This window comes from Zingiber officinale, chromosome 7A, assembly GCF_018446385.1.
Source record: "Zingiber officinale cultivar Zhangliang chromosome 7A, Zo_v1.1, whole genome shotgun sequence".
NCBI classification, from domain to species: Eukaryota; Viridiplantae; Streptophyta; class Magnoliopsida; order Zingiberales; family Zingiberaceae; genus Zingiber; species Zingiber officinale.
The window spans coordinates 54801162-54873250 of NC_055998.1; positions in this window are offsets into that span (position 1 = coordinate 54801162).

Here is a 72089-nt window from a genome sequence, read left to right on the forward strand (position 1 = left end):
CTATGGAAATAGCTAGAAGCTTGTTTGATTGTTGTTGAATGCTTATAGGGGTTTCGAGAGCATTTCTGCTTCACGGCAGATTGTGAGGAGTCTTTGCTACGGGATTTGAATTGAGGGATGTTTAGGGTTTTAGTTTTCTTCATTAGTTGCCTTTGAATTGTCCATGAATTTGCTCAGATCATCAGATCTGATTCTATTCCTTGCTATCTTGTTTTATTTGAATTTCAATTGCAATTCTATTCTTGATTTCTTGTTCGTAACTTTGATTTCTTTAGATTTCTGCAATTCAAACACCATGCTTAGCTACTGACTTAGGTATTAATCTAGTTACTGTTTTTGACATAGATAATTCGCTTGTCACAAATTGTTGAGTGTCGTTCATTTAATTAGCAAACCTTAGTTCTATTCGATGGATTTGTTGTCACTGATTGAGCTTTTGAGTTTAATAGTTGAATTTTGTGGTGATTGTGATTATGCTTGAGAATGGAATGTTGAACTTGAGCTTGTGATTTGTTATCTCTGTCCAAGTTTAGTTATTTGAGCTTAAGAAATTGATGGAAATTGTGATTGTGAATTGGAGAGATGGTTATTAATTTATTTGATCCAATGATGCTTAATTGTTAACAACTTGAATTGAAAGAAGTTTAATCATGTTTTGATGAGGATGAATTATCTTTAATTCTGATCTTGAATGCATTAGATGAAGATAAATTGAATTGTAAGTCAAATGATGTACTTAATTGACCTTGTTGATGTAAGAATTTGATTGGAACCAATTCCAGAATGCACACACATATTAGTTATCCTTGGAAAAATACGACTTGGGACTCCTTACTACACGCATTTTCTTTAGCTTAAATGGGTTCCAATATTTATTAATTTGGAGCAACTTGTGACATGCAAAAAGGCCGACACCAATGTGCCTTTTACTTTTCTGGTTTTATTTATTTCTCTTATTTTATGCAAGTGTTAGTTTAAGAGTTCGAGAAGGGTGTTTGCGTTTTGATTCTTGCAGGGCTATTCAACCCCCCTGTAACGACCCGCCTTCTAACTACTAGGCTGTAAGGCGAATCGCTACAGTTGTACTGTACTGACTGTGCGGAAAACTGATCTAATTTAAATTTTTCTACTAATTGATGACTGTTCTTGGTTCTACATGTGCTAAAGGATGTAATCTGAGGAACACAAAGCGTATCCTACATCCCCCATGGACTAGAAGTTGATCTACTGAGTTTCTTGGTCGAAACTGAGCTTCCCAATCGATCCAAACTGAACTGGATCGATTGCTTCCCGTTGGATCGATCCACGGATCGATCAAGGCTGCTACTGGCACGGATGAACACCCTGGATCGGTCAGCTGACCGATCCAGAAGCTGCATCGCTTCTGTATGCTGCTGGATCGGTCTCCCGACCGATCCAGGAGTACACTGATCGGTCTGTAGACCGATCCAGTGGCTCACTGATCGGTCGACAGACCGATCAGTGAGTTTCTGAACCCATTGTTCGCCGCTGGATCAGTTGGCCGACCGATCCATAAACGACGCCAACTTTCTGTTCGCGCCTGGATCGGTCAGCTGACCGATCAGTGAAACGAACCAGCTCTGATCGGTCTGCGGACCGATCAGGAGTTTCTGATTTCGAATCAAAAACTCTGATTTCAGCACTGCTTCGTGCCAAAACCTCATACAACAACTACCTAATGCATAATAAACTATTCTAATAACATGTAGTAACAATTCTAAACTGGTTCATGGCATTTTGCTCACTAAAACACATTTTAATAACTTAAAGTGCATGGAAGTATAAATTTCTAAAAGTTCTAATTGTTTAAACTTGCTAAGGTTCAAGAGTGTGTAAAACATGAAAACTAGAACTAATAAATTGCAAAGTGCTAAAGTAAATGCTAGATCCCCAGAGGGTCTTTGATTCCAGTTCCTGCCACACACACCATCTTTGCATTGCCCTCCAGCTTCCTCTGCTAGTCCATTTTCCTTTTACCTGTATCTGCAGTATAAGGAAAATAGTATCTATAAGCTAAAAAGCTTAGTAAGAAACCATCTACCTCACTAAATCATGCACACGATGCAAATATGCTTTTAAATCATGCTGTTTGAAAAACATACTGAATATGCAAGCATGGCATGGCATGGTATCATACAAAGCATGACATAACATAAGCTGAACATAAAATAAAACTGATCATAACATGTCTAGAACTGTATATGAAGCTATCATATTTAACAACTGAAATAAGCTGAGCTGATAAAAAAGTGAGCTAAGCTGAAGCTGAGCTAATACTGAATTCCATTATGTTTTAAAATTGATTTGGAAAAACTATTATATTTAATAGATAAAAATACTAAACATGCTGCTGTAGGGCCCTGGCAACTGTACTTGCTGTGCGCGCATCCCTAACTAGACCCGGGATTGCAAGTTCCAAATCTAGTAGGGTTTACTAGGTTAGCTGAACCTAGGGACGACTATAGGAGTCCAACCCAGTGGATATCTAATCCAGTACAGTGCCGCTGCTGAAAGTAAAATACTGAATATAGGTTATCTGAACCTAGAACTAGGTTGTCTGAACCTAGAGGCGACTGTGGGAGCCCACCCATTGGACATCTAGTCCCATAAAGCTGAAATAAAATTGATATGCTGGTTTAAATGCTTCTATGCATTTAACTATGCTGTTAAAACTGTCTAATGTTGCGCTAACCATTTTATCGAACACCTAGTGTGCTCCAACTCTCCTCTCTAATAGGGGGAACCCCTCTAGGCACCCGACGACGTCTAGAAGCTCTATCTGAAGAGGAAAAACGTGTCCAGCCCATCCAGAGATACTCAACTAACCCCTAAGTCTGTGAAGAGAATTAAATACACTCTAGATATCGATAAAAACTACATAACACTAAATTATAAGCATGCAATCAAACGAGAGCTACTTATACTGCAGGTGAGGGGTTTCTTACGTCCTATTTGTAATTTCTTACGATTCTATTCGTAGAATTCTGGTGGAGATGATTTTCTCGACGATCCGCTCACGTCTTCGCGTTCCTCTCGCGGAGAAGAACCTTTTTCGTGTTGGAGTCGTCGCCGGAAGATGTTCCCTTGGCCCTTGGGGCTTGGTGTGCCGTGCGTGAGGAAGAGGAGAAGAAGGGAGAGGCGGCGGTGATGTTGGGTCTCGGTGTGAGGGTTTTGGAGAGGGAGGGTTGCCAAACCAAAACTTAAACCAAACCCAACTTAAGTTCTTAATTTATATTAAGTGGATTATTAAACCCAACTCTAATATAAATGTAATTGGTTCCTCTTTCTTCCAGCACGGCCCTGCTGGGTTCAACCGGTTACTAACATTATCCCGAAACCATAGGTCTCGGGTTTGATTCCCGCCTAAGCTATTTTGCGGTTCTATTTATTTTTGCTACTTCCACTACTCGGAAAATTCCGGAAAAATATCTAAAAATTCCAGAAAAATCATAGAATATTTCTAAAAATAATTTGAGAATTTTCGGGCGTTACAACTCCCCATACCTTATAAAAAGTTTATCCTCGAACTTAGAATAATTTTGGGTACTTCTGTCTCATGCTGGCTTCTGTCTCCCAAGTTGCCTCTTCTGCTGTGTGACTGTGTCAAATGACTTTGACTAATGGTACTTCCTTGTTCCGCAATTTCTTAACTGCTCGGTCTATTATCTGAATAGGCCGACTATCATAGCTGTGGTCTTCGCGGATCTGTATCGACTGGGGCTCAATCACCTGGGTGGCATCTGGGGTATGTTTCTTCAGCATAGAGACATGAAATACGTTGTGGACAGCTGACATTTCCTGGGGTAGCTCTAGCTCATATGCTACCTTGCCCACTCTTCTGCTGATAAGGTATGGTCCCACATATCTGAGACTTAGCTTGCCCTTCTTCCCAAAACGTATTACTCCCTTCATGGGAGCTACTCTGAGGAATACTGAATCCCTAACTGAAAATTCTAAGGGTCTGCGCCGTGTATCAGCATAGCTCTTCTGGCGGCTCTGAGCTGTCTCTATCCTCTGGCGGATCTGCTGTATAGCTGCTGTGGTATCTGCTACTAGATCTGTCTGAAGCTCTAGTTCTTTTTGTTCACCACTCTCATACCAGTAGATTGGAGATCTACACCTCCGCCCATAGAGAGCCTCATAAGGTGCCATGCCGATAGTGGCCTGATAGCTGTTGTTGTATGCAAATTCTGCTAAGCTCAGATATTTGCACCAACTTCCCTTGAAGTCTAGGGCACACGCTCGGAGCATATCTTCGAGTACTTGATTTACTCGCTCTGTCTGACCATCTATCTGAGGATGGAAGGCTGTGCTGAACTTTAACTTAGTGCCCAATGCTGACTGTACACACTCCCAGAAGTGTGATGTAAACTTGCTGTCTCTGTCTGAAATAATGGTACGTGGGACTTCATGAAGTCTGACGATCTCCTGGAGATACAACTGAGCTAGCTTCTCCATGGAGTAGGATATCTTGATAGCTAAAAAGTGGGCTGATTTAGTCAACCTGTCGACTATTACCCAGATGGCATCAAAACCATTCGTGGTTCTGGGTAGTCCCACTATGAAGTCCATAGAGATATCCTCCCACTTCCATTCTGGAATTTGTATAGGCTGCAGAACTCCTCCTGGTCGCTAATGTTCTGCCTTGACCCTCTGACAGGTGAGGAAGATGCTAACATATCTGGCGATGTCTCGCTTCATCCCGGGCCACCAAAAGCGTTTCTTCAGGTCTTGATACATTTTGGTGGAACCTGGATGCATCGCATAAGGAGTCCTGTGAGCCTCATCTAAAATCTGTCTCCGTAGCTCCTCCTGATCTGGAACACAGAGTCTGTCACCAAAATACAACATCCCGCTATCGGACACTCTGAATTCTCTACTTTCTGATTCTGCTAGCTCTTGCTTGATTTTCTGAATTTCAGGGTCCTGCTCCTGAGCTGACTGAATATCACCAAGCAAGGTAGACTCTAAGGTCATAGTAGAGAGCTGTCCAACGATGAGTTCGAGACCGAAATCTACGATCTCCTTCTGTAGGGGCGGTGACATGGCTATAAGTGATAATAAGGTAGCACTGGATTTTCGGCTAAGTGCATCGGCTACCTTATTGGCTTTCCCTGGATGGTAGAGGATATCAATATCATAGTCTTTGACCAGCTCTAGCCATCTGCGCTGTCGCATATTCAGATCCTTCTGAGTGAAGAAGTACTTCAGACTCTGATGATCTGTATACACTCTGCACTGAGCTCCATATAAGTAATGTCTCCAAATTTTGAGAGCGAACACTACTGCTGCAAGCTCAAGGTCATGAGTAGGGTAATTCTTCTCATAATCCTTGAGTTGTCTGGAGGCATAGGCGATCACCTTGCCGTTTTGCATCAGTACTGCTCCTAGTCCCAACTTAGAGGCATCACTATAGATGTCAAAGCTGCTGGTGTTGTCTGGTAGAGCCAAAATGGGAGCACTGGTCAATCTTCTTTTTAGCTCGCTGAAGCTGTTCTCACAGTCCTCTGTCCACTGAAATTTCCTGTTCTTTCTGGTAAGAGGGGAGGCTATCCTGGAGAAGTCCTCTACAAACTTTCTGTAATAACCTGCTAATCCCAGAAAGCTTCTGATTTCACTGGCATTCTTCGGTCTTTTCCAGTTACTTACTGCTTCTATTTTGCTGGGGTCTACCATGACACCATCCTTTGAGATGATGTGACCCAGGAAGGACACCTGATCAAGCCAGAATTCACATTTCGTGAACTTGGCATATAGCTGATTCTGCTGAAGTGTCTGTAGTACTGTCTTCAGGTGCTCTGCATGTTCTTCCTGAGTTCCTGAGTAGATAAGAATGTCATCGATAAACACAATAACAAACTTATCTAAATACTCCCTGAATACTCTGTTCATGAGATCCATGAAGGTAGCTGGAGCATTGGTCACGCCAAAAGGCATGACTACGAACTCGTAATGTCCGTATCTAGTCCTGAATGCTGTCTTCGGTATATCACCCTCCTTGACTCTGACTTGGTGATATCCTGATCTGAGGTCAATCTTAGAGAACACTGCTGCTCCCTTTAACTGATCGAACAGGTCATCAATCCTGGGAAGAGGGTACCTGTTCTTGATCGTGACCTGATTCAGTGCTCTGTAGTCTATGCATAGCTGCATGCTTCCATCCTTCTTCTTCACGAACAGTACAGGCGCTCCCCATGGTGAGTGACTAGGGCGTATGAAGCCCTTGTCAAGCAGCTCCTGTAGTTGCTCCTGAAGCTCCTTCAGTTCTGCTGGAGCCATGCGATAAGGCGCTTTGGAGATAGGATTTGTACCGGGAATGAGCTCTATCTCAAAGTCGATCTCCCTGTCTGGTGCTAAGCCTAGTAACTCTTCAGGGAAGACTGCTGGGTAGTCACATACGACTCGAACCTCTGCTAGCTGTTGGTTCTTGTCCTGGCTAGCGTTGACTACATGTGCTAGGAATCCTGTACACCCTGAATCCAGTAGCTTCTGTGCTTTCATAGCTGAGAGAAACTTCTTGGCCTTTCTCTTTGGTTCCCCGTTGTATTCAAATTGCACTGCCGCTTCAGGTTGGAAGATGACTTTCTGTTTACGGCACTCTATGGTAGCACCGTATTTGATCAGAAAGTCCATTCCAAAGATAACGTCATAGTCGGTCATCTCTAGCACTATCAGATCACAAAAGAGCTCTCTGTCTGCTATAATGACCGGCACTGCTCTGAGCCAGTGCGTGGATGCCATGATCTCTCCTGAAGGTAGTGTCATCAAAAACTGACCACTGAGTACTTCTGAGGGTATTTCTAACTTTTCGGAGAACATCCTGGCTATATATGAATGGGTTGCCCCAGTATCAAATAAACAGTAGCACTATACTGAAAAATGCTAATCTGACCTGTGACAACTGTCGAGGCATTGGCTACGTCCTCTCTGGTGAGTGAGTAGATCCTCGCATTCGCCATAGCTGGAGGGGCTTCTAATCTGCCCTGGTTGATGAGTGGACCTTCTAGAGCGGCCTGCATCTGATATAACTGAGCTGGCTGGCCTGCATACTGAATTTGCTGTGGCTGAGGAAGACCGGTCTTGTTCGGGCACTGCTTAGCCATGTGCCCTTCTTGTCCACATTCAAAACATCCTCGTGTGCCCTTGCGACAAACCCCTGGGTGGAATTTCCCACAAGTAGCACACTTTGGATAACTGGGTCGCTTGCTAGATGGTCCTCCTTTTGGGTCACTTCTTGATCTGCGCTTGCTGTTGGAGTTTCCTTTCTAGTTAGAGCTGTGGCCTTGCTGTTTTTGAGCGTGAGAGTTTCCTTGGCCTTTGGACTCTGAGGAGACTTGCTTTTGCTGCTTTATGCTGTTCTGGTAATGCTCCGTGGTCAAGGCACTGCTCACTAGCTCCTCTGTGGTTTGTGGCCTATGTATGCCACCAGCCACGTTCACTGCTATCTCTGGCCTCAGCATCTTGAGCATCAACCGGATTCGTTCCTTCTCTGTGCTGACTAGCTCTGGGCACAGACGAGCCAACCTGTTGAATTTCTTCACGGCTTCCTCAACTGAAAGGTTGCCCTGACGAAACTCAGTGAACTCGTCGTAGTGGCGGTTCGTAACCCGTATGTGGAAGAACTCCTCGAAGAACTCCTTCTCGAAGTCAGCCCATGACATCTGGTTCACTGGGCGCTTCATTCTGATTCTCTCCCACCACATGCGTGCGTCTCCTGTCAGGCAGAAGGAGGCACACTTCACTTTCTCGTGTTCTGGCCAATCCAGAAGCTCCATCGTGCTCTCCAGTGTTTTGAACCAGGCTTGTGCATCCCATGGTTCACTAGTGCCTGAGAAGTTCTCTGGCTTGACCCGCTGCCACTAGATCAGATAGGCTTCCTTTCTTGGCTCAGCTGCTGGGGCTGCTGGTGCTGGTGCTGTAGGCTGAGCTGGTGGAACCTCCAAGACGACCGGAGTATTCTGCTGATTAGCCTTTAAGGTGGCTATTTCCTGTTGCTGTTCAGCTAGCTGCTGCTGTAACTGAGCCACTAATGCTGTAAGGTCTGGAGGAGGCACTGAACTGCCTGCCTCTTGCTGGGGCTCAGTAGCTAATGCCCTTCTAGCTGGGCGTCCTCGTGCCATTTCTAAAGACATAAAGAACATAACATAACTAATGTAATCACAGTAATATAACTACTGATATCATGTTTAAAACTATCACATACTAACAAGCAGTAGGCATATAAACATGAACTATAATAACAAGACAAGGAGCATAAATAAAGTAGAGGTATTCTTACTTGGAAGCTGTAGGTACAATGCTGATGTGTGTGTAGGAAGTATGGAACACGGCTCTGATACCACTCTGTAACGACCCGCCTTCTAACTACTAGGCTGTAAGGCGAATCGCTACAGTTGTACTGTACTGACTGTGCGGAAAACTGATCTAATTTAAATTTTTCTACTAATTGATGACTGTTCTTGGTTCTACATGTGCTAAAGGATGTAATCTGAGGAACACAAAGCGTATCCTACATCCCCCATGGACTAGAAGTTGATCTACTGAGTTTCTTGGTCGAAACTGAGCTTCCCAATCGATCCAAACTGAACTGGATCGATTGCTTCCCGTTGGATCGATCAAAGGCTCGATCCGGATGAACACCTGGATCGGTCAGTGGACCGATCCGAGCTACATCGCTTACGTATCTTCGGATCGGTCTCCGACCGATCCGAGTACACGATCGATGCAGACCGATCGGCTCAGCGATCGGTCGGCGACCGATCGGTGAGTTCTGAACCATCGCTGGATCGGTCGGCCGACCGATCCATAAACGACGCCAACTTTCATTCGCGGGATCGGTCGGTGACCGATCGGTGACCTGAACCGGCTCGATCGGTTCTGACGATCGGAGTTTCGATTTTGAATCGAAACTCGATTTCAACGCCGTGCCAAAACCTCATACAACAACTACCTAATGCATAATAAACTATTCTAATAACATGTAGTAACAATTCTAAACTGGTTCATGGCATTTTGCTCACTAAAACACATTTTAACAACTTAAAGTGCATGGAAGTATAAATTTCTAAAAGTTCTAATTGTTTAAACTTGCTAAGGTTCAAGAGTGCATAAAACATGAAAACTAGAACTAATAAATTGCAAAGTGCTAAAGTAAATGCTAGATCCCCAGAGGGTCTTTGATTCCAGTTCCTGCCACACACACCATCTTTGCATTGCCCTCCAGCTTCCTCTGCTAGTCCATTTTCCTTTTACCTATATCTGCAGTATAAGGAAAATAGTATCTATAAGCTAAAAAGCTTAATAAGAAACCATCTACCTCACTAAATCATGCACACGATGCAAATATGCTTTTAAATCATGCTGTTTGAAAAACATACTGAATATGCAAGCATGGCATGGCATGTTATCATACAAAGCATGGCATAACATAAGCTGAACATAAAATAAAACTGATCATAACATGTCTAGAACTGTATATGAAGCTATCATATTTAACAATTGAAATAAGCTGAGCTGATACAAAAGTGAGCTAAGCTGAAGCTGAGCTAATACTGAATTCCATTATGTTTTAATAGATAAAAATACTAAACATGCTGCTGTAGGGCCCTGGCAACTGTACTTGTTGTGCGCGCATCCCTAACTAGACCCGAGATTGCAAGTTCCGAATCTAGTAGGGTTTACTAGGTTAGCTGAACCTAGGGACGACTATGGGAGTCCAACCCAGTGGATATCTAATCCAGTACAATGCCGCTGCTGAAAGTAAAATACTGAAATGCTAATTAGCTGAATATAGGTTATCTGAATCTAGAACTAGGTTGTCTGAACCTAGAGGCGACTGTGGGAGCCCACCCATTGGACATCTAGTCCCATAAAGCTGAAATAAAACTGATATGCTGGTTTAAATGCTTCTATGCATTTAACTATGCTGTTAAAACTGTCTAATGTTGCGCTAACCATTTTATCGAACACCTAGTGTGCTCCAACTCTCCTCTCTAATAGGGGCAACCCCTCTAGGCACCCGACGACGTCTAGAACCTCTATCTGAAGAGGAAAAACGCGTCCGGCCCATCTAAAGATACTCAACTAACCCCTAAGTCTGCGAAGAGAATTAAATACACTCTAGATATCGATAAAAACTACATAACACTAAATTATAAGCATGCAATCAAACGAGAGCTACTTATACTGCAGGTGAGGGGTTTCTTACCTCCTATTCATAATTTCTTACGATTCTATTCATAGAATTCCGGTGGAGATGATTTTCTCGACGATCCGCTCACGTCTTCGCGTTCCTCTCGCTTCGTGTTGGAGTCATCGCCGGAAGATGTTCCCTTGGCCCTTGGGGCTTGGTGTGCCGTGCGTGAGGAAGAGGAGAAGAAGGGAGAGGCGGCGGTGATGTTGGGTCTCGGCGTGAGGGTTTTGGAGAGGGAGGGTTGCCGAACCAAAACATAAACCAAACCCAACTTAAGTTCTTAATTTATATTAAGTGGATTATTAAACCCAACTCTAATATAAATGTAATTGGTTCCTCTTTCTTCCAGCACGGCCCTGCTGGGTTCAACCGGTTACTAACATTATCCCGAAACCATAGGTCTCGGGTTCGATTCCCGCCTAAGCTATTTTGCGGTTCTATTTATTTTTGCTACTTCCGCTACTCGGAAAATTCCGGAAAAATATCTAAAAATTCTCAGAAAAATCATAGAATATTTCTAAAAATAATTTGAGAATTTTCGAGCGTTACACCCCCCTTCTAGCCGGCCCAACGGTCTTACAATTGGCACGACCGTGCGCCCCACGACCGAAGCCAAGCAGTACATGGTCGTGCAATCCTGCATGGTCGTGTCCCCAGAGCCGAGCTCCAGGTTCACATGGTCGTGCCAATTGGCACGGACGTACAGCGTAGCTAGAGACAAGAAAGGGCACGGTCGTGCCGCCGCAGCCGCGCCCTAGCCTATAAAAGTGGTTTAACCCTTTTCCTCGAGGGGAAGCGAGTCGGTGGCGAGCCGATAGGGAGAGAATCGACTTGGTGTCGCTCCACACCGTCTAGGACCTCTGTCCAGTGATCCTTCATCACCACATCAACTCCAGAAGCAAAGGATTGGGTCCGAATATCACTCGTCGTCATTGGATAAGCGTCTTTTCTCTTTCTCTCTTCTTGTTTGAGAATTGTATGCTTAACATTATGTCTTCGAGTTTTTCTCCGGCGTCTATGGAGTAGAGTCCTTGTTCTATGATAATGGAGTAATTGTGGATTGGTTTTGATCTAATACTCATACTTATGCTTTATTTTCATTGGATGATTTCGCTTGCTTTATTTCAATTACTCGATCTCTATATCGTGTTGATTGATTGTATAGGAATTGCCAACCTCGTAGAGGGAATATGTTAGATCATACAACCGAGGGGTCATAGTGACAGGGGTAACCCGTTCACGGACATCTAGGGTACTTTCTTGAAAGGAGAGGCACCTTCTCTACAAGAAAGTAAGAGACCAAACTAAGCTCCTTATTTCTATCCTTAATAATACCAATTAGAATTGCGTTCTTGTGATCTACCGAGGCACGCTAGTGACAAGGGTTAACCGTAACAGGATTTCATAGGGATCCTCTTTATTTGGTACTTAAGGATAGTTGCTTTAGCTTCTGGCGAATGCATGCTGATGTACGATGAGTATAGGATAATATGTGATACATCAAGACCACCACAATGAAACTGAACTTCTAGAACTCTTCATAAATCAAGTCTTTTACTTCTTCTTTGCTAGTTCTCATTTTCATTCTTATTCTCTTTTCTTTAGATTACTTAAATACATCGATAGTTTAGCTAATCTTAAGTAAACAATTGCTAGTGCTTATAACCAGTTCTCGTGGGATCGATAATCTGTATTACTGATGACGAATTCGTGCACTTGCAGAATCGTAACAAGTTTTTGGCACCATTGCCGGGGGCTGTGTCTATAACATTAGTGATAATCATATTAGATTAGACTAGACTTTGTTTTCTTTTTCTTTATCTTTCCTTTTTCTAATATTTTGCATTTAGAGATAAATAATTTTATTCTTGTTTTTCTTTATTTTCTGTATTTTTATAAAAATGCTAAAAAAATATATTATCATTTCAACTCTCTTCTCTTTGCTATATTTCATATCTTGTTTTCTTTGCACGCGAAGAGCTAATTTTTCAGGACAACTTCTACCGTTCGATACAGAGATCGATAGGACTTTCTTGAGAAGAAGAAACCTTCAAAAAGCATTTCAAACAGTATAAGAATCTTTAGAGATGGCTGACAAACTGTTGAAGGACTTCACAACACCTTATGCATGAGGGGTTCGGTCTATCATCACTCGACTGCCAATCGAAGCCAATAATTTTGAAATCAAGCCTACAGTAATTCACAAGGTTCAGCAGAATCAATTTGGAGGAGGACCGCACGATGATCCAAACCACCACTTAGAGCTTTTCTACGAGATTTGTGGTACCATGAAAGTGAATGGAGTCCCTCCAGAATCACTAAGGTTATTGCTCTTTGGATTCTCCCTGAAAGACAGAGCCAAGCAGTGGCTAAATTCCCTTCCAGCAAACAACATATCATCCTGGGAGCAGTGTGAGCAGAAATTTCTGGACAAGTTCTACCCACCAAGCAAAACTGCCCACATGAGGAACTTGATCGCAAGCTTCAAACAGATAGACTCAGAATCATTATTTGAAGCCTAGGACAGATTTAAAAGTATGTTGAGACAGTGACCCCATCATGGCCTTGAGAAATGGTTGGTTATACACACATTCTACAATGGAATCAACTATCACACAAAGGTGTCCCTCGATTCTGCAGCAGGAGGAACACTAATAAACAAGAGCCTTGATGAAGCTGAAGAGATTATAGAGAATATAGCTCAAAACCACCATCAGTGGGCAACAGAAAGATCTGGTAGTTCTTTCTCAAGGAATCCAATAAAGGTGTCAGGAAAATTTGACGTAGATGCAGTCACACTCATGTCTGCAAAGCTAAACGCTCTGACCAAGAAGTTTGAGGCCATGGGAAACAACACGGCAAATGCAATAGTTTATGTTTGCGAAACTTGCGGAAGTATGGATCACACTCATGATACTTGCCCCTCAGGGCCAATACAAGCACAGATAAATCAACTTGAGCAATGCGATGCGATAGTGAGCTGCAACCAAAAGCAAAACAATCCATACTCCAACACATACAACCCTGGATGGAGGAACCACCCAAATTTCTCATACTAGAATAACCAGGACCAAGGGCCAGCAAAGCAAAGCTGTCAACCTGGGCAATAGAGCTGCCCATCTGGGTAACATACTTATCAACAACAACTTTCACAGCTGTCCAGGATCGAAAAGATGCTTGAAGAAGCTCTCTCAGAGCAAAAAGAGATGAAGAATGAGATCAAGCAATTGACTCAAAGGATGGAAAATTCTGAGAAACATCAAAAGATGCAAGACAGCTAGATAGCCCAGATAGCCCAGTCCATCTTAAGAGCACAGGGAACATTTCCAGGAAAGCCAGATATGAACCCAGTGGAACATTATAACCGCATTGAGCTGAGGGGAGGATGAACTTTAGGAGACCCCCAGATCACTACTCAGAAAGGACCTGACTCAGAGGAAGAGCCCTATCCCCTAATGCCCAATCATATCCAGAACAGGGATGGAGAGGAGATCACAAGGAAAGTTGAAGGAGCTCTTCAAATTTCCCCATAAAGTCAGATGATTCATTTCCCTCAGATATTGATAACATCCCAAAAGGATGAAGAGTTCAATCGATTCCTGAAGAAGATTAAGGAAATTTGCGTAGAAAAACCACTGATAGATGCACTTCACCAAATGTCGAAGTTTGCATGGCCTTCTTGGGTATGGGATCATCCACCACTTCCTAGACAAAGCCTTTCAAAAAAATTAGATATTTAAACTTCTTACAGTAACTCTAGGTTTAACTACAAAGACCTCAATAGAAGCACAAGATCAAAACACTAAATTGAAACACAAAAATGAAACATGAAATTGCTAGCCTCTTGTGTTGGTATTTCAGGATCCATACAAAGAACACAAACTAATTAATTTGAAGCAAAAATAATTAATTAGTTATACCTTTCTTTGTAGCTAAAGACCTCTTGATCTTCTGTTGTATTCCTCTCCTTCTCTTGGACGTCGTGTGGGGGACGATCTACCAAGATGAAATCCATCAGAACCACTTCTTCTCCTCCAAGAAATTCCGGCCACCATGGAATGCCAAAATAGGAAACTTTCTTCTCTTCTTCTTCCTCTCCAAGAAACCGACCACCAAGGATTTTCCAATCCTTGATGTGCTGCTAACCCTACGGAAGCAAAAGAAGAAAGGGAGAAAAGAGAGAAAATCTGGCCACCAAGGAGAATAGAAGAGAGATGTCGACCCTAAGGGAGCAAGGAAGAAGAGGGGCCAGGCACACAAGGAGAAGAAGAGGAGCTTATAATTGTATTCTCCATGAGGCACTCTCTACCTCTCTTTTATAATCCTTGTTCATGGTAAAAAAGGAAATTTTAATAAAAATTAAAATATCTTTCTTTTAAATTTCATATTGTGATGGCTACAAAAGGAAAGTTTTAAAATTAATCTCTCTCTTTTAAACAATGTAGAAGACTACAAAAAGGATAGATTAAAATTAAAACTTCTCTTTTAAATCATGATTATAAAAAGGAAAGTTTTGTCAAAATTTAAATCTCTCTTTTAACACATTATAGATAACTACAAAAAAGAAAAGATTTTAACAAAATTAAAATCTCTCTTTTAAACCTTTGTAGATAGCTATAAAAGGAAAGATTTTAAAATTTAAAACTCTCTTTTAAAATCATGTGGATGGCTATAAAAGGAAATATTTTAACAAAAAATAAAATCTTCCTTTTATTCCTTTAGTGGATGCTAAAAAGGAAAGTTTTAAACAAAATTAAAACTTCCTTTTAATCCAATAGCCGGCTATAACTTGGGCAACAAAAAAGAAAAACTTTAAAATTAAAATATCTCTTTTAAATCCCTTTGTAGATAGCTATAAAAGGAAAGATTTTTAAAATTAAAATTTCTCTTTTAAATCCCTTTATGTATGGCTATAAAAGAAAAGATTTTAATAAAAATAAAATCTCCCCTTTTAATCCTATGTGGTCGACCCCTTGCTTGGGCACCAAGCTTGGGCGACCACCTCTTGGGCTCCAAGCTAATGCTTGGCTAACCCCCTTCCACCAAGAAAGGATGTGTCCGACCCATTACTTGGATAAGAAGTGGACTTTGTGGATACAAGGTTTTATAGAGGCTACAACAGGGACCGAGAGGAGGAATTGATTTTGGCCTCCTGATGAGCTTGAGCTTCCTGTGTTCAACTCGAACACCCAACTCAAGTTCATCAATAATAACTCATACTACTAAAGAGTTATTATTGAACTACCACACCAATCTTATATTACATTATGGGCTCTTTCTTATCATGAGTGCATTAATCTCCCTGTGTTTAAGATATCGAATGTCCACTAATTAAATGAGTTACTGACAACTCACTTAATTAATATCTAGCTCCAAGAGTAGTACCACTCAACTTCATTGTCTTGCCGGACTAGGTCCACCTGCAGGGTTTACATCACAATCCTTATGAGCTCCTCAAGGGGACATTATCAACTTAGATTACTAGGACACAATTTTCTTCTATAATCAACAACACACCATATAAATAATATTATTTTCCAACTTATCGGGGCTATTTATCCAACTGAATAAATCTCACCCATTAATAAATTAAAGAAATAAATACTAAGTATATGCGCTTGTTATTATATCGAGATTAAGAGTACGCACATCCATAATAACAGATGTTTTGTCCTTTCATGCAGTCAGTATAAAAATAAACAACCTTAAATGATCCAACTCAATACACACATAGTGTACTAGTGTAATTTTATAGTCAAGATAAATTAATACCAAATTACACTACAACCATTCCAATGGTTTGTCCTAATCCATCTTGGTTGTGAGCTACTATTTATAATTTATAAGGAACTATTAACATGATCTTCTATGTGGCACCACACACCATGTTATCTATAATATAAATTAAATGGACAACTGTATTTTACTAAATGCATACATTTGACCAATGCGATTCTCATTTCAAAATAAATGTTCATACAAAAAGCTAGGCTTTTAGTACACATCCTAACAAAACTAACAATCCAACAAATGAATTCAACAAAATAATGAATCCATAATTTCAATATTTCATCAAACCATTAATCATCCTTCCACCCATTAATTTGTATGTGGAAACCCACCTAATAAAACACAATATCAATTTAATGATTTTTGATTAACGATCATGTAATCATCTAAATCACCTAAATCAAGCTAATCATCCAAAAAACTATTAATCCACCCGCATGATCAAAATCTCACTGACACAAATTCACATAATCATCAATTAAGCATATTAATCACTCTATTAAAGATGCTTACTCCCAAATCTGTGTCGGCAGTTCCAACTTCAGTGATGCCTCATGGCAGCCATAAAACCAACGTTGGCACTGAGTGAGTCGGTAAGTAGCTGCTAACAGTCTATGGTGAATGTGCCATCGAGGGGCAGCAGTATGCCGATGTAGGATGTTTGTGGGGTTGCGGCTATTGGCGGTGATTGATCGCAGGTGAAGAAGAGAGACCGATGGCAGCTCTCTCACTCTCTCATGGCTGGAGAGGGGCCAACATCGTTGGCCACGTCTATGGATGTAGTAGTTGTCATAGGCTAGTCACATTTGGCTAGCAATGATAAGGCGGTGGTGACGACCAAAAAGAGAGGGTGATGGCTCCAGATCGCAGTGGTGGCATCAACTGGGGTGGAATAAATGATCGAGAAGATAAAGGGCAATAGCCAACGGTGATCATGAGATCCAGTGGCTCCTTGCTCAAGGCCGAACAGGGATCGTTGATGATGCTCACACCATCATCAACTGTCGACATCGAGAAGTTAGTGTTGGGGTTGCAAACAAAGTCTCACATTGAAAACACATGGGAAAGATCATGGGTTTATAAGAGAAAGATATCTCCATTGGCATGAGGCCTTTTAGGTAGAGCTCAAGAGCAAAATCATGAGGGCTTAGGCCCAAAGTGGACAATATCATGCAATTGTGTATATATCTAAATTCTTTTCGATCCTAACAATTAGTATCAGAGCCCGAACTGCCATAAGGTTTAACCGCCGACTGTGCACAAGAGCTATGGTCTGATTGAGCCATATGGGTACAATATTGCCCTCAAATAAAGAAAGTGGGGGCTCCTATGTTTGGATCAATAGGACCAGACACCAAGCAGGAAGTCCTAGTTGCAGCTAGGTAAGGAAGTCCTTGTAGGTCGGGTGGACCGAGGGGCAGGAAGACCTAGTGGGTGGAGGATCGAATGTGGGAAGCCTGTGGTCCTTTGTTTGAGCGGGGGATTGTTAGGGTTGCAAGGTTGCAAACATAGTTTGACATTGAAAACACATGGGAAAGATCATGGGTTTATAAGAGAAACATATCTCCATTGGCATGAGGCCTTTTGAGTAAAACCCAAAAGTAAAATCATGAGGGCTTAGGTCCAAAGTAGACAATATTATGTAATTGTGTAGATATCTAAATTCTTTTCGATCCTAACATTTAGGGCACGACCAAAAGAAAGACTCGGATGCTCGGCTTCTGTCCATGACCCAAAGAGAGAAGATCGGGTGGTGCTCGGGTGTCAGTGATTAATGTTGGGCCATGGTGGTCGACGACGACGCTGAGGGGAGAAGGGAGAGGGCGATCGACGAAGAGGTGTCGGTGGCGATCGGGTGCGATGTGTGAAGGGAAAACAGCAATGAGGAGAAAGGAGGAAAGGAATTCGGGCGTATAAGTTTAGGTATGGCTTTTATACCTAGGTTTAATAACTTAACTTTGGTTAATCAAAATAATCAACTCCCATTTAATAGTTATTCCAAACAACCTTTCTCCTAGCCTACTATATTCATCCCCCTTAAACATATCATAAGAACTCTATTTAAATGCTAAAAAATTTCTAAAAATTCATGAAAAATCCAGTAAGGTTATTTCTTTAATAACCCTTATTATTTAATTGTCGAATGTTACATATATATCAAAGGAGATGTTATGGTGCCCGACTCCACTTCCGCGTCTGAGATGACTCGGCCATCTGGAATCACTCGGGACATCTCAAGTGATTCCAGATCCCCTAAGTGATTCCAAACGGCCCTAGTCATCTTACTAATAGAGGACAACTAGAATCTTGTATCAATTTATATCATAATCAATGGCTAGAAGATCTCCAACAGAACAGAGCTGTAACGCCCGCCCTTCTTACCCAACCAAAGGCGGCGCTACGTTCTTTATACTACTTATGTACATGCTTTGGTCATACTATAGCAGCGGAAGAGAAAAAAAAAAAACTTTTAAACTATTCGTTTTATTTAAATAAGCATGATATCACAGATAAAATATGCATATATTGATTCTATAACTAATCATATTAATCTGTCCGAATCGTTCTTTGCCGAGCCACCACCACACACATCCTTATCCGCTCCTCCTGTTGCTCCTCTAGTTCATCCAGTTCTTTTATCTGCGGTACAAGGAAAGTAAGCTGTGAGCACTCATGGCTCAGTAAGTTCCTTTCCTACTCACTAAAACCGAAAATCATCGTATATTAATATCATGCGTAATATCATAAGCATATAACATACAAAGGTATCATATTCATATCATCATGGCATCATATCAAATCATTAGCTAATTCAAGCACATATGCAGGCAATGCATCATGAATTTGAAAACTTATACTTGTAAGTACTTGAAATTAATATCATCATCATTGGGGATCCCGGTTTGTACCACATACATCATACGTAGGTCCAAGGTAGCAAGTCTTGAACCCTACCATACATACATACTAGGCCCGAGTCTTATTCCATCGACCCCGGGGCGTTTACGGAGCCCACCCTTGGTACAAACCATACAAAGTAATTTATCATGCATAACTATCATATCATATCCTTAACAATCTTTCATGCATTTCATTTTTCATTCTTCTCATTATGTATAGCATTTCATATGCTATTACATATCATGGCATTCACATAATTTCATTCTTCTCATTATGTATAGCATTTCATATGCTATCACATATCATGGCAATTACATATATTTCATTCTTCTCATTATGTATAGCATTTCATATGCTATCACATATCATGGCATTACATAAATTTCACATAAAAACATATAAAAAAAGCCTTGTACCACAGGTGAGGGGAAGCTTACCTTCTTCGCTTAAGTTTTCTAGAATTGAGAACTTGCTTGGACCTTTCTTCTTGCTTGCTAGGTTCGGCACCAATGGAGGGAAAGGAGTGGCTAGGTCTTTTGGTGGAGAGGGGAGGAAGAAGAGGCTTCTTCCTCTTTGTGTTGCTCGGCAACAACAAGAAAGAAAGAAGAGGGAGGGAGTGAGGAGGAAGAGGAGCTTCCTTCCTCTTGTGTTGCTCGGCAACAAGAAGAAAAGGAGAGGGAGAGGGGGGTCTCGGCACAAGAGGGAGGAGGAGAGGGAGAGGAGTGGAGGATGAATTTGAAGTCACCCCTCCATGCCTATTTATACTAAAATGAGGGGAGGAAATTTGACTTGATTCATCCTCCCCATTTATTCCTCTTCTTTATGATAGGAATATTCTAGAGATATGCCTTGTGAGTTCTCTCTTAATCTCTCTCTTTTCTCTCCTTTAATAAAATTTTCTATCTCTCCTCTTACAATATCCTCTCTTATCCCAATTGGTTAACACATGCATGCATCCACAAGAGAACCAAGGTTCAAAACTTGGTTATGCATATTTTTACTTCTTTTTCTTTTTAAGTAGAAAGAATCCTTTCTTATTCTTAACTACTTAATCCTTCCTCTCTTTACTAATAATTCTCCTATCCCCTTTGGTATCCTATACATGTTCCCTACAAGAGATCCAAGGTTCAATCTCTCTTCTAACATTTTATTTTCTTTTACACATAATCATTCATATATATTATGCATTATGCATAAATATTTCATACATGTACATATTATCTCTTATTTCTTTCTTTTGTCCACATTAATTCCATACATTTTAAATCATGTATAGATGATTATATTCTCAACTTTATTTTTCTTTCATAAAGTTTTAATCATCTAAATCCATTTTAATATTTAACATAGAGTATTTACATCCTCTTTTCATTCGTACTCCCATTACCCTTCTAGGCTTTCTAGGAGTGTTACAATCTCCCCTACTTATTGAAAGTTCGTCCCCGAACTTAGAATGACAATTTCTGCTCCGATTCCTTAGATACTAGTGGAGCTTCCAGCATATCGGGTTCATCCGCGAACTCGAGGTATTCGCCAAAATATTCTACATCCTCGGGATCGTATTCGAACGGGATATAGTCCATTTCTACAAGATTTTAATTATTCCTCTTATGTTATAGCCTAAGGTTCTTGTATCTAGGCTACCATTCATGCATCCTAGAATATCACCTACTTATCATCATGCACCATTTTCTAGGGTATAACTTAAGGTATCCTTCCTAGGCTACCATTCATGTATCCTAGAGTATCATACTAATTCTTGCATATAGATAAATTAAGCAACTGTACTTACTTGGAGCGACAGGAAGGAGCTTGATGTGTGTGTAGTGAGCTGGCAAAACTTCGCTCTGATACCAACTGTAACGCCCGCCCTTCTTACCCAACCAAAGGCGGCGCTACGTTCTTTATACTACTTATGTACATGCTTTGGTTATACTATAGCAGCGGAAGAGAAAAAAAAAAAACTTTTAAACTATTCGTTTTATTTAAATAAGCATGATATCACAGATAAAATATGCATATATTGATTCTATAACTAATCATATTAATCTGTCCGAATCGTTCTTTGCCGAGCCACCACCACACACATCCTTATCCGCTCCTCCTGTTGCTCCTCTAGTTCATCCAGTTCTTTTATCTGCGGTACAAGGAAAGTAAGCTGTGAGCACTCATGGCTCAGTAAGTTCCTTTCCTACTCACTAAAACCGAAAATCATCGTATATTAATATCATGCGTAATATCATAAGCATATAACATACAAAGGTATCATATTCATATCATCATGGCATCATATCAAATCATTAGCTAATTCAAGCACATATGCAGCAATGCATCATGAATTTGAAAACTTATACTTGTAAGTACTTGAAATTAATATCATCATCATTGGGGATCCCGGTTTGTACCACATACATCATACGTGGGTCCAAGGTAGCAAGTCTTGAACCCTACCATACATACATACTAGGCCGAGTCTTACTCCATCGACCTAGGGCATCGAAGCCCATTACTGATGAGGCCCGAGTCTTATTCCATCGACCCCAGGCGTTGAGCCCACCCTTTGTATAAACCACACAAAGTAATTTATCATGCATAACTATCATATCATATCCTTAACAATCTTTCATGCATTTCATTTTTCATTCTTCTCATTATGTATAGCATTTCATATGCTATTACATATCATGGCATTCACATAATTTCATTCTTCTCATTATGTATAGCATTTCATATGCTATCACATATCATGGCAATTACATATATTTCATTCTTCTCATTATGTATAGCATTTCATATGCTATCACATATCATGGCATTACATAAATTTCACATAAAAACATATAAAAAGCCTTGTACCACAGGTGAGGGGAAGCTTACCTTCTTCGCTTAAGTTTTCTAGAATTGAGAACTTGCTTGGACCTTTCTTCTTGCTTGCTAGGTTCGGCACCAATGGAGGGAAAGGAGTGGCTAGGTCTTTTGGTGGAGAGGGGAGGAAGAAGAGGCTTCTTCCTCTTTGTGTTGCTCGGCAACAACAAGAAAGAAAGAAGAGGGAGGGAGTGAGGAGGAAGAGGAGCTTCCTTCCTCTTGTGTTGCTCGGCAACAAGAAGAAAAGGAGAGGGAGAGGGGGGTCTCGGCACAAGAGGGAGGAGGAGAGGGAGAGGAGTGGAGGATGAATTTGAAGTCACCCCTCCATGCCTATTTATACTAAAATGAGGGGAGGAAATTTGACTTGATTCATCCTCCCCATTTATTCCTCTTCTTTATGATAGGAATATTCTAGAGATATGCCTTGTGAGTTCTCTCTTAATCTCTCTCTTTTCTCTCCTTTAATAAAATTTTCTATCTCTCCTCTTACAATATCCTCTCTTATCCCAATTGGTTAACACATGCATGCATCCACAAGAGAACCAAGGTTCAAAACTTGGTTATGCATATTTTTATTTCTTTTTTTACTTCTTTTTCTTTTTAAGTAGAAAGAATCCTTTCTTATTCTTAACTACTTAATCCTTCCTCTCTTTACTAATAATTCTCCTATCCCCTTTGGTATCCTATACATGTTCCCTACAAGAGATCCAAGGTTCAATCTCTCTTCTAACATTTTATTTTCTTTTACACATAATCATTCATATATATTATGCATTATGCATAAATATTTCATACATGTACATATTATCTCTTATTTCTTTCTTTTGTCCACATTAATTCCATACATTTTAAATCATGTATAGATGATTATATTCTCAACTTTATTTTTCTTTCATAAAGTTTTAATCATCTAAATCCATTTTAATATTTAACATAGAGTATTTACATCCTCTTTTCATTCGTACTCCCATTACCCTTCTAGGCTTTCTAGGGGTGTTACAAGAGCTCACTTGAGATGATCTTGGCAGTCCACAAAAAGCGAAGAAGGAGATGGAGGGTGAAGAATATCTTGACCTGTAAATAGAAATTTTCTTTTGTTTTCATATTCTTATTGGGCCAAACAAATTCGTTAAATGCAACAAAAGTAAGAAAAAACCAAAATGCAAGCACAAGTTATTTAATATTGTTTAAGTTCCAAGTTCAACACCATGATCTACTGATTCATAAAGTGAGTCACCTTGTTGAGGATGAACATATTCGCCTTTTGCCACCATAAAATGAGTCACCTCTCAAAAATCTCACAATTATATTCTACTTATTAGAGGCAGAGGAACCTCCTAAAATACCATTCTTTTATAATAAAGATAAAATAAGAAAACTAAGGAAACAACTTGTATTTAAGAATATAAAAGCTAAAAGATATAAACCTTACAACCTAAAAAACTATGAAAAGAATAATAAAAGGCAAAATGAAGCTATGGAATTGTCAAATTCCATGATTCTAAAGACTAGGTTTAGTTTCAACCATTTATATTTGCCAAATTCAAACTAATTTACTTGGCATCTCATATAATTCAAATTCAATTTCATGCTTCTTGACCATTTTCCATATGCCCCTTGCATAAATTTTTTCCCCAATGTGTCAATTTACAAAATTGAGTACTCTACTCATCCTTAATTGTCACGCACCGAGGGTAAAGTTGTCCAACAAAAATCGGACAACACCTTCACTGTAGCAGTGACAAATGAAACCAGTATACAATTCCATAAAGCTACGCTTAAGCTATCAACAACATCCCATACGACTGGAATATACACATCAACGCAGTTATATACATAGCCCACATGGTTGGAACAAAAAGAGCATAACCACGTAGTTGTATAATAAGCAGACCACACGACTATAGCAAAACATAGCGGAAGTCACAAAATAACAATCACAAAATCAAATAACAAGTTACTGCAAGCTGGCTCGGCTTGACACCACAACATCAAACCAAATACAAGAACTCACAAAGCTAAACTCTATACAAAAGATACCTATACACGAACAAGTCCAAAGCCAATAATGTGCATGGAAGCAATAATAGAAGAAGTCACTCCATGTAACATGGAATTGGTGGACAGGATCTCCAGGTGACTTCATAAATCTTTTACTTGCTACATGGCGAAAGAAAACCAGTTCATGGGGTGGTGAGTGCTGGGACTTAGTGGGTAATAGACAAATAGTGCATGAGCATAATATATATCTAGAGATTCAAAGGTATACAATCTCATAGGAAAAAGTATCATAAACTACAGAGGTATCATAATAAATGTCTATACCTGAATCCATATACCAAGCTAGTAATAGAAAGTCATAGGTAATAAGGAACTACAATAGTACTGATTATAACAATAAGGTTAACATGTGAGGTATATGTTGGAATGTATAATAAAATCCTAGCTTTTGTAAACAGCTATTTGTTAGCTAGAGCCATAGAGCCAATCATTTGATGATTGTATTTTTGGACTTGTTGTATCATATTCTATATAAATAAAGGCATTTGGTTTTTGGTTATTATACTTGCTTGTATTGGTGCCAAATAAACTAAGTATAATAATGTCCTTGAGTAGAAGATTCTTACCAATATCAATCGATTGGTTGAATCGATAGTGGTATGATATAGGGAACACTACTCTTAATCATTCCTAGTAGAGTATTAACATTCAGGGATAATGTTAATACAATAAGACTAGCATATAGGTTAACTCGATCACTTGATCTCACAAGTCATGGATATAGAGATATCAAGTTGACACATGGGTATGCATTGGAGAATGTATACTGAATGACCCACCATGAGAAAGTATCATGGATCGTTATATGAGTGTCATATACTTTCTAATATGGCTATTAGTATGACTACTAGTCCTTAGACCTGAAGTCACCATGGTTCCCTACATAAGGAGTTATGTACTTTGGTTTCGTCAAACGTCACCCGTAACTGGGTGGACTATAAAGGCGATTACTGGGTATGTAACGAATTATGCAGAGGGATGTGAGTGATGTAGATGGTATCTATCCCTCCTATATGACGGGAGCGACATCGATATTCTTGATAGAGTGAGACCACGAAGTGCATGGCCATGCCCAAATGAGTTAATATAGGATATTGAGCTCATTTGATTGAGTGAGTCTACTTAGAGTTCAAGATTTAGATTGATTAGAGGATGACACGGTCTATGCCTCACATTGATCAATCTAGATGTCTAGGATAGAAGGACACTTGTCATATTTTGTGAGGAGTCACAATTAGTAGTCACAAAGGTGATGTTGGATCTCAACATTCTTGTAACATTGGGTAGTAATGATGTGTTGCTTGATACCGCTCATTACTTATGCTCCTAAATGGGTTTAGGGGCATTGCCAACGTTACAAGAACCTATAGGGTCACACACTAAGGATAATTAGATGGAGATTAGGTTCATATGATGAACCAAGAGGATTAGATTCATTTGATGAATCAAATTGGATTAAGAGTAATCCTAATTGGGCTAAATGAGTTAGACTCAAGTTGATTCATGTGTTTAATAAGTCTAATTTGGATTATGACTCATTGAATCAATTTAATTAAATGAATTAGATTCATTATATTAAATTGGCTTGAATTAAATGGTTGAATTAGATCAACCATGAGAGAGATTAAGTCAAGTTTGACTTGACTTGAGAGGAAGATGAAGAGTCAAGTTTGACTTGACTTTATGCCACCTCATTGGTGAGTTGGCATTGAGTGGGCCAATGATGATGCTCCACATCATCATGTTTGCTTAAGTGGGATGCCACCTCATGGGAGTTATCAAGAGTTGTGACTCTTGGCATTCCATGGGAGTTACTCACCCTCTTAATGTGGCCGGCCACATGAATGGGGAGATAAGTTTTCATTTTGTGAATTAATCTTATTCATTCCATCTTCTTCTTCCTTGCTCCAATTTTGCTCTCCCTCTCCTCTCTTGGCCGAACCATCCAAAGGTGCTAGCACACCTTTTGTGTAGTTTTCTCCACCTACTTGTTTGTGTGGATACATATAGAGAGTTGTTTACGTTAACAACTTCGAGATCCGACAACATTTGGATGAGCGGGAACGCGAAGGGCTTCGCTTCAAAGGTATAACTTTTCTTTTGTAGATCTAAGTGTAGATCTAGGTAGAAACTCATATTCGTATAGTTTTCAAAATTTTTCTTTGCACGGATCCGTTGGCTTTGGGGCTTTCGGGGTTTCCGCGACGCGAAAACGCGATTTTCGCGGCCCGAAAAATCCAACAGTGGTATCAGAGCCGCATGCGAAGATGAATACGAGTTTATTTTATGTTTTATGAAAAATTTTTAGTTCTATAATATTCTGTAAATTTATGAATTTTATAGTTTTTATGGGTATTTTTCTCGTAGAAGCGAAGCACAAGTGTTTCGATACTTGTAGGCTTCGACTACCGAGAAGAATTTTCCAAAACGGCCAAGTTTCGCCCCAAAACTTTTTGGGACTGTGGGCTAAGGCGCTGTTAGATTGCAATGGAACCCTCACGATGGTTAGATCGCAGGTAGGGGCGCTGCCCCTAGCCCCGCAAGGGGATTCGTTCCGCGATTGCGCCCGAAAATCGCTAAATGGAACCGCCGGGAAATTATACTCGTAAAAATTGTAAAAATTATATAAAAATTACAGAAAATTATAGAAATATATAATTTTGAATTATATATTATTTTTGTGATAGTCATGGCCCAAAGACCCAATTCAATTGGATAATTTGTGTTGTAATTCATAATACGGCCTGCGTGCCATGATGTGATGTGCGTGTTGTATTTTATTTTATTTTTTTTTTGTGACCTGCACGTCGTGCCTTTCTCTTTTATTCTTGTTGTAAATTAGATTTAGACTCGAATGTAACTCGAGTTTCAAAATGTAATGTAAATTTTGAAGCGGTGGAAGGTCCACTCGAGACGGAGTTACGAGGAGGGTGCGAGCAACACGAGGTGGTCAAAGGAAGGAGCTTGAGAAGCTGTTGACCTTAGGTTGACCATCCGATCTTCTCATTGGCTTGAGAAGATCGTAGTAGGGCCATGACATAATCACAAAATTATTTAATTAATTACTTTTGTGTGTATGTGATGCATGCTAGTTAATTAAGTAATTAATTAGTGCCTAACGATTAGATTAGATCTAAGTTGTGCACATGATGCACCCTTCGATTAGATTAGATCTATCGAGTATATGATATGCATCATCGTTTAGATTAGATCTAAATCGCGTCAACTCGTAATGCCTACCATTCCGTGATACCTACCATTACCTCGATCGCATGTTGTTGTTGAATCTGCCAAAGCAGAGCAACACATACTATCTTGGTAGGGTACAGAGGGACAATTTTGGTCCTGCCTATCAATGCATGGGTGAGTACAACTCAATTAGATTGAGTAACTAGTTAACTCAATTGGATCGAGTTTAATTATAGGCATTATCCAATGGTTGGTAGATAGGTCAAAATCATGTTTATATTAACTCTTGGGCGTATTAGCCAAAGCTAACTCGAGTTTTAATATAAATGCGGATTTTAATCCTATAAACAAGAGTTGCATAGAGATGTAATTGGTAATCGTTACCTACCGATCATACTAAGTCTTGGGCGTATTAGCCAAAGCTAACTCAAGGGTTAGTATGATGTGGATCTTGTCCCACATGAATTATAGAATTCAGTGGGAGCATCATTTAGTTAAAGGCCTAATTAAATGAATAAGAATATGATACTTATTTCTGCATTTATTTCTGTTGTAGATTACCATGACGTCGAATACGAACACCTTCTCCCTGCGATCTGTCCTTGAGAAGGACAAGCTCAACGGAGTAAACTTCCTGGACTGGTACAGGAACCTGAGAATAGTTCTCACCCAAGAACGTAAACTGTACGCTCTGGAGCAGCCCATTCCGGAGGCTCCTCCTGCCATTGCCCCGCGAGCTGACCGAGATGCTTTCAAGAAGCATCAAGATGACGCATTAGATGTGTCTTGTCTAATGCTCACGACCATGAACTCTGAGCTTCAGAAGTAACATGAGTTAATGGGTGCTTACGATATGGTTTAACATCTTCGTTAACTGTATCAAGGTCAAGCGAGGCATGAGAGATTTGAGATCTCAAGGCCACTGTTTCAGTGCAAGATGTCAGACGGGGCTCCTGTAGGCCCATATGTACTCAAAATGATTGGGTACATAGAGAACCTACAAAGGTTGGGGTTCCCACTTGGCCAAGAGCTGGCCACTGACCTGATCTTGCAATCCTTGCCGGATAGCTACAGTCAATTCGTTTTAAACTACAATATGAACGAGATTGACAAGCCACTGCCCGAGCTGCTGAGCTGAACCTTAAGAAGGCTAAGCCAAACACTGTTGTGATGGTTTAGAAACATAAGGGCAAGGGCAAGCCCAAAGGCAAGGGAAAGTCCCAAGCCAAGGGCAAAGGCAAGGCACTGAAGCCTAAAGGAGGGGTCGCCAAGGATGCTACCTGCTTCCACTGCGGTCAGACCGGGCACTAGAAGAGGAACTGCAAGGTATACTTGGAGGATCTTAAGAAGAAGCGAAGTGAGACTTCCACTTCCGGTATATATGTTATAGAAGTCAATCTATCTATTTCTACATCATGGGTATTAGATACTGGATGTGCTTCTCACATTTGTACTGATGTGCAAGCGCTGAGAAATAGTAGGGCATTGACAAAGGGCGAGGTGGACCTACGAGTAGGCAATGGAGCACGGGTTGCTGTTGTTGCTGTAGGGACTTACTTTCTATCTCTGCCCTCTGGGCTTGTACTATTGTTAGTCGATTGTTGTTATGTGCCTGCATTAACTAAGAACATTATATCAGTTTCTTGTTTGGACAAGAAAGGTTTCTCGTTTACAATAAAGAACAAATGTCGTTCCATCTATTTAAACGATATGTTCTATTATAGTGCACCTCTGATAAATGAACTCTATATTCTAGACCTTGAGAGCCCTATCTATAACATAAATACCAAGAGGTTCAAGTCAAATGACATGAACCAAACCTACCTCTGGCACTGTCGCTTAGGTCATATAAATGACAAGCGCTTATCCCAGCTCCATAAGGATGGTATGCTGGACTCATTTGATTTTGAATCATATGAGATATGCGAGTCATGCCTACGAGGCAAGATGACCAAGACTCCCTTTAGTGGGCACAGCGAGAGAGCGACTGATTTGTTAGGACTTATACATAGTGATGTATATGGCCCTTTCAATGTCACTGCTAGAGGTGGTTATAGGTACTTCATCACATTTACTGATGACTTCAGTAGATATGGTTATGTGTACTTGATGACACATAAGTCTGAATCCTTTGAAAAGTTCAAAGAATTCAAGAATGAAGTACAGAACTAGCTTGGCAAGAGTATTAAGATACTTCGATCAGATCGAGGTGGAGAATACCTTAGCCATGAGTTCCGTGACTATCTAGCTGAGTGTGGGATTCTATCCCAACTCACTCCTCCTGGAACATCACAGTGGAATGGTGTATCTGAAATGAGGAATCGTACCCTATTAGATATGGTACGATCGATTATGAGTCACACAGATCTTCCGACATACCTTTGGGGCTAGGCTCTAGACACGACAGCTTTTATACTTAACCGAGTTCCATCCAAGGCCGTGATAAAGACACCATATAGGATATGGACTTGGAGAGATGCCCAGGTGTCTTTCATGAGGATTTGGGGTTGTGAGGCTTACGTTAGACGTCAAGTCTCAGACAAATTAGGACCCAAATTCGACAAGTGCTATTTTATTGGATATCCTAAGGAAACTAAGGGATATTACCTCTACATTCCCAGTTAGCACAAGGTAGTTGTGGCAAAGACTGGGGTCTTTCTAGAAAGGGACTTTGTTTCTAGAAAGACTAGTGGGAGCGCGTTCAATCTTGAAGAAGTTCAAGATGCGAACAATAGCACTGATGCCTCGATGGAAATTGAACTGGAACCACAAAGTGTTGTGGATGATGTTGTTCCACAAGGAGTTGAGGAACAACAACTAGTTCAAGTAGACATACCTCTTCGCAGGTCTGATAGGGTACGTCGTCAGCCTGAGAGATACTCATTTCTCTTGTCTGACCATGATGACATTGTGCTCATAGAGGATGAGCCTACCACCTATCAGGAAGCTGTGATGAGACCAGATTCCGAGAAATGGCTAGAGGCCATGAGATCCGAGATGAAATCCATGTACACCAACCAAGTATGGACTTTGATTGATCCACCTGAAGGGGTAAAACCCATTGGGTGTAAGTGGATCTTTAAGAGAAAGACTGACATGGATGGACTTATCTATAAGGGTTGCTTGGTAGCTAAAGGTTTCAAGCAGATTCATGGTATTGACTATGATGAAACCTTTTCTCCAGTAGCGATGTTTAAATCCATTCGGATCATGCTTGCTATTGCAGCATACCATGACTATGAGATATGGCAGATGGATGTCAAAACAGTGTTTCTGAATGGAAACCTACTCGAGGATGTGTACATGACACAACCTGAGGGTTTTGTAGATCCACAGCATCCTGGCAGAGTATGCAAGCTGCATAGGTCCATTTATGGACTAAAGCAAGCTTCTCGGAGCTGGAATCTTCAATTCGATGATGCAATCAAACAATTTGGTTTCATCAAGAATGAAGATGAACCTTGTGTCTACAAGAAGGTTGTAGGGGACATAGTTGTCTTCCTCATATTGTATGTGGATGACATACTACTCATTGGGAAGGACATCCCTATGCTTCAGTCTGTCAAGACCTGGCTAGGGAGTTGCTTCTCAATGAAGGACTTAGGTGAGGCATCTCGCATTCTAGGGATACAGATCTATAGAGATAGAACTAAGAGATTGCTTGGCCTAAGTCAGAGTACATATATTGACAATGTACTCCTTCGGTTTGCCATGCAGAACTCCAAGAAGGGATTTCTGCCGATGTCACATGGCGTGAGTCTTTCGAAGACTCTAGGTCCCTCTTCTAGAGAGGAGAGAGACCGCATGGAAGATCCCTTATGCCTCAGCCATAGGATCGATCATGTACGCCATGCTATGTACTTGACCTGATGTCTCGTATACTTTGAGCATGACGAGCAGATACTAGTCAGATCCAGGTGAAAGTCACTAGATAGCGGTCAAGAATATTCTTAAGTACTTAACAAGGACTAAAGAATATTTCTTGATATATGGAGGCAATGATGAGCTAGCTATAAAGGGTTATAGTGATGCCAGCTTCCAGATCGATCAGGATGATTACCGATCGCAGTCAGGGTTCATATTTTGAATTAATGGTGGTGCTGTCAGCTGGAAGAGTTCGAAGCAGGACACAGTAGCTGAATTTACAACAGAAGCCGAGTACATTGCTGCATCAGAGGCAGCAAAGGAGGCAGTTTGGATTTGCAAGTTCATCATTGAACTTGGGGTGGTTCCTAGCATTGTTGACCCTATTGAGCTCTATTGTGACAACAATGGAGCTATAGCACAGGCGAAGGAACCTTGCTCACACCAGCGGACCAAACACATACTACGGCGCTTCCATCTCATTCGAGAGATCATCGAGAGAGGAGATGTGAAGATTTGCAGAGTACCTACAGAGGCTAACATTGCAGATCCCTTGACCAAGGCTTTGGCACAGAGGAAGCATGATGGTCACACTAGGTCATTGGGGCTTAGAGCCTACACTGATTGGCACTAGTGCTAGCGGGAGATTGTTAGCTAGAGCCCTAGAGCCAATCATTTGATGATTATATTTTTGGACTTGTTGTATCATATTCTATATAAATAAAGGCATTTGGTTTTTGGTTATTATACTTGCTTGTATTGGTGCCAAATAAACTAAGTATAATAACGTCCTTGAGTAGAAGATTCTTACCTATATCAATCGATTGGTTGAATCGATAGTGGGATGATATAGGGAACACTACTCTTAATCATTCCTAGTCGAGTATTAACATTCAGGGACAATGTTAATACAATAAGACTAGCATGTAGGTCAACTCGATGACTTGATCTCACAAGTCATGGATATAGAGATATCAAGTTGACACATGGGTATGCATTGGAGAATGTATACTGAATGACCCGCCATGAGAAAGTATCATGGATCGTTATATGAGTGTCATATACTTTCTCATGTGGCTATTAGTATGACTACTAGTCCTTAGACCTGAAGTCACCATGGTTCCCTACATAAGGAGTTATGTACTTTGGTTTCGTCAAACGTCACCCGTAACTGGGTGGACTATAAAGGCGATTACTGGGTATGTAACGAATTATGCAGAGGGATGTGAGTGATGTAGATGGGATCTATCCCTCCTATATGACGGGAGCGACATCGATATTCTTGATAGAGTAAGACCACGAAGTGCATGGCCATGTCCAAATGAGTCAATATAGGATATTGAGCTCATTTGATTGAGTGAGTCTACTTGGAGTTCAAGATTTAGATTGATTAGAGGATGACACAGTCTATGCCTCACATTGATCAATCTAGATGTCTAGGATAGAAGGACACTTGTTATATTTTGTGAGGAGTCACAATTAGTAGTCACAAGGGTGATGTTGGATCTCAACATTCTTGTAACATTGGGTAGTAATGATGTGCTGCTAGATACCGCTCATTACTTATGCTCCTAAATGGGTTTAGGGGCATTGCCAATGTTATAAGAACCTATAGGGTCACACACTAAGGACAATTAGATGGAGATTAGGTTCATATGATGAACCAAGAGGATTAGATTCATTTGATGAATCAAATTGGATTAAGAGTAATCCTAATTGGGCTAATTGAGTTAGACTCAAGTTGATTCATGTGTTTAATAAGTCTAATTTGGATTATGACTCATTGAATCAATTTAATTAAATGAATTAGATTCATTATATTAAATTGGCTTGAATTAAATGGTTGGATTAGATCAACCATGAGAGAGATTAAGTCAAGTTTGACTTGACTTGAGAGGAAGATGAAGAGTCAAGTTTGACTTGACTTTATGCCACCTCATTGGTGAGTTGGCATTGAGTGGACCAATGATGATGCTCCACATCATCATGGTTGCTTAAGTGGGATGCCACCTCATTGGAGTTACCAAGAGTTGTGACTCTTGGCATTCAATGGGAGTTACTCACCCTCTTAATGTGGCCGGCCACATGAATGGGGAGATAAGTTTTCATTTTGTGAATTAATCTTATTATTCCATCTTCTTCTTCCTTGCTTCAATTTTACTCTCCCTCTCTGTAACACCCACTAAGCTTTTAAGATAAAATAAGAGAATGATGAATTTGCCTTAGAAAAATATTAGTAGAATGTTGAACCAAAAAGAAATAAAAAGAAATAAAAATAGGGAGTTGTCAAGGATTGAACCTTGAACCTCTCATGATGTAAATGATAGGATTAATGAGTAATAACCAGTTGGGATAGGAATAATATATTGATAGCAAAGGAGGGAAACTCATGATAAGGATGAGAGTAAAAGCTAGCCAAAAGAAAACAAGAAAAGAACAAGAGAAAGACAACTTGCCTTCCTTCTTTTCTCTTCCTCTTCCTCTCTCTTTTTGCCGTGACTTAAAGAGGACCATTAAGGGGATTCATTCCCCCTTGTTTCATCATGAATGATGAGAACAAATAAATAAATAAAATAAAAAGGAAATGAAAAAAAAGGGCTAAGGGAGAAGGAAAGCAAAAACCAATTTTGCTACCTCTTCCCCCTTAACATAAAAGGGAGCATGTGAAGAGAAGATTTGATTTTTCTCTCATTTCTCTCATTCTCCCCTCTCCATCACCGAGAACCTCAGCCCCCTCTCCTCCATTTTCGGCCCCCAAAACAAAGTTCCTCCTAGGATACAAAGGAGGGCTACCAAGGGAAATCAAAGGAGGAGAACAAGAAGAAGAGACCCTTTCTTCCATCACCACACTTTAGAACCCCAAGCGAAAAGGATGTAAGTATCCCCTCACCTGTGGTACAAGTAGTTTTGATGTGTTTTTGGATTTTATGAGGATTTTAAAACCTAGAACAAAGTTGTGAAAAATTCGGCCAAAGGAAGGACTTGTGATCCTAGGAATGTTTAAAATAAGCCTTGATTCATGATAATTTTTCTATGCTTTGTAAGAAGGTTTTCTCTCATATTTTTATATATATGTGATGTTAGATTAGATATGTATCTAACCCTAGAGTTTCGGCCAAAAAGGTTTTATAAGGGCTAGGGAATTTATTTGTTTACCTAACTTGCACAAAACCCTCTAAATAAATGGTTAAGGATCCATTATTGTTTTCATACTTGAAGGTTACTTGGAACCAAAAGTATCCCACTCACAAGATTCGGCCAAGGAAGGGTTTAGGGTTAGGAATACTTTGAATTTAAACTCACCATGTTTATATGATAGAATATAGAGTTTCTTAAAGAAGTTGCATGCTTGTATGTTGATAGAAACTTATGAACACCACTCTTAATGTTTCGGCCATGGTAAGGTGGATGGCTTAGAATATCTTAAATTTTTTAACATGCTCAAAACCTCCATGACAATAAGATATGAAAGTTGTTTAATGCTCCCATGCTTAATTAGAGTATAGGAAAATTGGTTGCATGATATATGATAATTATGACCACAAGGGTCCTAGCTTGTTGTGAACCAAATTTATATGTATAGTTCTTTGATATTTTTGCCATAAAACTTGTTTAGGTTTTCCATACTTTAGGCCACCTAAAACCTAGTTTAAAGACTTGGAAGGTTTTGGCCAAACATATGCTATGAGATAAAGAAAGGAAAAACCTAGGAAACCTAAGACACAATTTAAATGTATGCTTATAGTGCTTGACTTTTATACATGTTATGAAATGTGTTATGACTTTCTATGTTTTTATGCCATTTGAACAAATTCTATGCTTGATGAGGTTCGGCCATGTAGGGTTTAAAGACCTAGAAACCCTAAAATTTAGACCTCATGTGTTAAAGATGCTTCTTAAGAAATTGAGATAACATGTTGTTTGTGTTCACATGCTTATATATTTAACTATGATTCAAATGGACACCTTAAGGTCTTGGCCATGAAGGGATACATGCCCTAGAAACCCTAGAACTTACATTGAACATGCTCATGTCACTCTCCATGAAATATGAAATGTAGAAAGCTAAAAATTCACATGTTATATGTTGTTAGTGACCTAAATTGATGCTAAGGGAAGTTTCGGCCATGACCACTTGTATGATGCCATTTATGAATTTATACATGATGTTAGAGTAAGTTCACATGCTTGTATGCTTGCTTGAAAACCTAAATGAGTACTTGTAAGTTTCGGCCAAGACATAAATTTAAGGGCTTAAAGAATTTAGGAACTAACTCAATGGTGCTTACCATATTTCTTGAAATGAATGCTATAAATATGGTTAAGGTTTCCATGCTTTATGTCCTTTAGAACCTTGTTTCACACTTGTTAAGATTCGGCCAAATGAGGTTTAAGGACTTGGAGAACTTAGAGTCCAAGTAAATCTTGGTTATGATACTTCCTATGAAAATGATATGTGAATGAATTAGGTTCTACATGCTTGGATGTGTTTAAAACCTAAATGGGCACCTAAGAGGGTTTCGGCCATGATAAGAACCCAAAGGATTAGGAAGCTTAGTACCCAAATTAATCATGTTACATTGTTCCTTATGATTGGATGAGCACATGATATACTTTTATGCTTAGACATGTATGCTTGTGAGCTATACCAGATGAGAATTTCTACGATATGTTATGAGTTCAAAATATTCATGTTTTATGTTATGATATGTGGGTAAATCTTACATGCTTTGGTGATATGATATGAGCTGAAAATATGCATGCTTATGTTATGATATGTGGTTAAAATATGCATGCTTTGATGCTATGTTTAGTGCTTAAAATATGCATGCTTTCATGATATGCTATGTGGTAAAATTATGCATGCTTGATGATATGCTTTATCCTTAAAATATGCATGTTTTTATGATCCATGCCTAAGTGATGCATATTGTTATGATAGGATGTATGCCTAAGTGATGCTTATTGTTATGATATGATGTATGCCTAAGTGATGCATACTTTTATGGTATGATGTATGCCTAAGTGATGCATACCTTTATGACATGATGTATGCCTAAGTGATGCATACCTTTATGATATGATGTATGCCTAAGTGATGCATACTTTTATGACATGATGTATACCTAAGTGATGCATACTTTTATGATATGATGCGTGCCTAAGTGATGCATGCTTTTATGATGTATGATATGTATAAGTATGATATGTACTTTACTTTATATGGCTTGTACCAAGGATGGGCTCCATAAGCGCCCCGGGGTCGATGGAATAAGACTCGGGCCTCGTGAGGGATGGACTCCTAAGTGCCCCTAGGTCGATGGAGTAAGACTCGGGCCTAGTATGGTTGCCTTGTAGGGTTCAAGACTTGCTACCTTGGACCTACATAGGTTGCGCGCAATATGTAAGTGGTACATAGCCGGGATCCCCTTTAAGTTGAGATTATGTTCAAGTATATATATGTAAGAAGAAATGGTTTTAAAGATCATGAGACATACACATGTTTTTCGGATACATGTTTTTCAAAATCATATGCATATACCTTATGATGATTTATATGCCATGGTTAGATATGATTATGTTATGTTCCATGATATGTTCATGTGTATGATATGCCATGACTCCTTATGATGATATGCCATGATTAGATACGATTATGTTATGCTTCATGCTATGCTTTACGCTATGATATGCCATGACTAATTATGATTTCTTCATGTTGCATGATATGCTTAAAAGAGTATGTTACATCATGTCATGACTAGTTGAAGTGATGCCATGTTGAGACATTCTTTGATTATACTATGATTTTCGGTTTTTAGTGAGTAGGAAAGGAACTTACTGAGCCATGAGTGCTCACAGCTTACTGTCCTTGTACCACAGATAAAGGAAAAAGCTGGATGAGCTAGAGGAGCAGCAGGAGAGGCAAGGAGATGTGTGTGGCGGTGGCTAGGCAACCAAATAAGAACCTGCTTTAAAACTTTTAAAGAACTACGCTTTGGTATCATGAATTGTAGTACCATATGTGTGACTTGATGTTATGTTTCTACTAAATTGTTATCATGTTATTGAGGCACTGATAGTGTAGTTCAGATTTGATAAAAAGGAAAACAAAAGAAAAGTTTTTATTAAACTAAGAAAATTATTTTAAGTCTTCCGCTGTTATTTGTACATAGAGTATCGTAGCCCCGTCCCTTAGAGTTAGCAGGGAGGGCGGGCGTTACACTCTCCTCTTTTGGCCGAACCATCCAAAGGTGCTAGCACACCTTTTGTGTGGTTTTCTCCACCTACTTGTTTGTGTGGATACATATAAAGAGTTGTCTACGTTGACAACTTCGAGATCTGGCACCATTTGGACGAGCGGGAATGCGAAGGGCTTCGCTTCAAAGGTATAACTTTTCTTTTGTAGATCTAAGTGTAGATCTAGGTAGAAACTCATATTCATATAGTTTTAAAAATTTTTCTTTGCACGGATCCGTTGGCTTTGGGGCTTTCGGGGTTTCCGCGACGTGAAAACGCGGTTTTCGCGGCCCGAAAAACCCAACACTATTTTGAAATAAAGAATCACATTGGTCAAAATGTCTACATTTATATGCTAAGTGTAGTTGTTCAATTAATTTATATTGTAGATAACATGGTGCGTGGTGTCACACACAGAAGATCATGTTATCGGTTCGTTATAAATTATAAAATAGTAGCTCACGACTAAGATGGATAGGAACAACCCATTGGAATAGTCGTAGTGTAATTTGGTATTAGTTTATCTTAATTATAAAATTACACTAGTACACTCTGAGTGTATTGAGCAAGACCATTTAAGGTAAGTTCTTTTTATACTGACTTAATAAAAGAACAAGACCTTAGTTATTATGGAAGTGTGTGCTCTTAATCCTAATATACTAATAATAAGCACATATATTTAGTATTTATTTCTTTAACTTATCAAAGGGTGAGATTTAACTCGATAAATCAATAGGCCCGATAAGTTGGAAAATGATATTACTTATAATGTGTATTGTTGATTATAAAAGGAAACTGTGTCCTAGTAATCTAGGTTGATAATGTCCCCAAGAGGAGCTCATAAGGATTGTCATGTTAAACCTTGCAGGTGGACTTAGTCCAACATGACAATAAGGTTGAGTGGTACTACTCTTGGACTAAGAAATTAATTAAAGTGAGTTGTTAGTAACTCATTTAATTAGTGGATATTCTATATCTTAAATACAGGGAGACTAACACACTCATAATAAGAAGGAGCCCAAAATATAATTTGGGATTGGTGCGATAGTTCAATAATAATTCTTTAGTGGTATGAATTATTATTGATGAAATTAAGTTGGGTGTTCGGGGTGAACTTGGGAAGCTTAATTTCATCGGGAGACCAAAACCAATTCCTCCTCTCGGTCCCTATCGTAGCCTCTTAATTTCAAGGGAATTTTTTTAAAACTTACCTTTCATTGGCTAAGAGAATAAGGAAGTTTTTATAAAACTTTCCTTATTTTCCAAGACCAAGGAATATAAAAGAGAGGGTAGAGGTGCCTCACCTCATAACTTGAGTTCTAGTTTTCCTCTCTTCTATTTTCTTTGTGGTGGCCGGTTTTTCTCATCCTCTTCCTCTCCTCCTTTTCTTCTTCATTGGTGGCCGGCGACATCAACTCTCAAGAAGCTTGTTGGTGGCCGGATTTTGCTTGGAGAAGGAGAAAAAGGAGGTTTTTTTCTAGCATCCTTTAGAGCTTGGTGGTGTGGCCGAACGTCATCTATTCTTGGAATCCTTGTGGTGGCCGAAACTCACAAGAAGAAGAAGGAAGCTTGGATGGTTTTCGTCCCGGTAGATCGTCGCCCACATGACGTCCAAGATAAGAAGAGGAATACGGTAGAAGATCAAGAGGTTATTGTTTACAAAGAAAGGTATAACTAGTAATTCTATTCCGCATCATACTAGTTTTTCTTTGTATACCTTTTTGAAATACCAAACACAAGAGACATATGATTCTAGGTTTCAAATTTTGTGATTCAAGTTTGTGTTTTTCTTATTTTTTTTGAATTTGTGATTCGATTATTTCTTTTGGTTAAACCTAAGGTTATATAAGAAAATTAAATATTGAATTTCGTTAAGAGGTTTTGTCGAGGCAGTGGTGGATATTCCCATACCCAAGAAGGTCAAGTGCCTCGCCATGTTTGACTTGGGAACCGATTTTTGAAATTAATATTTAATTGAATTTATAACATAAGTGGATTTGGATCAATAATGTTAAGCATCGTTTGCGATCCAAGTCTAAACCATTAAGAACAGATAAGTTAAATTTGGAATCAATAATGTTAAGTTCCATTTGCAATTCTGAATTTAATTTCTAAAGAACACAATAGGTTGTTAGGAAAGGTTTGACGCTTGTACAAAATTTTTGTACAGTGGAACCGGTACGATCTTCCTAGGACCAACCAACAATTGGTATTAGAGCTAGGGTTTACCTCTGTATGTTTGGTTTTCAATTTAATTATGCACATGTCATACATAATTTAGGCAGGATAATAGTAGGACATGCTAACTCTGTGGTTGCAGGCTCGAACTATTATTGCTTATGGTTATTGTCTATGATTGGACCCTTGGACATGTCATGGACATTTTATTGTGTGTGCATGATTGTATTTAACTAATACAGCAGGAGCTGTATTAGCCCTAGGATTTTACATATATGTTCGATCTAGACTTGATGTACATTCCCTTATGGAATATAGGATCAATGTATATAAAATTTTATTTTATTTTGTTGCGAATCATATCCTTGCGAGGCGTGGTGCTATTGGAGGACCAGAGGCGCAGCGGAAAAGGAAGCTCGATGGACCCGACGGCATAAACCCTAGGGTCGGCATCACGCGAAGGACAGTGACGGAAAATGCTATAATAGTTGGAAAATTAATTTCTATATTTATTGCTTTTATTTACTATGATGTGTGTGATGTGTGCTTGCTAGGTTAAAATTCCTCCCTTAAATAACTAAGTGGGAAAGGGATTAGTAAATAAATTCCACGGTCTCCATTACTAGTTTGTAAGTGATGCGACAAACTTGCGTGTTGGCTCTGAGTGCCTCCCTCCCCATCGGATGAGTTTGTTTGCGGATCACTAGATCAAACTTCCATCTTGGATGATTATAGGAAATTAATTAGGAGCGTGTGATCTTCCCCATCGGAAGGGGCGCAATCTTATTTAATGGACTAAGTATCAAGTAATGGTATACACTTAGACACATTTAATAGTATCCTCCCCATCGGAGTCACTGCTATTATTTGTGTGACCAAAGGAAAACCAACTATTAATTTGTCATAAAGATAGGTTAACAAGATAATAAAATTAAAACCCCCTCTTACAAATGTTGAGATTTTGTATACATCCACACTATTGTGGCATACAAAATTCAAGGTGTTTGAGGTAATTTTATTTGTCAAGTTGACAAGATAATAAAATTAATGGGTAAAACCCCTCTTACAAATGTTTGGATTTGTATACGCCCACACTATCGTGGCATACAAAATTCACGGTGTTTGAGGTAATTTTATTTGTTATAAAGATAGGTTAACAATGTTATTAATGGGTAAAACCCTCCTTTTACAAATGTTTGATTTTGTATACATCCACACTATCGTGACATGCAAAATTCATGGTGTTTGAGGTGTTGGTGAATTTAAATGATATTGTTTTGAGGAATCAATATTATTTTAAATTCAAAGTTTTGACCAAATATTTGATCAAAGATAGACCAACTATTAATTTTATTTGTCATAAAGTTAGGTTGACGAGATAATAAAATTAATGGATAAAATCTCCTCTTTGATTTTGTATACATCCACACTATTGTGGCATACAAAATTCATGGGGATTTTAAGGTGTTGGTCTTGACCAAATATTTTTGTGATTCTTTGTATTTCAATTAGGTTTTCAATTCTCTAGCTGTTATACTATAGAATAGACTTAGTAGTCCCAATTATGATTGGAAACAAAACTTGGACTCTAAGGTGGACTATCCTTTCAAAAATGAGAACAATAAAAGTGTATTTTATTCATTAGTTGTTGGAACATATTTAGTGGTGTTATCAATCGGTACTTGCTGTTTAGATACAGGAGCCACTGATCATATCTGTAATTCATTGCAGGGGTTCCAGGAAACCTAACAACTATATGAAAGGGAAAACACCGTCTATATGGGCACTGCTGCAAAAGTAGCAGCTGTTGCAGTGGGAGATGTTTATCCTGTGATAGGAATAAAACATGGATTTTGAGAAATTGTCTTTATATACCAAGTTTAGAAAGAACTTGAATTCAGTTTCTAAACTATTCGAAGAACTTGATATTCTGTCTCTTTGATAACAAAGTTGTTATCAAGAAAAAGAGGGAAGTTATCTGTTCTAGTAGGTTGGTTGATAATTTATAAATCCAATAACTCCCATGATGCAACAAATGGAAATTAATAACATGTCTTCTAACTCTAATAAGAGAAAGCAACCTTCAGAAATGAACCAATCATATCTTTGGCATCTAAGGCTAGGTTATATTAACTTGAGTAGGATTCAAAGGATAATAGCCAATGAACTTTTGGGTTCATTGGTAGTGGAAATCTTTTCAACCTGCGAGTCTTACTTGGAAGGAAAAATAACCAAGAAGCTTTTTAAGTCTAAGGGGTATAGAGCCAAAGATGTGTTGGAATTGGTTCATTCTGATTTGTGTGGATCTATGACTATCCAAGCAAGAGGTGGTTTTGAATATTTCATCTATTTTATAGACAACTATTCAAGATACAGGTACATTTACTTGATGCGCCGCAAGTCTAAGTGCTTTGATAAGTTCAAAGAGTACTAGGCTGATGTGGAGTAACGTCAAGGTAAAAGTATCAAGACGCTATGGTGAGATCGTAGTGGCGAGTACCTCTTGGGAGAGTTTAGGAGTCACTTATCAGAAGTTGGGATTCAATCCCAACTAACTGCACCTAGTACACCCCAACAAAATGGTGTAGTCGAAGGAAGGTATAGGACTCTTATGGAAATGATTAGATCGATGATGAGTTATACTTTGGAAACGGAAGTGAACATAGTACCTTCTAAGTCAGAACTCTCTACTCCCATAGAATTACAAAATAGGCATTAGCCTAATCTGAAGAATATTCGAATTTGGGGTAGTCCAGCACATGTGCTGAAGGGAGACACTGATAAGTTGGACAGGAGTTTACTTGTTTGTGGGTTATCCTAGAGAAACAAAAGGAGGTTTATAGTCCTAAAAATCAAAAGGTCATTATTAGCACCAATGCCCGATTTTTAGAAGAGGACTATGTAATGAACCACAAGCCCATAAGTAAATTTATTCTTGAGGAAATAATTAGAGAGGACACGTCTAGTCTAGTACCAACAGTACAAGATAAAGTATCACAAGAAACTGCAATACGTGTCACAAATGATACACAACCGCAGATAGTGCCTCATCGTAGTGGGAGGGTTGTAAGGCAACTTGAGAGATTCATGTTTTTAGGAGAGTCTTCAGACTTGATTCCGGGTAAACATGAACCTGATCCCCGGACATATGACGAAGCACTCCAAGATACATATGCAACATCTTGGCAAAGAGCGATGAATTCTGAAATAGAATTTATAAGGTCTGGGAGCTTGTCGAACCACCAAATGGTATTAAAGCTGTTGGATGCAAGTGGATCTACAAAAGGAAAAGAGGGACAGACGGGAATATCGAAACATTCAAAGCAAGGCTTGTTGCGAAAGGGTATACTCAGAAAGAGAGAATCGATTATGAGGAGACCTTTTCACCGGTAGCTATACTTAAGTCTATCCGGATACTCTTATCTATTGCCGCTCATATGGATTATGAGGTTTGGCAAATGGATGTCAAGACGGCTTTCCTTAATGAAAGTCTTGAAGAAAACATCCATATGAAGCAACCAGAGGGGTTCATTGAAAAGGACAAAGAGCATCTAGTATGTAAGCTCAATCGGTCTATTTATGGATTGAAGTAAAGCTTTATGGTCTTGGAACATCCGGTTTAATGAAGTAATTTAGACCTATGGATTTATTCAGTGTCCGGATGAGTCTTGTATATACAAGAAGTGTGATGTTAACGTGGTGGTATTTCTTGTACTATACATAGATGATATTTTTGGTAGTTGGAAACAATATCAAAATATTATCGGAAGTAAGGGTATGATTGTCCAAGTAATTTAATATGAAGGACTTGGGAGAATGCACACATATTCTCGTGATCAAAGTAATAAGGGATCACAAGAAAAGAATATTGTACTTATCCCAAGCTTCATATATCGATATAATCCTAGCTCATTTTAGCATACAAGACTCCAAGAAAGGTTTTCTACCTTTTAGGCATGGAGTATCTTTATCTAAAGAGATGCCTCTGAAGACATCAAAGGAGATAGAGGACATGAAGGCAGTTCCTTATGCTTCGGCTGTCGGAAGCCTAATGTATGGTATGTTGTGCATGAGACTGGATTTCTATTTTGCCCAAGGCATAGTTAGCAGATATCGAAGTAACCCAGGACCAGGGCACAATTATTTTGAAATAAAGAATCACATTGGTCAAAATGTCTACATTTATATGCTAAGTGTAGTGATTCAATTAATTTATATTGTAGATAACATGGTGCGTAGTGTCACACACAGAAGATCATGTTATCGGTTCTTTATAAATTATAAAACAATAGCTCATGACTAAGATGGATAGGAACAACCCATTGGAATAGTCGTAGTGTAATTTGGTATTAGTTTATCTTAACTATAAAATTACACTAGTACACTCTGAGTGTATTGAGCAGGACCATTTAAGGTAAGTTCTTTTTATACTGACCTTTTTATAAAAGAACAAGACCTTAGTTATTATAGAAGTGTGTGCTCTTAATCCTAATATAATAACAAACACATATATTTAGTATTTATTTCTTTAACTTATCAAAGGGTGAGATTTAGCTCGATAAATCAATAGGACCGATAAGTTGGGAAATGATATTACTTATAGTGTGTGTTGTTGATTATAGAAGAAAACTGTGTCCTAGTAATCTAGGTTGATAATGTCCCCAAGAGGAGCTCATAAGGATTGTCATGTTAAACCTTGCAGGTGGACTTAGTCCAACATGACAATAAGGTTGAGTGGTACTACTCTTGGACCAAGAAATTAATTAAAGTGAGTTGTCAGTAACTCATTTAATTAGTGGGCATTCTATATCTTAAACACAGGGAGACTAACACACTCATAATAAGAAGGAGCCCAAAATGTAATTTGGGATTGGTGCGGTAGTTCAATAATAATTCTTTAGTGGTATTAATTATTATTGATGAAATTAAGTTGGGTTTTCGGGGCGAACATGGGAAGCTTAATTTCATCGGGAGACCAAAACCAATTCCTTCTCTCGGTCCCTATCGTAGCCTCTTAATTATAAAGTATTATACCCACCCATACCCACCTTCTTACCCATCCTTATGTGGCCGGCCAAGCCAAGCTTGGAGCTCAAGCAAGGGTTGGCCAAGACATGGCTTGGATGGGTTGAAGTGTGGCCGGCCCTAGCTTGAGTCCAAGCTTAGGTGTCCGGCCACAATAAAATTAAAAGGATTTTATTTTTTTAAAATTTTTCTTATGTGGATTCCATGGTTTTAAAAGAGAGTTTAAAATTTAAATCTTTCCTTTTATAGCTTTCTACAAAAGATTAAGAAATGGTTTGATATCTTTCCTTATTTGTAGATTGAAAGAAAGATTTTAATTTTGAGAAAACTTTCCTTGTTTGTAACCATGTTCATAATTTAAAAGAGAGTTTTAAAATTATAAAATTTTCCGTTTATAAGTTTCTACAAAAGTTTAAGAAAAGATTTAATATCTTTCCTTATTTGTAGATTGAGAAGTGGATTTTAATTTTAAAGATAACTTTCCTTTTAGGAAATCATCCACATGTTTTAATGGAGAGATTTTAATTTATAAAATTCCTTTTATAACCAACCATGAAGGGAAAATTACTACAGAAATTTTTATTTTAAAATTTCTGGAAACAAATAAGTAAGTTTTAATCTTATGTTTAAAACTTTCCTTGCTTGGATGATGAGAGGTGGTCGACCACATTAAGTTTGAAAGGGAATTTTTTTTAAACTTACCTTTCTTTGGCAAAGAGAATAAGGAAGTTTTTATAAAACTTTCCTTATTTGCCAAGACCAAGGAATATAAAAGAGAGGATAGAGGTGCCTCACCTCATAACTTGAGTTCTAGTTTTCCTCTCTTCTATTTTCTTTGTGGTGGGTGGTTTTTCTCATCCTCTTCCTGTCCTCTTTTTCTTCTTCATTGGTGGCCGGCAGCATCAACTCTCAAGGAGCTTGTTGGTAGCCGGATTTTGCTTGGAGAAGGAGAGAAAGGAGGTTTTGTTTCTAGCATCCCTTGGAGCATGGTGGTGTGGCCGAACCTCATCTATTCTTGGAATCCTTGTGGTGGCCGAAACTCATAAGAAGAAGAAGGAAGCTTGGGTGGTTCTCGTCCCGGTAGATCGTCGTCCACACGACGCCCGAGATTAGAAGTGGAATACGGTAGAAGATCAAGAGGTTGTTGTTTACAAAGAAAGGTATAACTAGTAATTCTATTCCGCATCATACTAGTTTTTCTTTGTATACCTTTTTGAAATACCAAACACAAGAGTCATATGATTCTAGGTTTCAAATTTGTGATTCGAGTTTGTATTTTTTTTGTTTTTTTGAATTTGTGATTCGATTGTTCCTTTTGGTTAAACCTAGGGTTATATAAGGAAATTAAATATTTAATTTCGTTAAGAGGTTTTGTCGAAGCAGTGGTGGATGTTCCCATATCCAAGAAGGTCAAGTTCCTCGCCATTTTTGACTTGGGAACCGATTTCTGAAATTAATATTTAATTGAATTTATAACATAGGTGGATTTGGATCAATAATGTTAAGCATCGTTTGCGATCCAAGTCTAAACCATTAAGAACAGATAAGTTAAATTTAGAATCAATAATATTAAGTTCTGTTTGCAATTCCGAATTTAATTTCTAAAGAACACGATAGGTTGTTAGGAAAGGTTCAACACTTTTACAAAATTTTTATACAGTGGAATCAGTACGATCTTCCTAGGACCAACCAACAGTATATACATACTACTAATAAGTAAGCCTATGTTGAGCCACATGCAACAGGTATATGACTCAACATATGTAAACATATCACATGGATACAATAAAACAATAGTATAAGTAAGCAATCCACAGTATAAGCAAGTATAATAATAAAAGCATATGCACGGATGGTCACCCAACCCACCCCTTTATACCACGACCCCTGTATGGCTGAGAGGCCGGAACAATGATAATTATACCACACTCCAGCCTCCATTACTCTCGAGTGATCAAGTGGACAGTTTATGTAGTAACTAACTAGCCATGTAGCAACGAGGGTCCCTGCTGCTCACATCTCCAGCCGCCACTACCCATGAGTGACCGAATGGGAGCATTACAGGACAAGCAGCACAGTCTATCTATCACTACCCATGAGTGGCCGAGTGTACGACCCTGGCCAACGACTCTCTCAACCACAAGGGAGACATGGTTGCTGACATGCATACAATGATATGATGCACAAGATGCAATAGTCATCATATACTTATAAACAGAAATCAAGTATGCTACAGTAAGCAAGCATGCTCAATAAGATATGTGAATAAAAAGCAATTCAAACAAATCAACATAGCATCTAGTATATGCTAAGTATCATATATAACAATGAGAGACTATATAGATATCAAATCGATTATTTCAAAGATCGAGTGGATAAGTATCAAGCTCAGGAAAAATATGAGTGGAGTCAAGGTAAATATAGTTACTATCCAAATATAGTTCATGTACTAAGGTCAAAGAACTAAAGAATTAAGGTAAGAAGTACTCGCCTTTATCTGTCGATCATGCTAAACAATCCCACGTCGAAATGCTCATCTCGAATCAACATCCTCGAATCACATGATATACATTTTAGCTAATCACATATGCAACAACTAGCTAAACCCAAAACCCAATCTAATTAGGGAAAATCCTAATCGAATGATAATTAATTATCCTAATTAATGATTAAATTTAAATACCCTCATCTATGAATCCTTTAAATCATTCCAATCAGAATCTGTAACTCATTAATCAATTCATTATATCATCTACTACACATCATGAATCAATCTTACATAATTAATCCACCTCAATTAATCCAATCCACAATCAATCCAACACACATCATACTATTCACATCCCAATATAGAAATGAAATCAACTTCAAAACTCACCCAAATCGGATGCTCCGCTGTTGACTCACAACTAGAGAAGCTTGCTACCGGGAACTTTGGCCGGAGGGTCTTATTGCCGATAATGATGATGGGGTAAGGCGAAATCATTGTCCCTTCAAATCAACACCCCAATCCACAATTAATACATCCACAAATCTCCAAATTTAGATTATACTTTCTTAAATAATCTGCATGAAAGAACGTAGATAGGGCAAAGTTGTTACCCCTAATCGTCAGTTCTTCAGCAGTGGTAGATTCTCGGTGGCAGAAGGCTAGTGGTGATCCCAACAGTGATGTAATTAGTGTTGGCACAATCGTGTGCATTGTGCACTAAGAAAAGGAAGGAACAAATATGATCCATGCAACCCCAGGCAGTAGTCGACGGCTTGACAACCGAGAGGAGCCCTTTGGGGTTGGGTACTCGCAAGGGCCACCGATCCAGATGACGATGTCAGGCAAAGATGACCGGAGAAGGCTCAATGTAGGGCACAGAGAAGTGGAGCTTGTGAGCGATAGTGTTGGCAGAGACATGTAAGGGAGAGGGAGCGACATCCGAGATAGACCTAGGCGGGGAGTGTTAGAGTGTACACTAAAAGTCTAGCTTTTGTATAAATATTTAAGAATCACATTGGTCAAATGACTATATTTATATGTTAAGAGTAGTTGTTCAATTAATTTATATTGTAGATAACATGACATGTGGTGTCACACACAAAAGATCATGTTATCAGTTCATTATAAATTATAAACAGTAGCTCACGACTAAGATGGATAGGAACAAACCATTGAAATAGACGTAGTATAATTTGGTATTAATTTATCTTGACTATAAAATTACACTAGTACACTCTGAGTGTATTGAGCAGGACCATTTTAGGTTGTTTTTTTTATACTAACTAAATAAAAGAATAAAACCTCTATTTTATGGAAAAGCGTGCTCTTAATCCTAATATAATAACAATCACATATACTTTATATTTATTTCTTTGATTTATCATGTAACAACCACCCTTTCTTACTACTACTCTCTAAGGGAGATTGTTACCTAACTATAACTTCCCTCCTAGTGGCACTGACTCTATAATTAGAGTCAGGTAGATTTTATCACAGTTCAGAGGGATTCCCACCGAAAAATTCGGCAGAGTCTCCCCTGTACCGGTGACCAAATCCACAATACATAAAAGATATACACAGCCACATGCGGCTGGATCACAATATTCTTCACAACCACGCATTAATAAATTATATTCTAATCAAAAACTAAACTAGCAATAAGAATTAAACTCAAAACTCTCAGAACAAAGCATAACAAGCTACAATGCACTTCAAACTCAAGCATAAACTCATGATTTCATAATGGAAATAAGGAAAATGAACTAGACATAAACTCTAAATGAATAAGTCTTGCTAGTCCCCTCTGGATCCCTCCATAGTTCAGCCACCACACACATCCATCATCACCACCACCCTATCGCCTCCCTTCATATCTTAGCTTTTCCTTTATCTGCAGTAGGAGGAAAGAAAACAAGATCTATAAGCGAAAACGCTTAGTAAGTACAAATCTATCTCACAAAACTCGAAATGCATAAATGAAATGCATAAGTACTGAAACTGAAATACTAAAACTATCTGCATATGCTCATGGTATACAGAAAATGAACTAGATACAAATCATACTCAGTATCAAGCAGAATAACAAGAAACTAACAATGTAAACTTAGAATCAAAGAAAACTAACCATTCTTATTTATTCTAAGCTTGGAACTTATTTCATTTATTGTATCCTTGTGTTAGAAATTAATCTTTTAATTTCTATCCTTTACTTTCTTCTTCTTTCTTTCTTTCTTCCTTCTTACTTTTCTTTCTTTCTTTACTTTTCTTTACTTTGGGCCCAGGCTTAGTACCATCTCATGCGCGTTCCCTAATAGGTTGGGGTTGCGAGCCACCAATCCTAAAAGAGCAGACCTCGGTCTACCAGGGCCAAGACCTCGGAAATGGTCACCTGGATTTGTTTAACGACAAGCTCTTGGATGTCGGGTACTAGCCTCTTGCTTGACTTACTTGTTATCTTTCTTATTCTTTTATCTTCCTTATTATCTTTTATTAAAGATTGTGGGAGTCCTTTAAATATACTTAACAAGTATGGGTGTATAATCAACTAACCATGCTATATAACAGAATAAAACAAGTAACTTAAAGCTTACTGATCATGCTATAAGCTAAACTAAAGAAAGCAATTTAAAGCCTTTGAATCATACGGTGAAAACATGGCAAAGGATGCTATTTTAGTGCTTCTAAACATGCTGTAAAATCAAGTATGGAATGATTCTAATCATGCTGTAAATAAAGCAAAAGATGGCTAATTTGAACTTCCTAAACATGCTATAAAATAAAGCAAATAAAAACTACCTATGTTCCACTAATAGCATTGAAGGCTATACTCGGGCACATGGAATCAAATAGAAGCTACTGTGTTCAAATAATGGCACTTAAAGGTTGTACACACACAGTAATAATAATTAAAAGCTACTGTTAAGGAACCACACACTGGAATTTGGCTACTATACTACTGTAAGCTAACATCTAGTACACAGAATCATAGATCATGAAATACTACATCCTTAGCAAAGACCCGGATCATAAAGAAAAATGGCACTGCAGCCCTAATTGATCAAGCTCGGTACAGCAAGCCTTAACACAGCAAATTTTCTCAGTAATGCAACCCTAAATTACACTTTTACTTGGCACAGCAACTCCAAGAAAATTTCTCGTGCTCACAACAGCAAAGTAAAGAGAAACTGCCCATGCTTGCAAACAGCAAGGGAAAAAAATCATCCAGCAAAGGAAAATTATACCGCAAGGGAAAGGTCTATACAACATGTTAGATTAAAACCCAAACTTGCTGGTTTTAAAAACTTCTCATACTCACGGCAGAAAACTAAAGAAACCAAAAATCTTTACAACGTGCTTTGAATTCAAAATGAACAAAGAACACAATTTCTTGACCTTAACATGCTATGCTTATGGAAAGGAAAGGGCAACTTGCTGTGCAGCCCAAATACTAAGTCTAGGGTTCATGCTAGGTCTCGGAAGCAAGGAAAAATCAAACGGAAAACCCGAAACAACTCCTACCGCAGGTGAGTAGTACTTACCCCTTGTTCTTGCACTTACAACCGAGAAGGAGGAAGGGGCGATTAGGGTTCCGGGTGGAGCTCGAAATCTCGGTCTCCTCTTATGCTCGCGGGCTCTCTTCGACGGGAGGAACTCGGGTCCGCAAGGTTCGCCGGAAGAAGCCTTCGCCGGCCGCCGGAAAGAAGCTCCAAAGTGGCTGCGTTTCCGCCCGAGCACAGCGCCGTCGCGTCGGGAGAGGAGGAAAGTTAGGTTTTGGGGAAAAGAAAACTTAAACCTTCTCTTATAATTCGGGTTTTTCCATTATAACTATACTTTATATCCAATTCTCTCCATATTAGGTTGACAAAGTCCGTGTAGCTCAGCTGGTTTGGGCCGGTTTTGCTTAAAGCCCAGCTCATGGGTTCGAACCTCACTTCCAACGCTTTTTGCCTAAACTTCTTTGGTTTTGTAAAAATGCTAAACGACCTCCAAAAATTACGCAAAAATACTCTAAAAATTTCTAAAAATCTCTAGAATATTTTAAAAGCATTTTCAAATATCTTTATGGACATTTGAAACTCAGAATAGGAAAAATTGGGTCGTTACATATCAAAGGGTGCAATTTAGTTTGATAAATCAATAGGCCCGATAAGTTAGAAAATAATATTATTTATAGTATGTGTTGTTAATTATAGAAGGAAACTGTGTCCTAGGAATCTAGGTTGATAATGTCCCCAAGAGGAGCTCATAAGGATTGTCATGTAAACCCTGCAGGTGGACTTAGTCCGACATGACAATAAGGTTGAGTGGTACTACTCTTGGACTAAGTTATTAATTAAAGTGAGTTGTCAGTAACTCATTTAATTAGTGGGCATTCGACATGATAAACATAGGGAGATTAACACAATCATGATAAGAGGGAGCCCATATAGTAATATGAGATTGGTGTGGTAGTTCAATAATAACTCTTTAGTGGAATGAGTTATTATTGATGAACTTGAATTGGGTGTTCGGGGCGAACACGGGAAGCTCAAGTTCATTGGGAGACCAAAACAAATTCCTCCTCTCAGTCCCTATCGTAGCCTTTTATTTATAAAGTATTATACCCACCTATACTCACCTTTACGTGGCTAGCCAAGCCTTGCTTGGAGCCCAAGCTACGTTTGGCCAATCCAAGGTGAGTTGGATCCAAGGTGTGGCCGGCCCTAGCTTGGAGCCCAAGCTTAGGTGGTCGGCCACAATAAATTAAAAAGATTTTAGTTTATAAAATCTTTTCTTATGTGGAAGTCATGTTTTTAAAAGACAGTTTAAAATTTAAATCTTTCCTTTTATAGCTTTCTACAAAAGATTAAGAGAAAGGTTTGATATCATTCCTTATTTGTAGTTAAAAGGAGGATTTTAATTTTTGATAAAACTTTCCTTTTATAAAACCATCCTCATGATTTTAAAAGAGAGTTTTAAAATTAAATCTTTCCTTTTATAGTTTTCTACAAAAGATTCAGAGAAAGATATCTTTCCTTATTTGTAGTTAAAAGGAAGATTTTAATTTTAGAGAAAACTTTCCTTTTTGTAAATCATCCACATGTTTTAATAGAGAGATTTTAATATATAAAAGTTTCCTTTTATAACCAACCATGAAAGGAATTTTTAAAAGAGAAATTTTTATTTTAAAAATTTCCGGAAACAAATTAGGAAGTTTTAATTTTGTGTTTAAAACTTTCCTTTTTTGGAGGGATTAAGGTGGCCGGCCATATATAGTTTAAAAGGACATTTTTATTAAACTTTCCTTTCATTGGCAAGGAGAATAAAGAAGGTTTTATTAAAACTTTCCTTATTTGGCAAGGCCAAGGTATATAAAAGAGAGGGTAGAGGTACCTCACCTAACAACAACAACAATATCTCTTCTATTCCTTGGTTGGTGGCCGACCTGTTGGGTTTTTCGGGCCGCGAAAACCGCTTTTCGCGTCGCGGAAACCCCGAATCACCCAAAGCCGTAGATCCGTGCAAGGAAAAACCGAATGAAATACAAGTACGAGTTTCAAAACTTTAGATCTACTCCTAGATCTACATGTTAAGAATTTTACCCTTGAAGCGTGCCCTCGCAAATCCCGCTCGTCCAACGGTACGCCGGATCTCGAGAGTGTCAACGTAGACACTCCTCTAATGATATCCACACGAACAAGGAGTGTCTCTCACACTCAAAGGATGGAGAAGAGAGCCCCAAGTGTGCTAGCACTTCCTAGAGCTCTCGGATGGGATTTGAAAGGAAGAAATAGAGAGGATGCAAAAGAATCTCTTACACTCAAGAAGTAGTATCCTCCTTTGTGACCTTCACCCTTCCTTTGTGTTGGAACCCACTCAACCACCTTCTCTTTTCATGAAAAGCTCTCGGCAACCACAAGAGAAGAGAAGGAAGAAGCAAGGAAGAAAATGAGATAATTACCACACATCAATGCCACTAAATGAAAACATTCTAACCCTTTAGTGTGGCTGGCCACACACTCATAACTCCCTCATTTAATGTGGCCGGCCACATTAAATGGAATGAGAGGTGTTGTAACCTCCATGAGGTGGCACACCTCATGAGGTGGAGATGATGTGGCAAGGTTAGTCATGCCATGTAGGATGAGTCAACCTTCATGATGTGGCAATGCATCAAGTCAAACTTGATGTTTCAACTTCCATTTGGTCAAGTCAAATTGACCAATTCTCTTCCTTGTTGAGTCAAATCCAACCTTTGATTCAAGTCAATTTCAATTTAATGAATCTCAATTCATTAATATAAATTGACTCAATGAATCAAATTTAAATTAGACTCATTCAATAATTGAATCTAATTGAGTCAAACTCAATAAGTCTAATTTGAATCCAATCTTTGGTGCATCATATGAACCTAATCCAATTGGTTCATCATATGAAGCTAATCTCCATCCACTTGTTCTTTGTGTGTGACCCAATAGGTTCTTGTAACGTTGGTAATATTTCTAAACTCCTTTAGAAACATAAGCATTGAGCGGCATCTAGCAATACATCATTGCTACCCAAGTTACAAGAATGTTGAGATCCAACATCACCTTGTGACTACTAATTGTGACTCCTCACAATATATGACAAGTGTCCTTCTATCCTAGACATCTAGATTGATTAATGTGAAGCATAGACCGTGTCATCCTCTGACCAATCTAAATCTTGAACTCCAAGTAGACTCACTCAATCAAATGAGCTCAATATCTCATATTGACTCATTTGGGTATGGCCATACACTTCGTGGTCTCACTCTATCAAGAATATCGATGTCACTCCCGTCATATAGGAGGGATAGATCCCATCTACATCACTCACATCCCTCTGCATAATTCGTTACATACCCAGTAATCGCCTTTATAGTCCACCTAGTTACGGGTGATGTTTGACGAAACCAAAGTACATAACTCCTTATGTAGGGATCCATGGTGACTTCAGGTCTAAGGACTAATAGTCATACTAATAGCCACATGAGAAAGTATATGACACTCATATAACGATCCATGATACTTTCTCATGGCGGGTCATTCAGTATACATTCTCCAATGCATACCCATGTGTCAGCTTGATATCTCCATATCCATGACTTGTGAGATCAAGTCATCGAGTTGACCTACATGCTAGTCTTATTGCATTAACATTGTCCCTGAATGTTAATACTCGACTATGAATGATTTAGAGTAGTGTTCCCTATATCATCTCACTATCGGTTCAACTAATCGATTGATATAGGTGAGAACCATCTACTCAAGGACATTATTATACTTAGTTTATTTGGCACCAATATAAGTAAGTATAATAACCAAAATTCAAATGCCTTTATTTATATAGAATATGATACAATAAGTCCAAAATGCAATCATCAAATGATTGGCTCTAGGGCTCTAGCTAACACGACCCTCTCTTCCTCCTCTTCTCCTATTCTTTTTCCATTGTGGCCGGCAGCATCTTCATCTCAAGGAGCTTGGTGGCAGCCAGATTTTGCTAGAGGAAGAAGGAGAGATAGGAGGCCTTGTTTCTTGCATCCCTTGGAACTTGGTGGTGGTGGCCGAACCTCATCTTCTCTTGGAGATTTTGTGGTGGCCGAAACTTGCTTGGAGAAGAAGGAAGTTTGGTGGATTCTCGTCTCAGTAGATCATCGCTCACACGATGTTCGAGATAAGAAGAGAAATATGACAGAAGATCGTGAGGACTATAAGCTATAAAAGGTATAACTAGTTATTAAGTTTCCGCATCATAACTAGTTCATCCTTTTTGTTTAGATCTTGAAATACCAAACACAAGAGGCTAGTGATTCTAGGTTTCGGATTTGTGAATCGAATTTGTGTTTCTTTGTTTTTCGATCTTGTGATTTGATTGTTCTTTTTGGTTAAACCTAAGATTACTATAAGGAGATTAAATATTGAATTTCCTTGAAAGGCTTTGTCGAGGTAGTGGTGGATGTTTCCATACCCAAGAAGGCCAAGTGCCTCGCCATGTTTGACCTAGGAGCCGATCTCTGAAATTAATATTTAATCGAATTTGTAACATGGGTGGATTTGGATCAATAATGTTAAGTATCGTTTGTGATCCAAGTCTAAACTTCTAAGAACAGATAAGTTAAATTTGGAATCAATAATGTTAAGTTCTGTGTGCGATTCCATATTTAATTTCTAAAGAACACAATAGGTTGCTAGGAAAGGTTCAGGACTTGTACAAAATTTTTGTATAGGGGAACTAGTATGACATTCTGAGTAGCAACCAATAATTGGTATCAGAGCTAGGGTTTGCCTCTGTGTATTTGGTTTTCAGTTTAATTATGCACATGTCATATATATTTTAGGCAGGATAATAGTAGGATATGCTAACTCTATGGTTGCAGGCTCCAACTATTATGGCTTAATGTGATTATGTGTGATTGGACCCTTGGACATGTCAAGGGTATTTTATGTGTGTGCATGATTGTATTTATTAAATACAGTAGGAGCTGTATTAGCCCTAGGATTTTACTTTTTTGTTCGATCTAGACTTTATGTACATTCCCTTATGGAATATACGATCGATATATGTAAAATTATATTTTTGTCATGGATCGTATCCTTGCAGGGCGGGGTGCTATTGCAGGACCAAAGACGCAGCAGAAAAGAAAGCTCGATGGACGCGACGACATGAACCCTAGGGCTGGCTGCATAAGGAGGACAGTGATGGAAGAAGCCATAATAGTTGAAAAATTAATTTCCATATTTATTGCTTTATTTACTGTGATGTGTGTGTGTAACGCCCTGCCCCTTCCTGCTCAAGCTGACGGGGGTTACTTTTCTTTTTTCTTCTTATCTTACTTACTTACTTATTTGTTAATAATCTTTTCTACTTAAAATAGTGGAAGTCTTGTTTATAGTATATATTTTTTTATTTTTAAAACTTTTCTTTTACTTTTCAAATCATCATCACTAACTACCTATCATATAAAGTCACATAGCATGCTTAACATAAATTTAAGCCATAATACTAATAAGCATGATGAAATGTCATGGAGTCATGAAAGAACGACATAAATATAATTTTTATTAGATAAAAGCAGGTCTTTCTCTTTTATCCGAGTCACTACTACACACATCCATCTTGCCCCTCCTGTTGCTCCCTTAGTACATCCATTCCTTGCCTTTATCTATGGTACAAGGAAAGTAAGCTATGAGCACACAAGGCTCAGTAAGATCCCTCCTACTCACAAAAACCGTAAAGCATAACATAAAGACATAAAGCATAGCATATTCATAGACATAAAACATAAAAACAACTCATCATATCATGTATAGAAGCATCATATCGTAACGTAATCGTAAGGTATCATGGCATATCATAAAGTGCATCCTAGCATAACATAGCATAATCGTAGTATCATGGCATATCATAACATAATCATAAAGTGCATCCTAGCATAACATAACATAATCGTAGTATCATGGCATATCATAACATAGTCATAAGTATTATGCGAGATGACTTTCAAAACATGTATCATGAAAAATATATGCAACATGTCTTTTGAAAACATATTACATACATACTTAAATATAATCTCAACATAATTAGGGCCCCGGCTTGTACCACATACATAAATGCGCGCGTCCTATGTAGGTCCAAGGTAGCAAGTCTCGAACCCTACAAGGCATACATACTAGGACCGTTTCTTAGTCCATCGACCTAGGGGAACTTAGGAGCTCATCCTTAACGAAGCCTGTTCTTAGTCCATCGACCCCGGGGCGCTTATGGAGCCCACCCTTGGTACAAGCCATAAAAAATAAAGTAGCATGTCATACATATCATAATTCTTATCATATCATTCATATTACATTTCCTTTCATATCATGAAGAGTGCTCTTAGTCCCAACTAATAGGGAAGCAACTCTTAGGCATAACATAAAGCATGCATAATTGGGCACACAACACATCATGAATTTGGGCACACAGCACATCATGATCGCATGCATAATTGGGCACACAGCACATCATGAATTTGGGCACATAGCACATCATAAGGGTCATCATCATGCATAGGTTATAAGCATACATAAATGAGCATAGAAGCATAGCATATTCTTATCATATCATGAAGTATTGCATGTGAGACACATAGAATTTCATAATTGGGTCTCTAACCCAAATATCATGAAGTGGCCGAAACATGTAGTTGATGACTAGGTTAACAAGCACCATAAAAGCATATGAACCCTAAATCATCATCATATCATATATCATAAGGAACAACATGAGCATGTTTAACATGGGTTCTAAGTTAAGCCTTTATTCTTGTCATGGCCGAAACCTAGCAAGCATGTTTCTAGGTTACAAGTAGCATGAAAGCATGGGGACCCTACATAAATATCATAACATATATCATAAGGAACATCTTGAGCATGTTTAGTTTGGGTTCCAAGCTTCCTAAGTCTTTAAACATGTCATGGCCGAAACTTATAAAGCATCACATTTGGTTACAATCAACATACAAGCATGTGAACCCTAAACTAATATCATATCATATACCATAAGGAACATCATGAGCATGGTTAGTTTAGGTTCTAGGTTTCCTAAGCTTGTAAACTTGTCATGGCCAAAACCCTAGTAAGCACAATTCTAGGTTACAAGTAGCATGAAAGCATGTGAACCCTAAACCAATATCATAACATTTATCACAAGGAACATCTTGAGCAAGTTTAGTTTGGGTTCTAAGCTTCCTAAGTCTTTAAACCTAATGTGTCCGAAACTTGTTAAGTATGCAACTAGGTTTTCAAGTGGCATAAAACCATGGGAACCCTAAACCAATTTCATAGCAATTATTACAAGGAACATCATGAGTATAATTAGGTTAGGTTCTAAGTTTCCTAGGCCCTTAAACTTGTTATGGCCGAAACTTGCAAAGCTTGGAACTAGGTTTGAAGTGTCTTAAAAGCATGTGAACCCTAACCAATTTCATAGCAATTATTACAAGGAACATCATGAGTATAATTAGGTTAGGTTCTAAGTTTCCTAGGCCCTTAAACTTGCCATGGCCGAAACTTGTAAAGCTTGGAACTAGGTTTCAAGTGTCTTAAAAGCATGGGAACCCTAAATCAATTTCATAGCAATTATTACAAGGAACATCATGAGCATAATTAGGTTAGGTTCTAAGTTTCCTAGGCCCTTAAACTTGTTATGGCCGAAACTTGTAAAGCTTGGAATTTAGGTTTCAAGTGTCTTAAAAGCATGTGAACCCTAACCAATTTCATAGCAATTATTACAAGGAACATCTTGAGCATAATTAGGTTAGGTTCTAAGTTTCCTAGGCCCTTAAACTTGTTATGACCGAAACCTCATGAGCATGAAATATAGTTCCAATCAACATACAAGCATGAGAAATATCATGTTAACTTCATATCTTGTCATAAAGAAAATCATGGCATGCTTGGTTTAGATTTTAAGTTCTCCTAGGCCCTTAATTTTGTCTTGGCCGAGAGTTTTAAGGAGAGAAATCTTAATTCTAAGCAACATACAAGTATGAGAATACTAAACAAATCTCTTATAAAAAAAAATACATATCATAAAAATCATGGTGAGCATATTTAGGACTTAATTTTTCCTAAGGGTCTTATTCTTGTTGGCCGAATTTACCATGGATCACACCTTAAGTTTTTAGAAATATATTTTCATAAAGGAAAGCACCTATGAACTACTTGTACCACAGGTGAGGGGATACTTACATCCTTTCTCTTGTGGTTTTTCTTAAGGAAAAAGGTACCCTAGGTGCAAAGGAAGGAGAGAGCTTCTTCTTCTTGCACCTCCTTTTGTTTCTCTTGCTTGGAAGGGGTAGATCTTGAAGGCTTATGTTGGAGGATCGATGGCCGGCTTGAAGGGGGGTTGGATAGACGACACCCCCAATTCGATTTCTTCTCTACAATACGTTAGTTTGCGCAAGCGGAAATATAGAAACTAAAAACAAAGAAACACAAACGAGAATACAAACGCTAACACGCTCGATGTAACGTGGTTCGGAGATTGCATGCTCCTACTCCACGACGTGTCCTTGAGGTGGACGAGCCCTTGATCCTTTGGTGGATCAGTCCCCGGCAATCTCCGGCTAAAGCTTCTCCTTCTCGGTGGAGCAAACCTCTCACAAAGTTCTCTTCCTCTTTACAAGATGAAACTTAGGGTTAGAAGGAAGAGAGTTGGCTTGGAAGCTTTGGGCAAGATTCAGAAGGTTTACAATTAGTATCAGTAATCCCTTCAATGCCCCAAAGCTCCCCTTAAATAAGAGGAAAGATTGATCACCAATCAACTCAAACCCTGACACCAGTCGACTGGTCCATGCACCAGTTGACTGGTTCTAGCCGTTAGGCAACACCAACGGCTCTCTTTAGAGCCCGTTTTTTGCCAACGGTCATGTACCAGTCGACTGGTCTTAGGACCAGTCGACTGGTCCCCTTAGTCGACAAGCACAGAATGCTTCTGTGCATTCTGTGAAGCTGGATCAGTCGACTGGTCTCTTGACCAGTCGACTGGTCCCAGTACATTCACTCCTCTCATCCTTTCCGGAGTCGCCTTTGAAGTCCTCTTCCTCGGCCTTCGTCCCTCAGATGCACCCGAGCCCGCGGCTCCTCTCCGTGCCATCCTTAACGCTGCCTTGAAGTCCACTTCCTTCGGCTCCACTCCATTGCTCCTCGTCCGCGCGGTCCCTCGGATGTCTTCCACACCATCCTTCACTGACTCAACGATCCGAGCCCTTGGATGAGCTTCCCGAACTTGGTCACACCAAGTCCTTATGTGTTCCACCAAGTCCTGCATGACTCAAACACATATCAAATACATATGAAAGCCTAACTTAAACTCTTTGACACACACATCAAAACCTAGATCGATTGCACCAACAATCTCCCCCTTTTTTATGTGTGGCAATATGTTTAAGTTAGGCACCAATAACAACTTTGAAAAGTACAAGAAATATGTAAATATGAAGCATAAAACCCAAGCTCCCCCTTAACACATGCTCTTAATCTTAATTTTCAAAGATTTGCACCCAAGTAGATTTCTAACTTAAACCTACCCATTTCTCCCCCTTTGACACCATCAAAAATTATTATACCAGACACGTACACATACTATGGTATCAGTTCCAACCAAATTTGAACCAAAAATTTGATTTTAAAGACCAACAGAATGCTGAAAGGCTGGTACCAGTCGACTGGTATCTGCACCAGTCGACTGGCACAAACTGAACATCAATTTCAGCCTACGGCAGCCAACTTCAGAAATCCATAAAAAATTCCAGAAAATTTGAAAAATCATGAAATTTTGAACACATATTTCTTATAATGTTCTTTAACTAGGAAAAATATGTTTTAATGAAAAGTCATCATAATTTCAAAATTTGGACCAAGTTTCAAAAATATCGAAAACATGCAAGTTTGTATCAATTTCTAGCTCAGTTTTGCAATCATATGTTTTAATATTGCTATACCATAGTAACTAAAACATAAAATTGTTTTCAAAACATTTAAAATATCCAACTATGATCTATGGGCAAGATGTCCATTAATTAAACATTTGCTTTCCCCATAGTTGGCCTATGATCACTAAACATTGATACACTTCATAACTCATCAAAATACCATAAGCATAAGTGAATTATTTGTATCATCCTAATATCTCACATTCATGGTTAGAAAATAATACAAATCATTGTGAGATAAAGGTAACCTCTACTTAGCCCTCTTGATCATAAATCTCTATCAAGGCTAGGCCCTCCCCCGTAAGGTCTCAAGTCAACCATATAGGAAAAATTTGAATTATTGACTTCCATGGTTGACATGCCATAAAATCCTCTAACCCTTGAGGATTGATTTTAGCACCCAATAGAAATTCTTTCTAATTGGGTTGACCAAGTACTCTTTGGGGATCCATTTCCTATCTATGGTCTTTGTCTTGGATTGCCCCCTAGCAAGTAGACAATGATAGGTCTTTTCATTATTTTGTTCATTGTATCCTATCCCATTTTTCTTAAAACTTGCCCTTTGGCTCCCAATGATCATATTTAGGGTTTTAGAGCCAATTTCAAATTTCCTAAGGGCATTGGTAAGGTATTCTATCTTTTCCCTTAATTCCCTATTTTCTTCTTCTAAACATGATACATTTGAACTTGAGGAAGAAGAAGCATGCTTATTGTTGTCCTTAGAGCACATGGATTCTAATTTTTCTTCAAGCATGCTAATATCATGTTTCAAAGACTTGTTTTTCCTTTTTACCTTGAACAAGTCATCATTTGTGCTTGAAATAATTTTAATTAAAATGTGGGGAGGAAGATTATGTACCTCACTTACCGAGAAGTCCGAATCCGAAGTTTGACCTCCCCCTTCACTTGAGCTCCCCTCTTAATCTTCACTTGAGCTCCTTCCTTCTTCTTGTTCGGATGATGTAGAGGCTACATCATCAATCCCCATGAGAGCAAAATTGACTATGTGATGCTCTTCTTCCTCCGATGATGGTGAAGGATCATCCCATGTTGCTTTTAGGTTTTGAGCCTTCTTCCCCTTTTCTTTTGTCTTCTCCTTCTTCTTCTTCCCTTCCTTCTTTTTCAAGAGAGGACAATCATCTCTTATGTGTCCTTCTCCTTGGCAATTGTAGAAAATTATCTTCCTTGTCCTACTTTTGCTTCTTGAGCTTTTCGTAGCATGAGATTTGTTAGATGAAAATTTTCTAAAAGCTCTTCTCATTTTCCTTATCATATACGCCTCTTGATCACTATCCAATGAGGCGCTTGATTCTTCGGAGTCGGAGGATGGTGGGGATGAAGACTTCTTCTTACCCTTTCCCTTGTTTGCCACAAGGGCTACTCCTCTTGATCTATTTGCTTCTCCCTCTAATCCTTCAACCCTTGTTTCGTGAAGCTCCATTGTTGAGAAGAATTCATCTAGAGAGCTCTTCTCTAGATCCTTTGAAATGTAGAATGAATCTACAATGGAGCTCCATGTCGAGGATCTTGGGAAAGCATTGAAAGCTTTCATTATGATGTCCCGGTTGGAGAGTTTCTCACCTACACTTATTACTCCACTTAAGATTTCTTTAAATTTAGCATGAAGTGTAGATACCTTATCTCCCTTCTCAAGCTTTACATTGTTGAGTTGAGTTCGGAGGAGATCTCTTCTTGCCAATTTAGCCTTCGATGTGCCTTCATGAAGCTCCACTAGCTTCTCCCACAACTCCTTGGCACTTGAGTAGGTTCCAACTCTTGTTACTTCTTGTTGGGGAAGAACATGTAGTAGATGATGGATGGCTCTCGAATTTGCTAGATGTTCTTCCCTTTGTTTCTTGCTCCACCTTGTTTTCTCAAGTATCTTGTTGTCTTGATCCCTAGGTACTTTGAAACCATTTTCCATAATTAACATAATATCAAAATCGGTTTCGAAGAATACCTCCATTCTCTTCTTCCACCAAGAGAAGTCTCCTTCGAATTTGGGTGGATGAATGTTTGAACCGGCCATTTGATGACGTTGTTCTTCTTGGCGATTAGTCCGTTGAAGAGCTTCCTTGCTCTGATACCAATTGTTGGAGGATCGATGGCTGGCATGAAGGGGGGTTGGATAGACGGCACCCCCAATTCGATTTCTTCTCTACAATACGTTAGTTTGCGCAAGCGGAAATATAGAAACTAAAAACAAAGAAACACAAACGAGAATACAAACGCTAACACGCTCGATGTAACGTGGTTCGGAGATTGCTTGCTCCTACTCCACGACGTGTCCTTGAGGTGGACGAGCCCTTGATCCTTTGGTGGATCAGTCCCCGGCAATCTCCGGCTAAAGCTTTTCCTTCTCGGTGGAGCAAACCTCTCACAAAGTTCTCTTCCTCTTTACAAGATGAAACTTAGGGTTAGAAGGAAGAGAGTTGGCTTGGAAGCTTTGGGCAAGATTCAGAAGGTTTACAATCAGTATCAGTAACCCCTTCAATGCCCCAAAGCTCCCCTTAAATAAGAGGAAAGAGTTGATCACCAATCAACTCAAACCCTGACACCAGTCGACTGGTCCATGCACCAGTCGACTGGTGCTAGCCGTTAGGCAACGCCAACGGCTCTCTTTAGAGCCCGTTTTCTGCCAACGGTCATGTACCAGTCGACTGGTCTTAGGACCAGTCGACTGGTCCCCTTAGTCGACAAGCACAGAATGCTTCTGTGCATTCTGTGAAGCTGGATCAGTCGACTGGTCACAGTACATTCACTCCTCTCATCCTTTCCAGAGTCGCCTTTGAAGTCCTCTTCCTCGGCCTTCATCCCTCAGATGCACCCGAGCCCGCGGCTCCTCTCCGTGCCATCCTTCACGCTGCCTTGAAGTCCACTTCCTTCGGCTCCACTCCATTGCTCCTCGTCCGCGCGGTCCCTCGGATGTCTTCCACACCATCCTTCACCGACTCAACGATCCGAGCCCTTGGATGAGCTTCCCGAACTTGGTCACACCAAGTCCTTATGTGTTCCACCAAGTCCTGCATGACTCAAACACATATCAAATACATATGAAAGCCTAACTTAAACTCTTTGACACACACATCAAAACCTAGGTCGATTGCACCAACTGCTTCTTCTTGTAAATTAGTTTTCTTGGAGAGGAAACTTAGCCTAGCTTTTGGAATTAGGAGAGGGAGGGGCTCTTGGTTTCGGTGGAGAATGAAGAAGGAGAAGGAAGGAGGAAGAAGAAGAATTAAATCTCTTGCTTTTCTTCTTCCAATCCTATTTATTCCTTTGTAAATGAAGCATGTCTTCATTTATTCCCTCAACTCCTCTTTTCCCTCATTCCTTTAATACCACGAAAATAGAGAGAGGGAGGGAAGTAGGCAATTTATCTTTTGCTTGCTTCTTCTCTTAACCAAGAGGAAGAGAAGGTAAGCAACTTGGTTTTCTCTTGTTCTTTTACTTAACCATCTTCTCTCCTTTAGCTACCATTTCCATTCTCTTTTATTCACTTATCATTCATTACTCTAGTGGTTCCATCCACTAATTTAACACTATTACTTGTGGGAGGTTCAAGGTTCAATCCTTGACCTCACCTCTTCTTATTCTATTTTGGTTTCTATTTTTCCTTTTCTCTTATTCTTTTTATTTTTATGCTCTAAGGAAAATAACACTCATACACTTATCTTATAATTTCGTGGGTGTTACAGTGTGTGCATATGATGTGTGCTTGCATAGTTAAAATTCCTCACCTTTAAAAAAAAACTGAGTGGGAGAGAGATTAGTAAATAAATTCCACGGTCTCCATTACTTGTTTATATGTGATGCAACAAACTTGCGTGTTGGCTTTGAGTGCCTGCCTCCACAATGGATGAGTTTGTTTGTGGATCACTAGATCAAACTTCCTTTATGGATGGTTATAGAAAATTATTTAGGAGTGTGTGATCTTCTCCAACTGAAGGGGCATAATCCTATGTAATGGACTAAGTATCAAGTAATGGTATACACTTAGGCGCATTTAATAGTATCCTCCCCAACGGAGTCATTGCTATTATTTGTGTGACCAAAGGAATAACAACTATTAATTTGTCATTAAGCTAGGTAAAACCCCCTCTTACAAATGTCTGAATTTGTATACGTCCACACTAATGTGGCATACAAAATTCACGGTGTTTGAGGTAATTTTATTTGTCATAAAGTTAGGTTGACAAAATAAAATGGGTAAATCCTCCTCTTACAAACAATTAAATTTGTATACGTTCACACTAACGTGGCATACAAAATTCATGGTGTTTGAGGTAATTTAAGGATGACAAGATAATTAATGGGTAAGCCCCTCCTCTTACAAATGTCTGAATTTGTATATGTCCACACTAACGTGGCATACAAAATTCACGGTGTTTGAGGTGTTGGTGAATTTAAATGATATTGTTTTGAGGAATCAATATTATTTAAAATTCAAAGTTTTGACAAAATATTTGATCAAAGAAAGACCAACTATTAATTTTATTTGTTATAAAGTTAGGTTGACGAGATAATAAAATTAATGGATAAAATCTCCTCTTTGAATTTGTATACATCCACACTAACGTGACATACAAAATTCATGGGGATTTTGAGGTATTGGTATTGACCAAATATTTTTGTGATTCTTTGTATTTCAATTAGATTTTCAATTCCCTAGCTGTTATACTATTGAATAGACTTAGTAGTCCCAATTATGATTGAAAACAAAACTTGGACACTAAGGTGGGCTGTCCTCTTAGAGCTGAGAACAATAAAGGTGTATTTTATTCATTAGTTGTTGAAACATGTTTAGTGGTGTTATCCACCGGTACCTAGTGTGTAGATGCGGGAGCCACTGATCATGTCTGCAATTCATTGCAGGGGTTCCAAGAAACCCGACAACTATATAAAGGGGAAATCACCGTCTACATGGGCTCTGCTGCAAAAGTAGTAGCTGTTGCAGTGGGAGATGTTTATCCTCTGATAAAAATAAAACATGGATTTTGAGAAATTATCTTTACGTTCCAAGTTTAGAAAGAATTTGATTTTAGTTTCTAAACTATTCAAAGAACTTGATATTCTGTCTGTTTTGATAACAAAGTTATTATCAAGATAAAGAGGGAAGTTATCTGTTTTGGTACGTTGGTTGACAATTTATATAAATCCAATAACTCCCACGATGTAACAAATGGCAATGAATAACACATCTTCTAGCTCTAATAAGAGAAAGAAACCTTCATAAATGAACCAATCATTTCTTTGGCATCTAAGGCTAGGTCATATTAACTTGAGTAGGATTCAAAGGATAATAGCCAATGAACTTTTGGGTTCATTGGTGGTGGAAAACTTTCCAACCTGCGAGTCTTACTTGGAAGGAAAAATGACCACAAGACCTTTTAAGTATAAGGGGTATAGAGCCAAAGATGTGTTAGAAATGGTTTATTCTGATTTGTGTAGACCTATGACTATCCAGACAAGAGGTGGTTTTGAATATTTCGTTTCTTTTATCAACGACTATTCGAGATATGAGTACATTTACTTGATGTGTCATAAGTTTAAGTACTTTGATGAGTTCAAAGACTATAAGACTGATGTGGAGAAACGTCAAGGTAAAAGTATCAAGACACTACGGTGAGATCGTAGTGGCGAGTACCTCTTAGGAGAGTTTAGGAGTCACTTATCAGAAGTCGGGATTCAATCCCAACTGACTGCACTTGGTACACCCCAACAGAATGGTGTAGTAGAACGAAGGAATACGACTTTTATGGTAATAGTTAGATCAATGATGAGTTATTCAGAATTACCAAATTCGTTTTGAGGATATATTCTGGAAATAGAAGTGAACATAGTACCTTCTAAGTCAAAACCCTCTACTCTCATAGAATTGTAGAATGGGCGTAAGCTTAGTCTGAAGCATATTCAGATTTGGGGTAGTCCAGCACATGTGCTGAAAGGAGGCCCTGATAAGTTGGACAGGAGTTCACTTGTTTGTGGGTTATCCTAGAAAAACAAAAGAAAGGTTTATAATCCTAAAAAAATCAAAAGGTCATTGTTGGCATCAATGTCCGATTTTTAGAAGAGGACTATGTTATGAACCACAAGCCCATGAGTAAAATTGTTCTTAAGGAAATTAGAGAAAACACGTTTAAACTAGTACCAACTGTACAAGATGTGATACCACAAGAAACTACAACACGTATCACAAATGATGCACAATATAGACAGTGCTTCATCGTAGTGGGAGGGTTGTTAGGAAACCCGAAAGATTCATGTTTTGGGAGAGTCTTTGGACTTGATCCCTGGTGAACATGAAACTGATCCCTGGACATATGACGAATCACTCCAAGATAAAGATACATCATCTTGGCAAAGAGCAATGAATACTGAAATAGAATCTATGTATTCTAATAAAGTCTGGGAGCTTATAGAACCACCAAATGGTGTAAAAGCCATTGGGTGAAAATAAGTTTACAATAGAAAAAGAGGGACAAACAGGAAGGTGAAACTTCAAAGCAAGGCTTGTTAAAAAAGGGTATCCATTATGAGGAAACTTTTTCACCGGTAGCCATGTTTAAGTCTATCAGGATTCTTTTATCTATTGCTGCTCATATGGATTATGAGATTTGGCAAGTGGATGTCAAGACAGCTTTCCTTAATGGAAGTCTTGAAGAAAGTATCCATATAAAGCAACCAGAGAAAGCATCTAGTATGTAAGCTCAATCGGTCTATTTATAGACTGAAGCAAAGCTTCAAGGTCTTGGTGTTAGTAATTAGCCCTAAGAGCCAATCATGAGATGATTAGGCCTTTTGGATTAATCATTGAGTTAGACTCGAATGAACCCACTCATTGGATTAAGTGTAATCCGAATTAGACTCATTTAGTTAGACTCAAATAGATTCAATTGTTGGATTGAGTCGAATTGCATGGGAATCAATGGGTTAGACTCATTGGGTGAACTTGAGTTCACCAAGGAAGTTGAATGGTCAAAATTTAACCATTGGATTGAATGGTTGATTTTGAGCCATTGAATTAGAAGATGAAAGGGTGGAGACTCTTGGTATTCCATGGGATGGCTATAAATATCATTTGGATGATATTTTTCATAAGATTTTCATCACTTGAGAAGGTGAAAGGTCTCTTTTGCTTCTTCTTCTTCCTCATTCCCATCTTGACCGAAACACACTTGTAGGTTGCTAGCACAACCTTGTGTGTTCTTCTCCATCTTATTGAGTTTGTGAGACAAACGAGGGCAAGGCTTGTTCGTGTAGATACTGTAGAGGCGCGAACGCTTGATCGTGTTGTGATCCGAGCTATCGGGAGATCGTGAGCATGCTTCAAAGGTATAACTCTATCATGTCTTTAGATCTAACTTAGTATAAGATTATGTTTCCCTTTGCATGGATCTTCTGGAGGAAATAGGTTTTTCCGCTGCGCGTTTGCGTGTTTAAGCAACCTATTCCCTTTCAGCAACACCACGGCGCCCCTTGCGGGGGTTTCAGGGGGTAGCACCCCTGAAGTAAAATTAATTTTGCATACTCGTTTAGGAGTTGCTTCCATGCCCGAGACACTACCCACAATACTAACTATGTTTCGTTCTAAACAAAACATCTTTAGCTGAGACCTTGTTGGTCATACACCAACTTCGTTTTGTTCCAAACAAAACAACTGTATCTGAGACCTTGTTGGTCACACACCAACTTTTGGTTAAGAGTCAAGATTTGGCCGAATTGGTCACACACCAACTTTCGGTCAAGATTTGGCCGAAACTCCGAATCTAGCCAAGACTCATAATCTGGCCGAGACCCATAATCTGGCCGAGAGTCAAGTGTGGCCGAAACTCACAATTTTGTCAATCATAGAAAACCCTATTATGCAATTTCTATATCATATATAAAAACTCTAATAACTTAGTATATCCCTTCGCAAGTGGCTCTAATACCACTGTAAGGGAATAGGTTGCTAAACATGCAAACGCGCAACGGAAAAACCTATTTCCTCCAGAAGATCCATGCGAAGGGAAACATAATCTTATACTAAGTTAGATCTAAAGACATGATAGAGTTATACCTTTTAAGCATGCTCACGATCTCCCGACAGCTCAAATCATAACATGATCAATTGTTCGTGCCTCTACGGTATCCACACGAACAAGCCTTGTCTTCGTTTGTCTCAAAAACTCAACAAGATTGAGAAGAACACACAAGGTTGTGCTAGCAACCTTCAAGGGTGTGTTCGGCCAAGCAAGGAAAGGAGGAAGAAGAAGATGCAAATAGACCTTTCACCTTCTCAAGTGATCAAATCTTATGAAAAATATCATCCAAATGATATTTATAGCCATTCCATGGAATACTAAGAGTCTCCACCCTTTCATCTTCTAATCCAATGGCTCAAAATCAACCATTCAATCCAATGGTTGAATTTTGACCATTCAACTTCCTTGGTGAACTCAAGTTCACCCAATAAGTGTAACCCATTGATTCCCATGCAATTCGACTCAATCCAACAATTGGATCTATTTGAGTCTAACTCAATGAGTCTAATTCGGATTGCACTTAATCCAATGAGTGGGTTCATTCGAGTCAAACTCAATGATTAATCCAAAAAGCCTAATCATCTCATGATTGGCTCGAGTGGGTTCTTAAATGTCGACCTCGGGGTTTTGTGTATACTTTAGGAGGTGAAGTCATAACTATGGAGGAGTGTTAAGCATAGGTGCTTTTTCGGACTCCACCATAGAAACTGAGTATGTGGCTACCTCTAAGGCAGCCATAGAAGCTGTTGGTGCGGGAAGCATCCGACGATCGAACTCGTGTTTTGATAATGGCAAAGAATTCAAGTTAAGGTGTTTTGTATTCTAACAAGTCTACTTGAGGATTTCAGGAAAGTCCTAGCTGCGGTTAGGCAAAGGGATAAAACCTAGGGGGTGGTAACCCTAGGTCATAGGGGGTGGTAACCCTATGCGGAAAGTCTTGGCAGGTCGATGGCTTCAGGCAAAAGTCCTAGGGGGTGGTAACCCTAGGTGGAAAGTCCTGGTGTCGCGAACCAGGTGAAAGACTGGACTGGCCGGGAAGCGGATGTCCAGCAGAAAGTCCGAAAGCGTCGAGTGCTGAGCAAAAGTCCAGTCGATCTGGAGGATCGCACTGGCAGCAGGTAAATCTCCTGAGTGGAGTAGGTGAGGACGCGTTCCCGTAGAGGGAACAGTAGGCGTCGGGTCGACCTAGGGTTTTCGGTTGGAAATCCGAAGTCAGACCCGGACTGTCCGGAGACTGTCAATACTTCATTTATCATACTTATTGTATTATGTGCTAACTTTGTGCTGCAGGGTAGTGTTTAGGACTAATGTATCTTGCAGGTGCAAAGAAGCAACCTAAAGCCTCGGATGAACAGTGTCCGAGGCGCCTTCATGGAGCTTGGAGGCGCCTCGGGTGCAAGGCTGGAGCTGGCTGCGAGAAGCTGTTCAAGGCGCCGTGATGAACAGTGGAAGGCGCCTTGAACAGATGAAGGCGCCCTGTGAACAGTAGAAGGCGCCTTGAATCTGTGATAAGATTCGACCAGTTCGCCCTCATCTTCGCGGCTGACTCGGCCTATTCAAGGCGCCTTGGAACTTGTTTAAGGCGCCTTGAACAACTTTTAAAAAGGGGGTTCGACCAGCAGCTTGATACAACAACATTCAAGTCTTCCTTCTGCATTTAGCTGCTAACGAACTCGTCCCGAAGTGCTGCAACTCGACACCGACAACCCGAAGCTTCAATTTAGTATTTTCCTCTGTCGGTATAAGATTATTTACTGCATTACTTGTAAATCATCTTTGTATACTTTCGAACTTATAGTTGTTGCCCACCGGAAGCGATCAAGGATCGCGGGCCTTCGAGTAGGAGTCGCCTTAGGCTCCGAACGAAGTAAAATCGACCTGTGTCTTTGTGTTGTTTTCTTTTTCTATTCCGCTGCGTTTTGTTTTTTACTCTGATAAACGAACGAAATAGCCGTGAGCGCTATTCACCCCCCCTCTAGCACGGTCTCGATCCAACAATTGGTATCAAAGCGGGGTTGTTTTGAATCGGTGCAACCACCATTCAAGACAATTTTCTCGTGGTATTTTCAGATTTTTTCGGAGTCGATTAGAATTTAGCCTCATAGCTATATTCTAATTCTTTTTCTCGAATTGATTTTCTGCTCGGAGTTGGTGCAACACCACTCGAGTTCGTAATTCTTTTATATACTTCCCGCACTACTAATCCAGGACCAAGTCCTGGGATTTTTCTTGTCATTCTTTTTCTTCATAGTTATTTTAAAATGGCTCTACAAGAGGGCTACAGTACAGCCCGGCCCCCACTCTTCACCGGAGAGGACTTTGGTTACTGGAAGGGCAGAATGGAAAACTTTCTGAAGATCCAGTTCGAGACGTGGATGATCGTCAAGACTGGTTTGGATCTGCCAACAGATAAAGATGGAAATCCTACTCCTTGCAAGGATTGGGAACCAGCATTGATCAAGAAAGTGGAAGCAAATTCCAGAGCAACTTGTACCCTCCAATGCGGACTAACAAAGGAGGAGCTAAACCGGGTCGGTCCGTTCTCAAGCGCCAAGGAGCTATGGGAGAAGCTGATCGAGCTTCATAAAGGGACCACCGATACCAAAGTAAGTAAGCGTGATTTATTATTCAATAAATTGTATAATCTAAAAATGCAGGAAGGTGAAACGGCAAGTTCACTACACGCGCGCATTCAAGACATCCTCAATTCTCTCTACGGAATCGGACAAAAGGTAGAGAATCGGGACGTCATAAGGTACGCACTAAATTTGTTTCCGAGGATCACATTGTGGGCATCAATGGTAGATGCTTACAAAGTCTCCAAGGACTTATCTGCTTTAAAGTTAGATGAATTTTTTAGTGAATTTGAACTTCATGAACAAACTAATGCACAGCCATCCGAGAAAGGTGTAGCTTTGCTTGGAGGGACAAGTAGAACGCGTGAACTGAGATCCCGGCGAAAAATCGAACCGGAATCAGAAGACGAACTCGACTCAGAAGACTCAGAAGACGAACTGACCAGCGAACTCATGAACCTCGTGAAGAGGCTCTACAAGAAGAAGAAGGGCTTCAACAAGAAAGATCTGAAGAAGGCAGTTCAATTCAAGGAGGCCCAACCGAGTCCGAAAGTAAGATTTGAAATTACCTGTTACGGGTGCAACCAGAAAGGGCATATCAAAGCCAACTGTCCCAACCAAAAGGAGGCCAAAAAGTAAAGAAGAAAGAAGGCCCTGAAAGCAACGTGGGACGAATCTTCTTCGGAGGAGGACGACGACGAACTCGATCAGACGAGTTTGCTCGCATTGATGGCCCGGGACCAAATCATCGACTCTGAGAGCGAGAGCGAGTCGGAGGCTGAGTCCGAGCGAAGCCACGGATCCGCATCCGTTTCCGAAGGGCCAGACTCCACTGTAAGTATTCCTAGACTTAATAATTTAGTTAATTATTTACTTCGCAAATTAGCTAAATCAAACCTTAAGATTAAGTCACTTCTAAAGGAAATTTCTGTCCTTAAAGAAGTGACTAACTCTGAATCCTTACCTGATCAAGTTCAGACTGAAGATTCAACTCAAGTTCAAAAACTTGAGGAAGAAAATTCAAGTTTGAAAAATCAGGTCAAGGATTTAAAAGATATCTTAGAACGGTTTTCTTTAGGTTCCAAGAATCTTGATCTAATTCTTGGGACACAAAGAGCCGTTTACAACAAAACTGGGCTGGGATATAAAACGAAAAGGAAATATAAAACTTATTTATCTTTAATAA